The 71370-nt window shown below is 37.7% G+C and overlaps 5 protein-coding genes across 7 annotated transcripts; 3 read left to right on the top strand and 2 right to left on the bottom strand.

Moving 5' to 3' along the window:
* The first annotated feature begins 6520 nt into the window (after window positions 1-6520).
* On the top strand, window positions 6521-23767 carry TOP3A (topoisomerase 3alpha). 3 transcript variants are annotated; one of them, XM_021955287.2, is made up of 24 exons: window positions 6522-6974; window positions 7496-7674; window positions 7776-7848; window positions 8038-8160; window positions 8259-8380; window positions 8458-8530; window positions 8807-8923; window positions 9625-9708; window positions 10407-10586; window positions 10720-10848; window positions 12369-12443; window positions 13154-13243; window positions 13561-13665; window positions 14873-14907; window positions 16018-16147; window positions 17138-17190; window positions 17265-17364; window positions 18184-18222; window positions 18752-18830; window positions 19462-19533; window positions 19984-20055; window positions 21736-21900; window positions 22516-22639; window positions 23312-23767. In XM_021955287.2, exons 1-24 carry the CDS (start codon window positions 6699-6701, stop codon window positions 23547-23549), a joined length of 2733 nt encoding a protein of 910 aa, XP_021810979.1. In that variant the 5' UTR covers window positions 6522-6698; the 3' UTR covers window positions 23550-23767. The 3 variants fall into 3 exon arrangements, with proteins under 3 accessions (XP_021810996.1, XP_021810979.1, XP_021810989.1); XM_021955297.2 differs by having other exon boundaries at window positions 22519-22639; XM_021955304.2 differs by lacking the exons at window positions 22516-22639; window positions 23312-23767 and having other exon boundaries at window positions 6521-6974; window positions 19931-20055; window positions 21736-21874.
* A 2071-nt stretch (window positions 23768-25838) lies between these two features.
* On the top strand, window positions 25839-29857 carry LOC110754283 (kinase with adenine nucleotide alpha hydrolases-like domain-containing protein). The gene is made up of 10 exons (XM_021955339.2): window positions 25839-26384; window positions 26493-26575; window positions 26697-26946; window positions 27084-27761; window positions 27853-28101; window positions 28194-28357; window positions 28436-28512; window positions 28584-28731; window positions 28960-29109; window positions 29221-29857. The coding sequence occupies exons 1-10, from the start codon at window positions 26210-26212 to the stop codon at window positions 29458-29460; spliced, it is 2214 nt and encodes a 737-aa protein (XP_021811031.1). The 5' UTR covers window positions 25839-26209; the 3' UTR covers window positions 29461-29857.
* Window positions 29858-32291: 2434 nt separating this feature from the next.
* Window positions 32292-33528, bottom strand: LOC148294813 (uncharacterized). Its single transcript, XM_088251312.1, has one exon. It carries the CDS (start codon window positions 33153-33155, stop codon window positions 32433-32435), a length of 723 nt encoding a protein of 240 aa, XP_088107438.1. The 5' UTR covers window positions 33156-33528; the 3' UTR covers window positions 32292-32432.
* A 1597-nt stretch (window positions 33529-35125) lies between these two features.
* CHR24 (chromatin remodeling 24) lies at window positions 35126-46007 on the bottom strand. Its single transcript, XM_021955327.2, has 22 exons — window positions 45703-46007; window positions 45447-45596; window positions 44232-45343; window positions 44005-44135; window positions 43859-43913; window positions 43318-43443; window positions 42545-42652; window positions 42359-42414; window positions 42186-42276; window positions 41559-41696; window positions 41389-41466; window positions 40579-40806; window positions 40424-40495; window positions 39103-39183; window positions 38897-39015; window positions 37848-37959; window positions 37452-37520; window positions 37249-37343; window positions 36309-36437; window positions 35852-35917; window positions 35627-35759; window positions 35126-35478 (listed from the first exon to the last, which is right to left on the bottom strand). The coding sequence occupies exons 1-22, from the start codon at window positions 45890-45892 to the stop codon at window positions 35320-35322; spliced, it is 3498 nt and encodes a 1165-aa protein (XP_021811019.2). The 5' UTR covers window positions 45893-46007; the 3' UTR covers window positions 35126-35319.
* Window positions 46008-54180: 8173 nt separating this feature from the next.
* Window positions 54181-54903, top strand: LOC110747506 (uncharacterized). Its single transcript, XM_088252258.1, has 2 exons — window positions 54181-54426; window positions 54508-54903. The coding sequence occupies exons 1-2, from the start codon at window positions 54181-54183 to the stop codon at window positions 54901-54903; spliced, it is 642 nt and encodes a 213-aa protein (XP_088108384.1).
* The last annotated feature ends 16467 nt before the right edge of the window (window positions 54904-71370 follow it).

Raw genomic sequence — 71370 nt, forward strand, 5'->3', positions numbered from 1 at the left:
GTAATTTTCTTTTCATTGATGCCATGACTATTTTGGTTATATTTTAAAAAAATTATGATAGATTAAACATGTTTTCTAAATACTATGAATATTAAAGAATCTGGAAAAAATCATGTTTCAATTGATTTTTCATATCTTCAAAACTTTAAACTCGGCCTTACGCCACTGTAAAGCAATGGGTTCTGTTAATTACGCCATTCCCTATTCGGAAAGGAATTTTGGGTCAAAAAGGGACATCGAAAACCCCTAACACACTTTTCAAAGCAGAAACATTGTTCACGTCAAAAACATTGTTCACAACAATTTTAGGGTTTTCTGTTTGATTGCGTTTTGTTTGGTTATACTATGTGCTAGATAGGAACTTGTTTTTGTTCTGAGAATCAACAAATTTTTCATAACAAAACCAAACCTAAATACTCAAACCCTAACGAAATAACCAAAATTGCATCATACCTAAATTACTTGATAAGTTTCTTCAACAAATAGAATTTGTCTTGTAATCTATTTATGATGGCACAAAATAACACGTAATCTATTTGTAAGTTATAAGTAATCTCTTGCCACAAAGGTGTGATACTTAATTAAGAAAACTTGTATCTATTACTTGTTAGTTTTGTGGATTAAAGTTAAACTGAAAAACTGTTTTCTCTAAACAAATTGTGAATCGGTTTTTGGGGAAGTACTTATACTTTCTTTTGCAAATCCTTACAGCATCGAATCCTTCCTCAATCAATTTCTCACAACTTTAAACACTCACTAGATCAAACTTCAAAAGATGGAAGTTTGATTTTAAAGATATTCTCGGAATGAATGAGATCGTTTATGATCTCACTCATGATTGTATTTAATTTAAGCTAGTCGTTTCGTTTATGTATCTTATAGCACGGCTCCAAAAGCTTAGGAAAAAGGAGAAGCATCTAGAGTTTAATATGAGCTACTCGTGTCAACTTGTCATGAATGAGGTTTTAGTAAAGAATATAAGGGAGCTAATTAAGAAGCGGAACGAAGATGAATTGCAACGAAAAAGGGTTGAGGCGTAGCGACGCCATCAACTTTATGGAGGACTCATAAAGAGGTACACAGCTACAATAAACATTCTTAGGATAATAGTAAAGTTTTGGATGTTTGTGGGGAATGGAGAGCAAAGTAGATGTGGAAGCCATTGGAGTTGTTAACATCAAGTTGGATTCATGATTTATTTTAGAGTTAGATGATGTAGTTTTAGTACCTCAATGAAGAGGAATTTAATTTATGTTCCAAGATTATCAAGACTTGGTTTTGTTTTGAATTCAATAAAAGATGGCTTCACATTATCTCAAAAATCCAATGTTCTTGCTACTGGTTTTCTCTCAAATGGATTATATTGTCTCAATTACAATAAAGATGGTGAAGTTTTAATGGCTGAATCGAGTGAGAAAATGATTAGAAGTGAAGGAACATCCACTAGGTTATGGCATATATGTTTAGGGCACATTTCAAAAGAAAGAATAAAAATTATTGTAAAAAAGAAGTCTTTCCACCATTGACTTTCAATGATAATGAGATTTGTATTGAATGTGTTAAAGGAAAACTCACTAAAACTAAAAAGAAAGGTGCAACTCGCAGTAGTGATCTTTTAGAGATCATCCACACAAATATTTGTGGACCATTCCCTCATTAAACAATTTATGGAAATCGATTTTTCATCACTTTTATAGATGACCATTCTCGTTTTAGTTATCCATACCTCATAGCAGAAAAATCTCAAGCTTTTGAGATGCTCAAAATTTTTCAAACTTAAGTTGAAAGGCAACTTGACAAAAAGATCAAAATTGCGAGGTCAGACAGAGGGGGTGAATATTATGGACGTTTTGATGAAGGAGGACGATGTGCTAGATCTTTTGCTAGGTATCTACAAGATAATGGAATAAATGCTCAATACACAACGCCAGGAACTCCGCAATAGACTGGTCTGGCTGAGAGAAGAAATCGAACTTTGAAGGATATGGTTCGTCGCATGATTTCCAAAATTGATTTACCCGTGCATCTTTGGGGAGAGGCGATCAAAACAACAAACTACATACTTAATGGAGTGACCAGTAAGTTCGTGGCTAAAACACCTTTCAAAATTTGGATCACCACAAAGCCTAGCTTGCGACATCTTCATGTATGGGGTTGTTGGGTTGAAGTTAGAATCTATAACCCTCAAAAGAAGAAGTTTGATCCTAAAACGATTAGTTGCTATTTTATTGGTTATTACAAGGTCAAAGAGTTTTAGATTTTATTGTCCAAATTATGGTACCCGAATTGTTGAGACTGGTTGTGCAAAGTTTATAGAACATGAGGAGAATGCTACTGGGAATGAAGATTTTATTTTTGAAGAATAAGGGGATGTAGCTGTGATTGAGAATGCTGAACCAAATGTTACACTATTGATTCCCTTAAGTGGTATCGCACCAACCCCTCAGAATGATCAATTGGAGCCTCCACAGTTTGAAGAACCAGTTGACCAACAACAAGAACAAGCTACAGAAAATCCTCAAATAGAAAATTTAACAAAACTAATACAATTGAGGAAATCTAATAGACCAAGAAGATCCACATCAAATTCAAATTATGTGTACCTTCAGGAAGCATATTTTGACATTAAAGATGAGGCTGATCCAATAAGTTTAAAGAAGCGATGGAGAGTCAAAATGCAGAAAAATGAAAGGAATCAATGTTAAATGAACTCGAAAGCATGAAGAATAATCAAGTATGGGAATCAGTTGAACCTCACAAGAGCTAGAAATTGGTAGGCTCGAAATGGGTATTTAAAACACAGAAGGATAATGATGGAAAAATCGAAAGATTTAAGGCTAGATTGGTAGCAAAATGATTCACCCAAAGGGAGGGAATTGACTACACTGAGACGTTTTCCCCAATTTCCACTAAAGATTATTTCCGCACAATTATGGCATTGGTGGCGCATTATGACTTGTTTTTACATCAAATGGATGTAAAAAAACTGCCTTCCTGAATGGTTTACTTGAAGAACCAAATTTTATGAGGCAACTTGAAGGGTTTGCGAAGAAGGAAAAAGAGCATATGGTTTGCAAACTTGACAAGGCGATTAATGGACTAAAGCAAGCAAGCAGAATGTGGTATTTAAAATTCCATCAAACTGTCTCATCCTATGGTTTTGAAGAGAATATAACCGATCAATGCATTTATTTGAAGAAGTGTGGGAGCCGATTTATTTTTCTAGTGTTGTATGTCGATGATATACTTTTGGCTAAAATGATCACAATTTATTGAAGCATACTAAGGAGATACTTTCAAACAATTTTGAGACGAAGGATTTGGGAGAAGCTGCTTTTGTGTTAGGCATTGAAATTCAAAGAGACCGAGCTCGAGGTCTGCTAGGCTTGTCGCAGAAAATATACATTGAAAGGGTACTCAAATGTTTTGACATGAATATGTATTATGGATAGAAAGTTCCATTGGCTAAGGGAGATTTGAAGAAGGAGCATTGCCCCAAAAATAAAGAACAAGAAGCTGAGATGAGGAACAAGCCATATGCTTCTCTAGTTGAAAGCATTATGTACGCACAAGTATGTACAAGGCCAGACCTAGCCTTGTGCATTAGCCAGACAGAGAGATTTCAGTCAAATCTGGGAATGCAACATTGGATAGCTGGAAAGAAGATTCTAAGGTACCTATAGAGAACAAAGGCTTATATGTTGATTTACAGACGCTCAGAGAATTTGGAGCTTGTTGGCTATGCTGATGCGAATCTTGAAAAAGCGGAGGATGGTTACATCTTTACTTTAGATTTTCTTTTCAAGATGGCAGGAGCAATTGTTGCTTGGAAGAGTGCTAAACAATCTGGTGTTTCGAGTTCAACTATGTTTTCAGAATACATAGCTTGCTATAAAGCCACTTCTCATGCAATATGGTTAAGGAATTTCATCAAAGACATTAAGGTGGTGGACTTGATTTCAAGACTAGTACAGATATACAATGACAACAAGATGTCGCCTGGACTTCAGCACATTGACAAAAAGTATTTAATAGCGAGGGAGAAGGTAGCACACAAACTAGTTAGGTTTGATCTTATCAGAACTCAAGATATGATTGCGGATCCGTTTACAAAGTTTCTGTCTTCAAAAGCTTTTCTTAGACATGTTGATGGCATGAGATTATTTCCTAGCTTTGATGCTGCAATCTAGTGGGAGTCTTGTTCCAATTCTGATATTTCTCTAGTATGTTTATTTTGTTGTTTTCTGGATTGAGGGATTTGCATTTAAGGATGTTAATTTGGTTGACAGTTTTTATTATTAAATAATTTCTACCATTTTGACTATTTAGATGTTTAAACTTATTATGCATTTTGTTTATGTATGTGAGATTATGGTCTCTTTGAGATACTATTGTTTTAATAACATTACGGATTGACTCTTGCTAAGTCTTAAAAGGGTATATGTACTAAAAAGCATAAAGATTCACATTACGGATCAGTACATGTTAAGGTTCGCGTTTGTAGGTGCTTCATGTGTTTTGACATTACATTATGTGATTATAGATGTCATGTTTTTAATAAAGAAGAGCAGTGCTTGTCTATAGTTCGTTGTCTAATCGCTTTTCATTGTAGTTTGAAGGGAATGATTGAACTATTTTAAACTCGTGGCCAATAAAGATGATCAAACTTTTGCAATACATAAGCTTAGTGCTCTAGTGCTTGATCTAGTGGGAGAATGTTATATTCCTATTTAGATCAGTGCACTAGGTACTAAGGTATATCAGGTTTGATAAGAGTTTAAATTAGGTTATACCTTGAGGCCCAAAACCTTGTGAAATAAGGAAAGTTTTGATTGAATCAATTAGGGAGAATATTCTCTTGTAGATCCTCGGCCTCTTGAACTTCCTTCTCTTTCTTCCTCGTTTCCTATAAAATCAAATAGGAGTAAAAGATCACACCCTGGGGGTGTTGGCCAGCCTAAGTTAGTTCAATTGAATTCTTGAGAAACAATAGCTAAAAAAAGGTACGAAGTGTTCTCTATGGGGAGAACCGGGTGCTCGGAGCCGTGTGTGGTGGCATTTAGCCGTGTGGGAGAGACAAATTTGGGAGAAGCTGGCGGCTAGGGAGGCCTTCGGATAGGAGAGAGAGAGAGAGTGAGAGGTTTAAGGTGTTTTTTAGGTTGAGAGAGGAATTTTTGAATTACCTTGTGTGTTGAATGATGCTATGTATTTATAGGGCTCTAGGCATCTATGGTTTTTCAAAGAATATATTCTTATTGGGAAGGAATATATTCTTTCCCCAAATTGTAGAGATTGAATCAATTATGGATTTGATTGGGATCAAATCACTAATTGATGATGATATCTCCGAAATAAGATAATATCCTAAATTGGTGATATTATCTTTTAATTGGTGATTATATTCCCAACCATATTTAAGATAATATCCTTATTTTTTGTATCAATTAAATGGCCAAATAAATGAGCTCAATCAATTAACCTAGGAGATATTCTTCTTGTCCACATGGGGCCTTATGATTAGAAGCTGGATTATTTGCTCCCACAGAGATTGAGGGAGAAGAAGGGGAAGGAAGGTCGAGGGTCAAAGAATCTACGTGCTAATATTCCCCGCGCTGAATTTTACTTAAAGATCAACAAATCTTGAAAAATCTAATAACATGAAGTAATAGAAATTTTAATTCAATCTAAAATTAAAAAATAAGACTAAAAATTACAAAAGCCAAAAAAAAAAAAAAAAAAACCTACAAAAGCCAACTCCCCTTCCCAATCCCTATCCCCGCCACTCTTACCCACCCCGACACCACTCATACCATCATGCCTCTCTCAAAACACCTGTCTCTTCCGGTGGTCCTAGTCGTCACAAGGACTGTAGGGATAGGATTTGGCACACTGAAAACCTAACTCCTCTTTTCCCTTCCCCTTTTCCACAAGCACCCACCAACTACGGCTACACCAATGAGCCCTAAAGCAATCTTCTAGTTAGGGGACGAAACCCACCAACCAATTGATGTCTCTGCTATAGGGAGAAGAAGGATCCACTATGAATGAATGTGAAGATTGGAGTAGCCTCATCCTGAGCCCCCCCCACCTATGATGGCAACAACATGATTTTTAATTTGTATTTACTTAATTTTTTTGAACGATAAAATAATTGTTAATTTTAGGAAAAAATAAATGATGATGTGTCATGTCATAAACAGTTAGATTATAAGAATGGTCCAGTTATTGTGAAATATTGGTAAATGCACGAACACTAATCCTTCAACCGTAACCAAATGTAGAAAAGTTTTCGTATTACTTGGTGCCCAAAAGCAACGCAATGAGCAATGGAGGAGGCGCAAAGAGGTGTCATTGAATGTTCTTAGAAAAGGGTGTTGTGTGTTAAATTGTATTAAATGGTTAAGAGTATTTACTCTACACCTAAGTTCTTAGATTCGATTCCCTCAATATAACTTACATTTAAAAAAAATAAAAAATAAAAAAGCATTACTATAAAAGAAAATAAAAAAGCAACAAAATAAAAAAGAAAGCTAAAAACCCTCAAAATGGGACTTTCCAGTCGGGCGGGAAAATCCAGTGTCTGATTCTCTCTGTGTGGTTGAAGAAAGATAAAAGGCGCAATAAGCTAATAATGGTAAATCTAAGGAAGGAGCAGCGGGTGTTGTAGAGGATAGGAGAGTAGAGGAGGGCTGAGAAGAATGAGGGTGCTGAATGTGGCGGAGAAGCCGTCAGTGGCGAAGTCAGTGGCGAGCATACTCTCAGGGAACCAAAATCTGAGAATGAGGGAAGGCCGATCCCGCTACAACAAAATCTACGAGTTCAACTACTCCATCAATGGCCTCCCCTGCCACATGCTCGTCACCTCCGTCACTGGCCACCTCATGGAGCTCGAATTTGAAGACCGCTTCCGCAAGTGGCACGCCTGCGACCCCGCCCTTCTCTTCACCGCTCCCGTCCGCAAGGTCGTCCCTCAGGTCACCTCACCTCCTCCATTTCTTCCCAATCTCTCTCTCTCTCTCTAGTGTGTATGTCTAGGTTTTTGATATATTAGGGCTAGGTTTTGATATATTGTCTTCTTATTGGTGGTTTTGTCAAATTCAGAGTTTGTAAGTAGGAAAAATTTGGGTGCTTGTGTTTGTTTGTGGAGTGTGTGATAAGAAAAGTATTTGCAAATTTTTACTATTTTGAAAATTTGATTTTTAGTGAACAAATTCATCATTTCTGGATTGAGACGGAGACTATTAGGGTGCTTGTGGATAATGTGATAAAAAAGTATGAAGCTTTCATGGATATCATATGGAAATACATTATTATTTTGTTGGATGCACATTAAAGTGACGAGATAACTTCTTCTCAAAGATGTATGGTATAACAGGGGTGTGTAAATCCGCAATTGAATATGCAGCAGCCAGCAATGATTGCCACTTATTTTTTACCGTGGGCAGAATTTGATGAAATTATACATGTCTGTTGGTTTCAAATTCAAATAATTTAGGACAAGTTGGATATCAAGAGGACGTTAGAGGAGGTAGCTAGGGGGTGCCAATGGCTTGTATTGTGGCTTGACTGTGATAGAGAAGGAGAAAACATTGCATTTGAAGTGATAGAAGTCTGCACAGCCGTAAATCGTCAACTTACCTTAAGGAGGGCTCGTTTCTCAGCTTTGATTGAGAGGTGCTGTACCCCAGTCTCTTTTGTTCCTTTCCTTGAAATTCCAAATTTCTGATTTCCTTGGGTATCAGTTTCTGTAGTATTTGATTTAATTTTTATTTCAGAGATATCCATGATGCAGTGCAGAATCTTGTCAACCCAAACAAATGCTTTGCGGATGCAGTGGATGCTAGGCAAGTCAGTACCTTTCATCACTAGACTCTCTTTGTGTTGTTTTGGTAACTTCAAAGTTAGTTTACTAGTTTATATAAAACTATATACTTCAGGGAACTGAAAATTAGGTTGTTAGTATTTTGTGCTATCATTTTATGGCCATGTTATTTTCCTGTCAGATAAAATTTATCTTCTTTTTTTTTTCTTTGGCAGGAAATAGACCTTCGAATTGGTGCTTCATTTACGAGGTTTCAGACTATGCTGCTCAGAGATGCATTTGTTATCGAGTCTGCTACAAATGACAGAAATCTTGTTCTAAGTTATGGTCCTTGTCAGGTATGAGAATTTTGCATTTATCATTTGTCCCCCTTTTTAATTCAGTTGTCTACACTTATGTATGCATTTTTACTTTTTGTTCCTTTTATGCAATACAGTTCCCTACACTTGGATTTGTTGTGGAACGATATTGGGAGATACAGTCGCATGAGCCGGAGGAATTTTGGACTATTAACTGTTCACACCGATCAGATGAAGGCGTTGCTACATTCAATTGGATGTAAAGTGTGAAGACTTTATGTTCTTCTTTACAGCTTCAGCAACCATTTAAAGTTTTATAATATTCTAGATTTGCAGGCGTGGACATTTTTTCGATTACGCTTGTGCGGTTATAATTTATGAGATGTGTGTTGAGGAACCTACTGCTAATGTGAGTCATGTTGAGTTTGTGTGTATTGCTAATTTCATATTTTTATTTTTATTTTTTGAATAGAAACATTGTATTGATAATCAAGAGGAAAAAACCTCGATCAAACAACAAAACCTATAATATAGAGTGTCTGACCTACTAAGACTGAAAGTAATTCTGTAATTAAAAAACACAAAAAACAAAACTTAAGTAAAATCATCTTAAAACTGCCATCATGTCTCTCATGATCATATTAACTAATGCACTCTAAGCTTTAACATTTTCAGTTCCTTACAGGTCACAAAGGTGAGACAACAGGAGAAGCTGAAGTATGCTCCAGCGCCTTTGAATACCATTCAGCTTGAAAAGCGTGCCTCGATATACTTTCGGATGAGTTCTGAACACACAATGAAGGTGAGGACTTGGGCCACAATGTTGTGTCTTCCTGTTTTATGCCTGTTAATGGGTTACACCTTAAATTGATAAATTCAATTTCATATGTTTCATACTTATCCCAATAATTTGACTGTCCGTCCATGCATGTCTTTATATGTGAATGCCTTTAAATTATGGATATTGGTGATAATGATATGCATCATCAGCCTTCTGCCATCTGCTTCCCCAATATTAGCACTGGGGTTTCTAGACTGAAGCATTGTTCTGCACTTTTTGAGGCTTTACCTTCTACTGGATCCAGCCATTTAGTCAATCCAATTCCTTCCTCTCATAGTATCTCTAGGCTTTAGAGTTTTCAATGGTTGTCTCATAATTTATTTTCATAAGAATCTCTTAATCATTGATTGAAGCTAAATATGTCTTAGGGTTTCTGAAATCAGCTGGTTATAGGGTGTGTTTGCAAATATTTTGGATCAGTTATGCTCCATTATAATTTTATCTCCTCTTTTTTCCCCTAGGCCCTTCCAAAGATAAGGAAAAGAAAAAAGAAAAAGAAAAAGAAAAAGAAAAGGGGTCTATCGTTTCCTGTACAGTGGGGCATCGTCCAGTTTCTTAAGTTCTAGTTGCATATGCAGTTTAGTTGACAATTGACATGTTTTTATGGCTGTGTTTTCAATCACGTCCTCATATCTACACTCACTTACTCTTACTGATTGTAGGTGGCAGAAGAGCTTTACCAAGCTGGTTTCATCAGTTACCCTCGTACGGAGACTGATAGCTTCTCTGAAAGGACCAATTTGCATGTTAGTAACGTTTTCTTCTATTGATAATTCCAAAATAGGTGACTGGTTCGCACAGTAGTAACTATTGACAGCATTTGGATTGTTTCGATTTAAGATTTCGATATATATTGGATAAAAGAACCAGAAATATAAAGGAGTGAATTTATGCGGATTCATTGTGAGAGATGATGAAGAACATAGAATAAGAATGTTTATAGAATTCACAGAGAGAACTAATTCATATAGATACAAGAATAAAACATGTGTCTGTACAAAAAGTTAAGTTCAAATTTTAGCTTTCCTTGTAGAGCTATTTATTCTCTTTGACTGACCCCTTCAATTCTCTCTCCCCGGGTGCTACATCAGTGTAATTAAACTCTGACAGGAAGGGAAGCTAAACAGTAACTTACCAAAACAAGCTATCAGTTATTGTTGAAATGCTATCATAACTCATTGAACTTGAAATGATTTTTTTTTCAAGGCCTTTAAAGTTCCCTTTTATACACTAGTTATCACAAATTAGCATAGTTTCTTCTTATACAAGAAAAAGAAAAAAAAGCATAGTTTCTCATTTTTATTGCCTTTGCACTCTTCAGGTTTTTAGCCTCATTGAATGTAGTATTGTTTCCATCTCTATCTTGGTCATTGCTGCTCTATTTTGGTAATAATTCCTTACCTTTTGCTGCATAACTAATCAGTTGTATCTTAATTTGATGTAGGCGATTGTGCAAGAGCAACAAGGGCATCCTGGATGGGGATCATATGCTCAAAGATTGTTAGACCCTGCATCCGGGCTTTGGAGAAACCCTAGGAATGGTGGACATGATGACAAGGCCCATCCACCTATTCACCCAACCAAATTTTCTTCCGGAGAATCGGGATGGAGTCAAGATCACCATGTAAGTAGTCTAAAGCATGCACAGGTGATCTTTTGATCACTGCATATTCTTCAATTGCACTTTTATTTGATCCGAGCTGAGAGACATGTTTTTGTTTTTCTTGAATCCTATTGTCATCTTTTTCCTTTTTCAGAGATTGTATGAGCTGGTTGTTCGCCATTTCTTGGCATGTGTCTCACAGCCAGCTGTAGGGGCTGAAACCACTGTTGAAATTGATATTGCTGGCGAATTGTTCTTTGCATCAGGGAGAGTGATAGTAGCAGTGAGTTTTCCATTCCAGTCTTCCACTCTTCTTCACTGTTTGGAGTCAAAGTTTTAACCGTAGTGAATTTTTTTCTCTTTTTGGTTTTTTGGAAAAGAATCGTGCTGATTATTATTCATTTGCTAGTGAGTATTTGGGTTTAGGTCGCTGGCTAAGTGTTACTTTTTTTTTTTTATGCAGATTTGTCTTTCTTGAGTAATTCTTAGATCGCTGGCTAAGTGTTATTATTTTTAGTGCAAATGTTGGAAACTCTGTAAGCATTAATTGCATGTAGGTGTTGTAGGTGTTATGTTTGGAAAGTCTCTTTTGTATCTTATGTGCGCGACTTAGGGTTTGAGGTTTATTTTGTAATTACTAGTAGGTGATGTTTTGTTAACATGAATGAAATGGAGTGCCTGAGACCTCAAACCCATGACCTCTAACTCGGACCTATCTCTGGGGCCTGAAACCCTGAATTTGGGACTCTGGTCTCAAACTGGGGAACCCGGACTCTAGATGCTAAATCGAAACCCTGGACTTGTGACAAAGCCTCCGGATTCTGAACTCGGTACAGCGGATGTAAGACATTTGACCCTAGAGCAGGGTCCTTGGATGCCAGACCCCCAATCTGACTCTGGACCTAGGTCTCGCATCCATGTTCCGGGTATGGGGTCTGGAGTCTTGGATCCCAGTTTTTTGTCAATGATTAGCATTTGATTCCTCTCCGATGGTTAAGCAAAACACTGAATGGAATCATAATTGGTTCCATTTCTAGTTCTATCTTTCTTCAACAAAATAATTGACTTTATTTCATTCCATTCCTATTCCCCTTCCCATTCCTATTCCTATTCCACCAACCAGACACCCATTCCCATTGCTATTCCTATTATGCCAACCTAACACCACCTTAGGGTTTTCTTATCGAGTTTGGATTGTCTGTTATACAAATAAGCCTTACTTTAACGAGGAAGTAGACTTGATTAATGAATTAAATTTACATTTTCCTTAATTTCTCTTCACCATTTCTCTTATTCTCCCTTTAATTGTTCTATCTCTCTTCTAATTTTCTCTTTTTTGGTCCTACACCACCTCTAGACTGAAACGTTGAATAACAGTATCCTTGGGCCTTGCAGTCTTATCTGTCCTGCTGTGTGTTTGATATGCTTTCTGTTGGAAAGTAGGAAAGTGTTGACTAAATAAGCCTATAATTGATCCTTGATTATGGGTTTGAGTAAAGTATGGGATTATAAATCACTTAGCCTTCAGATATAGTAATTTAGGAGCTGGTTATGCAATTAGGAGTAAATTTTGTTCCCTATGTTATTTCCTAAGTTAGCTTTACATTTCTTGTATAAATTATGGAGAAGAATAATAGCAAAGAAAAAGGGAGGTTCTTCTATTTTTCAACACTTTCATTGTGCTCATACAACTTGCAAGTACTTCTGTCTCTGTTTGAAGGTTTGGCACTACATTTATATGTTTGGAAAATAAGCTAAGTGTTTGGCATTTTATACTTGATTCAATTCCTTCCTTTTTATCAGAAAAATTACTTAGATGTTTATCGCTTTGAATCATGGGGAGGTTCATTGCTACCAACGTATGAAGTTGGACAACAGGTGTGTTCATTTATCATTAAACCAAGCTATTCATCTAAGTTTCCAATTGGAGTTCAGTTATTGTTTTATACCATTCCTGTATAAATGATCTGCTCTTTCACCATTTCACAAGTTATTTAATATGTCCTATCAGCGAGATGAATCCATAAACTAGCATATGAATCCAAATATTTATTCTACCCGTTAATATAAATTATTTCAGGCGTGAATGTGTGGCTGAATTACTAGATCAAGTGATAAAACTGTGTTACCCATATTGTCAATTATGTTTCAAATTGTAGAAAGTAAAAGTTTGGCTATGTTATTTTGTGATTTTTGAGGTATGTTTTATTAGGGGAGCTTTAACAATCATGATGGATGATATGGTTTAAAAAGTTCAATCTTGTTTCTAGTAGGTGTGATGATGTGATGGACATAAAAGTTTGATCTCTACAAAAATTTGTATTGAAACTCAGATCCATATTTTAAAAAACTTGTCTTGATACTTTAAACACACACACACACACAGAACGAGAAAAAAGAAAAAGAAAGAAGAGAACATAGATTCTAACAATTCAAATTACAATTTTTTACGTTCTGAACCTTGTGAATAACCTTCTGCTTTATGAGTGGCCAAAAATAAAAATAAAAATCTTCTGCTTTATGTTGTAGACTGCATATAAAACCCATGCATCTGATATACATTAAAACCTTAATTGGTTACGTTGCAGTTTGTCCCAACGACTTTAACTCTGGATTCAGGAGTCACAAGGCCTCCACCACTTTTGAGTGAAGCTGATTTGCTGAGTTGTATGGACAAGGTGGAAAATATATTTTGATCTGGCTTATGATTCTTGTATTGACTCTATGAAATTTTCAGTTGTTTTCTTAGGCAGTTGCAATGATATTTGTTCATGTGTTATATATGTTGCATATATACTTTCTTCAAAGGCGTATTAAGTTTGGAATATATTCCATTTTGAGAGAGTTGAAAAAGCACTATCTTGTTGAAAGGTTCTTCACATATGCCCTTTCTCAAGGCATTTCTTTAGACAAAGACCACGTTTTTTCCTCATTGTGGATGGTAAATATTTCTCAGATATTAATATATTTTCTGATCTTTTGCTTGATTTATTAGGAGGGCATTGGCACAGATGCAACAATGCATGATCACATAAAAAAGCTGCTTGATCGATTTTACGCAACTAAGGACTCAAGCATGCGGTTCTCACCAACCAATCTTGTAAATTTTTTTCTGGCTACAAGTTTATGATATATTCTTTGCTTTATTTGATCCTGTTTAATATTCTTCTTGTAGTTTTTCTACATATTGTTTTTTCATTTTTGCTTTTGTTTTTTGGTTTTTTTGTGTGGCTTGCCCATGATATTCTCTTGTTGTTCAGTTTCCCAGTTCATATCCTAGTGATTGGAAGGACAATTAGGTAGTGCTAGAATTGAAAGTGGGAAATAAAATTCTAAGGTTATATGTAGTTCTGAAAAGGTCTTTTCAATAAAATGCCTTGTTGGTCCCATCTAGGCAAGGATGGTGCTGGCGGTGTTGGTGGTGACGGTGGGGGTGATGGTGGGGCTGGTAGTGGGGGCAGCTGTTGCAGTGGGTGGTTGTGGAGGTGGTGGTGGTGGTGGCGGCGATGGCGGTGGTGATGGTGGCAGCAACAATGACTGGTGGTGGTGGCAGAGGCGGTGGTGTTGATAGCCATGATAAGATGGTAGTAGTAGAAGTGGTGAAATCATATCTTGAGAATAAAAACAATATATCTATCAAAATCTCTTGGGGAAGCAAAGTTTTGTCATGGCCTAAAATAAACGAAATCCACCACTTTTTGTATTTCCTATAAAATCAATGAGTTTTTGAATACACCCAAACTTTTATGAAGTCTTTTAAAGTCGTGATTGAATACATCCAAATTTGGATGGAGTTTAAAAAGTCTGAATTGAATACACCCAGAATTGTAGACTTCTATAAAATCGTGATTGAATACACCTGAACTTTTAAACATCCTTAAAATCTTTTAAAATATCAATTGAATAGTCGATGGTACAATTGACCCCTAAAATCCCTGTTGGTAAGGGCTTTAGGTTCCAAGGAAGGACTTCACTTCCGTGTTTTCTCCTTTTGCTAAGTTGAAAATTTCTAAAAGAGGTTCTTTATTTCATATCAATAAGAACCTTGACGCATTGCATGCCACATCCTAACATGGCTTTATTGACTTTTGTCCAGCCTCTCTATCCCAACTGCATTTAATATGCTAGTTTTAAATTTATAATTTCAAAATCTTCTTAGTGTAGCAGGAAATAATTGTGAGTTTCTAGTAGCTTTTATTTTATTTTCTAAATGTTTCAAAGATAGGTGAACTTTGACATACCATTCTCTGTTGCATCCTACTAGGAAATGAAATGGAGTTTATATTGATAATTTGGCATGATTTCAGGGTGAAGCATTGGTGATGGGATATGATGACATGGGGTAAGAATTTCAAATTCATCTTCAATTCTTAAATATAGTATCTTCAATCGTAATCTACTTATCTCAAACACATTGGGATGTGTGTTTATTTTTTCCACAAGAAAATAATTCAAGGATTTTTATGGAGATTTCTTTTGATTTTTGTAAGCATACCTGGAAATCTGTACAACTTGTAATATTATCAAAATGAGATATTTTATAACTGAATGAATATTTGCATGCTAGTATGGTATTGGTATATAAATAGGAATAGGCTCCTCTCGTTTTGTATGAAAAATGGAGAAATCTTGAATTTGTACCATCAAGGCCCAGACTCGAGATCCCTAGTATTGGGGCTGGCTCCATGCAGGTCCTTCGAGCAATTAATGGTCTTCATTTGGATCAATCCTCTCCGTCCTGTCCAGAACTGAAGGGGAGCTGGACCCATATACACAAGCATGTACATGTGTTTGTAGTTTCATATACTTGCATTTACTACTCCCTTTGTAAAAATGATAAAACAATTTTGTACAGTGAAAATGAAAACATTGCAACAGAAATGTCACCATGAGCATATCAAAATAAATATCCTTTATAGTCTTATTCTTAGGGTGTCTGGGTATAATGTTGTCAAGGCAAAGGTGTAATATGAGCATTTTAGTACTTGCAAGGCGTTGAGGTGTAAGTCATTGGTGACTCAAATTATTATAATATAAGACATATATATTAAACTATTTTTGAGAAAAATCCTTCTTGCTCATGGAAGTTGGAAACTTGGGTGATTGGTGGCTTAGAGTTGCTGATGATACCTGGGATTTGGGTTTTGAGCAGCCGGAACTCATTTAGAGTTAAGGGTTTATTGCTTTTCACTTTATATTGGGAGGGTAGGCATTAGACCTCTTTTATTGGAGCTGTCTAATGCTTTATTTTCTTCATTTGTTCTTTGAAGTGGACTTCTAGTCCTCTGCACTTGTATTATTGTACAGTTCTATATGTTCAATAAACTTAGTTGCAGATACTCTTGTTTCCCATGATTTTTGATGACTTAATCTCTAGGGAAGTAATATTTTCTCACTGATGTGTCTTTCAAATTTGATGGTGATCAAATTTATGGGAATCTTTACTTCCTAGGTATAAACTCTGGAAACCCTACCTTAGAGCTGTTATGGAGCGTGACATGAAAGCAGTTAGCGAAGGTGCCAAGAGCAAAGCTGAAGTTTTGGAAACTTGCTTGCAGCAAATGAAGGCTTGCTTCCTAGATGTAAGTTTGTAGTTGGCTTTTTCACGTACTGTTATATATATATATATCAGTTATTCTCTTATCCGGATGTCCGCACGTTATTATCGTGCGGATCCTATTGTAAATAGGCAGGAAAACAGAGAGGGGTAGTACAAAATACACGGCGTCCGCACGATAATAACGTCCGGATGTCCACATAAGAGAATTTCTTTTATATATATATATATATATATATATATATATATATATATATATATGTATATATATATATATATATATTCCATGATACTATTCTCATGCGCACATATATACACATGTTTTACTGTCTTTCATGATTTTAATTTCCTATGCACTTTAATTTCGTTCCAACTATTAGACTGTAGACCAATTATCACCAAGGATGAAAATTTCAGTGTCGATGGAACTATTGGTAGTTCTGACTTATGAAAATATCAGTAAAATATCAAATACTAAATCAAATATCAGGTACAGAACATTTATCAAAAAACATGGATAAACAAAATTTAGGAAATGCTAAACCAATTACTATATTCGTGAAATATATATATGCATAGGATGAAAGCAGTGCATGTGACTAACACTTGGATTCTAGCGTGCAACATATTTTTATTCCATAAGGATGGTATTCTTAGGACCTCTAGCGGAAAAACTTACTTCAAGCTGCTTCATACATAGTATGAAAATTATTTTTACCTATGTTCCCACAATAGCTAGCTTTCTACTGTCAAACTTATTTATTAAGGGTGTCTTATCTAGAAACCAATTCTTTATCCTTTTAAATTTACATGGAATAATATCCACCCAAAAACCTTTGAAAGTAATTTGGGAGTTCTGATTGACACCAAAAACCATTAAAATCTGTGTCTTATTGCGAAGATGTCGCTAATATCCTTCCCCCCCTTGTTGATGTTGGTGGCTACAAAAACTCGAAATTTCAGTAACTTGATGGATTTGATCCTTGATTTTCACAAAACCTGGAAATGATTGTAGGCAAGGTTGAACAAAGTAAAACTCTTTGAAGCCATGGCAGTATTCTTTGAGAGGTAATTTTACTTTTTCCCTGTTTCTCCGGTGTATATATTTTGCTATGATGATGCAACATTCACCTTTTATGCAGATCGAATAGGTCTGGTGGAGACGAGCAGCATGCATCTGGAGAGTTCATTCGGCGATGTGGCCTTTGCCAGGAAGCGGATATGGTGCTTAGGCAAAATAGGGTAGTTATTTATATCATAAATATCTCTAATTCACATGTTCATCTTCTAGCAACCTTTCGAGAAAAAGTGAAGCTTTTGTTTATTGAACTTGTGTCTCTCCACACTCTCATAATGGATTTGCTTTGCAGTGCATTCAGATGAGGAAATTAATATCGTTGTTTAGGAAAAAGTCAAGATTTGGAAAATGATAATGTCTAATTTACTTGCTTGGTATCATAAAAACGAATCATGAAATTCAGTGTAGAACGGGACATATGGAATGTGAGGGTCATAAGTTCCGACATAATTCCATTTAAGTAGATGTCATTTCCAAAATCTCATGACAATGAGATTGCAAGAAAAATCCCAAACCCATTACCGTCAAAGTGGCTGCCGACTTCACCATCACTGCAACCGACCCTTACCCCCACCCCAACCTGCTCACTTCCTCCACCACTGCCGCCAGCACCCCCCAACCCCCCCAACACCCCCACCATCCCGCCTCCAGTGCTGCTGCTGTCACATGCACCCCTGTCTCACTGCCACCACTACCATCGCCACCTAGCTCCCACCATTCCTACCATCAGCATTACAATTGTTGTCGCTGCGACCGGCACCCCTACAAACCACACCTCACCACCACCATCTCCACTACCACAACCTCAGCCTCCACCTTTGTCACTGGCACCATCATCACTGTCACTCTCATTGTGACCATAACTTGCACTGCCACCACCATCTCAATCACCGGTATCACATGTGAATTAGGATATTCAAACAAGAAATTTGACAAATTCCAGACTTTTAAACTAATTACTTTGTTATGCTTCCTCTGTACAGGATGGGAATTTCATGGTTGGATGCTTGGGTTTTCCTCAGGTTAGTTTCCTTGTTGATGATACATTTATTCTATTGTAAATTGCATGTTTGGACAAAGTTTTGTTCAGACTTGGTATAAACAATTTGTCAAAAACAAAGGGAAGAAAATTGTGGACAATAAACGTTGAAGCTACTTATATGTTGTAATTATTGATAAATGGTTAGTTGTAATACGTTGTAGCTTATCATTGATGACTCTTTTTGTAAAATAGGAGTTTTATAGTTTCATTTGTGTTGCTTTTGACTGCCTGTCCATGGATGTAATTTCCTTTTCACTAATAAACATTTTTTCTTCTCAACAAAATAAAATGAAAAAGAGCAGTGGCAGATCAGGTCATTGAGTCCAACTCTTTTCATTCTTTTACTTTTGTCCATTTTTCTCTCAATTTCTTGCTTCTCCAGATTGGAACTGTTTATTTCTTTTAAAATAGGAAGTCTGAGAAACTTAAAGAGACTCAATCATTTTTCATTTTTCGTAACATCACTGTGGTCATAATAATTGTAATACCTGTTTGGTACATATTTTTAGTGTAGGAATGTTGTCTGGCTCCCTGGTTCTGTATCAGAAGCAGCTGTAACAACTAACGTTTGCAATTCCTGCACTCCAGGTTCCTTTTTATTATTATTATTATTTATTTCTTTAAAGTTACCTAAATAACTGAAACAAATGCTATTCAACATGCACTTAACTATTAGTTTTTGTGCTTTTATATGTAGATGGAAAATTCAACTATCCTCTAGCTATTAACGTTCATTTCATATAATACCCTGAACTTGGAGTCTATATAAGCTGTTACAATCTCTTTGTGAAATTGAACCCACTTCTAATATTCATAGCACGAGGAAATCATTAAGAAATACGTCTTTTGGGTAACTCTGATAGTTTGTATCCAAAACTAGGAGACATACCTCCTACTTGTATCCATGTTATCTGTTCATGTGGGGTGGTGGTGGGTCCAGCTAGTAATGTGTATCAACAGCCTTTGAGAAGCCTGTTCCTAATCTTTCACCGACCTTTCCAAATACATCAATTGAAAGGGATCTGTTAATATTTTGGTGCTCACATGAATACACATGGTGTTGCACTACTGTATTATTTTAATTTTGGTGCTCACATGAACTGTTTATGTAGTCCACCTGCTTTAAAGAATCATGCGGCACATGTTGTGCAATATTATGTGTGTGACTAATCCTTGTGTTTCAGATCTCATTTTCTTCCGTGTAATATTAATTTTTCAGGTCCTGTTTACTTGATTCAATTTACATTTCGCCGGCTGGAAATACCACCAGACTACAATGCCAATCATTTGGGTAAGTGCGACTCCAAAGTAAGATGGGCATGTTTAAATACATCCTATATCGAGTTCTGTTCCCTGACTCAGACAATCATCCAATGTATTAATATCATATTTCACATTAACTGCTTAAAGATCTTTGAGGTAGAGTGCTTCCATCAGCCTTTCCAATCACAGCAACTAACAAACACCGAATTTTCAGGCCATCAGTTTTTCCTCAATAGATCCATCTCTAACTTTTGAATAGAAGCCATTGCTTGTTCTTTTTCCTGTGGTTTCCATTTACTCATCAAATTAGCTTATTGTTTTCACTTCTGTGCTGACACATTGGCTCAGAATTCTAACATATATATGCTTGTACACACAAACATTCTCAATGTCACACCCTTACACCATACATTTTTTCTTGGTAGAGTATTGTGCTTCAGTCGGTCTATCATGGAAATTCATGCATGCATGTAATCAGGTTGCGTTGGCGGCTGTGATGAGACTCTTAGACAGTTGACGGAAATCTGTGGAACTGGTTCTCGATTGTCAGGTTTGTTTGTTTTGAGCAACTGTTTGAATTGTGTAAAATAATTAATTTTTTCAAGATTACGACCAATTTGTATATGAATTTTGTTACTGATGCTATCTTTGCATTATCTTTGTACAAATTATAGTAGCCTTTTAGTTTCATAATTTTTTTCCATCATTTTTCTTGGGTACAGCCCACTACTCTGACCCCCATATGCTTAGTTTTCTATTTTTGCAAATAATTATCATATCTGAAAAATGGGATACATTTAGAACTCTAGATTAGTGGATCATTTGCTGTATTTTTTTATTTCTTTTTTAACTTAGGAGTGGAACTCATGTCTGGAATTGTCTGCTGTATTCTGAAATTTGCATTCGTAAATATCTTTATGGGTTTGTTGTTTTTGGATTGTCTTTTTCTATTCAAGAATTACTCAGAAAGGTAATATCAGTTTTACCAGGATCACTACACCCCCTACGCCCTATTGCAGTACTGAACCACCCAAAATATGGTGCATGCGGACTCTAAATCATTAGAATTTGGTTCTCCAATTTTATCTTTTGCTCATTTATCAGTAATAATCAAAAGAGTTAATACACTACGCCTCTTGTGGTTTAGTGTAATTACAAGATCTACCTTGCCCTTTCAGAATTTACACATAACTCTTTAACTAACAGTGAACTTGCAGTCTTGATAAAAGCATACTTACTAAATCTGTACTTATAACCCAAAACACAACCTTAATAAGAGTGCACTTTGGGGCCAAATGTGCCCTTTGTTGAACTATACATATGGTAAAAAATATACTTATTTCACCTACCACTGAGCAGACAACTCTCCATTCTCCTGGTAACAGTGGGTGATATCTATAATGTGAAAAAGTTGTCTACTGAAAGTCAATAACATTATTTTGACTTGTAAATGAACAACTTCTATGTGCTCTTGAATATTGCACTTTGTAACACATCCTATTTCCATTACTTTGACGATTCCTGTCACTTGGACTTCTCATTATAATGCTTCTATTACTTTAATATTTTCACGTGTGTCTCCAGCTATCATTACTAGTTGAGGACTGAAGTGATGAAAATTAACTAAGAAGATGATAAATGTCAAAAAGAAATGAAAAAGTGGAACAACTTGGGAGAAAAAGTTCTTGGTGTAGGGGTTTTCATCTTCTAATTTTTATCTAAATTACACAATGCAGATGAAATTTATTCGTCTCTTATAATCAATATGCTAAATAGTTTAGGAGAAAATTTTATTGAAAACTAATCAGAAATTCGAATTTATATTAGAAAGCATTGTTTCTTGGAGTGCTGTTTATTACAGTGCACAAAAGAAAAATTGGTGGAATGGTATGACACCTAGCTTAAATTTTGTGATAAGATAGAATCAGCTGATAAAGATCAGTTCTCAGAATCGTGAATGTGAAAAGACATTTTAAGCATAAGTGTGAAGCATTTTTAGACAGTAGAAGATGTGTTGCTTCAACAAAACCTGTAGTATATCTAATTTTATAGTTGTCCTATATTCATCATTCGACAGCATATAAATCTGGAAAAAGTTGCCTATTCAAGGTTTTTATGTACAATATTTAAAATTTCGTGTACCGAATGTTGACTACCTCCTCCAACTGAAGATCGCTTATATTATTTTGGTTATGTGTTACCAATAAGTGAAATACCAATCTTTTGACAGCGAGAGGGCGTGGTGGGCCAGCAATGCCAAACAATGTCCAACGAAGTAATACCAGGCAGGGTGCTTGCATATACTGTCATCAAACAGGGCATTCTTCAGGCAATTGCCCTTCCCAATCTTCAGGTCCTCGAAGTTCGAGGCCTCAATCTATGAATGTTCAAAGTGGTATGACTGCTGAACTTCCATTTATATTTTTTGAGTTCATATTTTGTCAGAAGCTGTTGCATGGACTAAGTGACCAAGACAAGTATAATCATTGAGGATGGGAGCAAATGATCATTTAATGTTAGAGGACACTATGAAAGTGGAACGTGTCATCAATGTTATAGGTTTGGAAGTTTTAGGGAAATAGAATTCTTATTGGGAACTATTAAATTAAAGTGTACGACACCTTTTGGGAATATATTATGCCGGTTCCAGTGTGAGGTTACCGACATGAAGGCTTAACATATGCCTCTTTATGGTGGTGATGATAAGGTACGAATTATCTCAAAAAGCCTCCATGATATGATACATCCATCTATTCTCAACAGTAAACACCACCCCTAAAATGTAGAGCTAGCACCTATATGAGCATAATTTCAAACTATTTTGGGAGATTTTAGGATTCAAGCAGAAGACATCGTGTTCGGGATTATTGATTCTCTGAATTACTAAAGCACATTAGCAGATGAGCCCCCCTGGCTCACCTGCCCCGCGCTTCATTATTTTGTTTATATCCCATTTAATGTCAAGCCCCACTTGATCGAACTAATGTTTTTGATAATGGTGTGTATTTAGCAGGGCAAGTGTCAATCTCATGTAGTGCATGTGGTGCACCGTGTGCTTTACGGACAGCTAATACAACGTCTAACAGAGGAAGAAAATTCTACTCATGTCAGTCGCAGGCGTGCAACTTCTTTGTGTATGTACACAATACATATCATGTACTTCAAATTGCATCATTAGGGCCCATTGGAAACTCTTAGTATTTGGTTTTTAGTTTCTAGGTTTTTTTTTTTTTGTTTTTGTTTTTGTTTTTTTTTGGGGTAGTTAATGATAGAGGGAAATATATGGGAGGAAGGAGGGAGGAGGGAGGAGGGAGGAGGGAGGGAGGGAGGAAGAAGGATAAGGAGAAATGAAAGAGAATGTGTGAAATAAAAACTAGTTTGAATTGCTTTTATTTTTTGGTTTTTGGTTTTCAGTTTAGGTACCATCCCTCCTCCCCCTTCGTCCTCCTTTCTTTCTCCCTCTTTTCTCCTATGGATTTCCTCTCTTTTAATTAAAAATAAAAACTTAAAACCAAAAACGGAAGTGTTACCAAACAGGCCATATTTGATTGTTTTTTGGAAGAGCTGTCAAATGGGCTTCACAGGTAGCCACAATGTTTCATGCCTACTGTGTGTAAATGATCCATTGTGGCCTGCCTTGAGCGATACTTTAGTAGAAGCTTGTCTCTAACAGGCAGCTCTAGATTGAGGTTTTCATCCGGATGGAGATGACCTAAATGAAACATACAGTATCTAAAATGCTGGTCTGTATTTTTTTTATGCTGACCTATCTCATTACTGGTCTGTCCTTATTGCTCCTTGTGCAGATGGGAGGATAGCATAAACAATGGTAATAGAGGAAGAGGTTTTCAGCGTGTAAATGTTAGTGCCTCAGCATCTAACCCCAGTCGGAGTGTTGGCCATGGTAGAGGTGGCCGGGGTGCAGTAGATGCTGCTGGTGTGACTTTTGTGTCAGCAACTGGTGATCCCATCTCTGGTAGAAGGTGTTTTGTCTGTGGAGATCCATCACACTTTGCAAATGCTTGCCCGAATCGTGGTATCTGATGCACCTCATAAAACTGTACTTCAGTAACCTTTGTGTTTAAAGATTGATGTCATTCTTCAGCGTAGATACTACTACATAGTAGATATACAAAACAATATCAGGTTAGGTTCTTAGCAGTTGATAGTGATGTTATCAACTGAACTGAATTTTGATTTCAAAGGATTAACATTGTTACATATGAATCTGCAGAATTATAATGAGAACCCTCTGTGTCAAATGGCAATGGCTTTGGAAATTTTTTTTTTTTTTAAAAAAAACGACGTTACGAACGAAATTTCAAATATAACTTTATTTTTTAAATTAGCTCACCTCCATTTATTCCCTCTCCTACATAACTCTCTGCACTCTGTGCAAGCATTGCTTGTGATAGTCCTAGTAATTTAATTTCCTAACTCCAATATCATTTGCTACTCAACTCATGGGGGACGGACTAGAACCACCTCGCTAGTAGAATATGCTACAATCACTAGAATAAAAATATAATTGATTATTGTTGTAAAACAAGTTTAAATAATGGATTCGAGTCCTCTGCTTGATTAAACGAACCGGATCCTTGAATAATGCAAAAATCGCCAAATTAATATAAATCATAAGTGCTTAAAATCTTTAAAAGGTAATTACAAGAGGATTGAAGTTGGTGAGGTCAAATATGAGAAAGACGTTAACATGGCACATGCTAGAGAGCGAAGGGAGAGTCTATGTATCAACTTGTCCGCATCCGTTATACAATTTTGGCAATATTCAAGAAAAGGCCCACCACTGCCCACGTTAGCACGCATATATACACATGATGGACGTGCCAGATAAATGTAAGATTTCAACAAAAAAATTGTGCCTCATATAAACTCTACTATCATCCCGGTTAAGCCGGTTGGTTAAAACAATATTTTCGTCCTTTTACACTCTCGTTCGACCTCCCCTTTATGCATTAAGCTAGTTTAGAGTATCATTAGGTCAAACAAAAGACATTTTGCTACTGAAAAGCGAGAACTCGATCCCAATCTCTTTACATTAGAGTAGAACGCAAAGAACTTTACTATTGGAGAGAGAGAGAGAGAGAGAGAGAGAGAGAGAGAGAGTTTAACTACTAGTTTAGTTGTTCCTTGTTTTGTTGGCAAGCAAGTTGTGACGTGATTTGATTTCTAGTCCACGTCCCACTTGACTGGTAATTTATCTTGTTTAATGTCTTGGTAAAACAATGGTTCACGGAATCATGCAGGAAACCAATTTTGGATACATAGGAAGAGGTTATGAAACTCTTCCACATAATAATCTAATTAATCTTCAATGTTTCTCATGAAAATATATATTCCTTTCTGAAGACAAAAAATATCCTCTTTTTCCGGTACGAGCAAAATTATCTGAGCTTTATATCAAAGACAAAAAGTAATTAAGTTGTGGTCTGAACCTTTTTTCCCTTTATTTTATTTTTATAATCAATGGGGGAGGGTGTCACTGTCAATGAAACAAACTATATGTCGCTATATTTGGAAATTTTCAAAAAACTAAGTTATTTAAGACATGACAAATGAGCAAACTACGAATAAATTAATAAATTATTTAAGAACTTTAAAAAAAAAAAATGAAGTTGAATTTACATTTCAAAAAATGGATTAACTACATAAAACACCCGAAACTTTAGGTGTAATTTCAAATTGGTATTATTAAGTGGTTATATTATTAAAATAGTAGATGCACAATCTCTAAATGTAAATTTGGTGCTGGGAAGTTCAGTCTAGCAGATAATATCTACCTTGCTCGGTAGGACTTCTCATGAATTACCGTAATTTTTTTTTTGGGTCGATGAAGAGAAACTGAGCCAATTTTAGTTTTGTCAAGGTTAGATTAGATCCTGTAATGAATTATCTTGAAACATTATGGTAATAAAAATAGGATAAACTGCTGAATTGCCCTTTTAATGTTTTTATTAAAAAGATCAAAGGGTAAATTGATAATTATGTATAAATTCAGGGGGCAATTCAGTAGTTTACCATAAAAATATGGTTAAATGTAAAAAAGAAAAAGCGACGGTGCAGCTAGAAGTAGAAGATTCGTTTTGCTTTTATATTAATTAGCACATGGGTTTGTACTTTGGATGGATGGAGCAAAAATCTATAATAATTAAAAATTCTTGTTTACCTTTCCATGATTTCCATCCAGCCGGGTATTCTTTTTACCTTTTTGTGTCTTTACCAAAAAGAAAACTCCTGCCTGAAACAGAATAAAACATAGCAAAAAAGAAAAAAGATCTCTTGTTCTAATTTGTTGCATCTCTTGTGCTTTATAAAAATAAGAATGTTAGTAAAGAAGGGTGCATTATTATTAGTATTAATTATTATTATTATTATAATAATTTAGAGCAAAATGGCCGGACACTCATCTCTCTGGAGCAGGCACAAGAGAGAGAGAGAGAGAGAGAGAGAGAGAGAGAGAGATTAGCAAGTGAACAAGGTAGAGGAGCCGAAGAAACAGCATAAGATTTTCCTCCGAGACCATCTCCATGTTCACCAACCAACCAACAAGGATTTGATTTCCCAATTTCCAATTTCCAGTTTCCAATTCTCAACGGAACAGACAGACAAACAAACGCCAGTGCCATTGGAGTGACTGATTTCTCTGGGAAAGAAACAACGTAGGACTGAAGGCAGCCGGTGGTGAGATGAAGTTGTTGACCGGAGAAGGCGGGGGTGGTGGTGGGAAGACGGTGGTGGTCGGGGTGAAGTTAGATTCACACAGCAAGGAGCTGCTGACGTGGGCACTCGTCAAAGTGGCGGAGCCTGGTGACAATGTCATCGCCATTCATGTCCTTGAGGACCACCCCCACACCCCCTCTGGTCTGCTCTCTCTCTCTCTCTCTCATTGTGGTTTGTTTGTGATTGTTTTTTTCTTTTTTGTGGGTTTCTGTGTTCTGTTGAATGAATTTTGGTTTTTGGGTTTTGTAGAGGGGACTTCGTCTTTGCTCTCACTGGTAAAGACATTCGATTCTGTGCTCTCTGCTTATGAAGGTTTCTGCAACTTAAAGCAGGTTGAGTTCCTCATTTTAACTTTTTATTTTATGTTAACTTCTCCTGAGAAAAAACCACCTGAAAGAATTTTTTTTAAATTTTAATTCCTTTGGAGGTTGAGAATATTTGAATTGTAAACAGGTTGATCTGAAGCTTAAGGTCTGTAGAGGCAATTCTGTCCGGAAGCTTCTAGTACAAGAAGCAAAATCATACCATGCGGCTGCTACAATTGTTGGAACTTCCAAAACTCACCATAGAATTGGGTCATCTGCCTCTGTTGCCAAGTACTGTGCGAGAAAGTTGTCCAGAAGTTTCTCGGTTTTCGCCGTTGATAATGGCAAAGTCGTATTCAAGAGGAACGGACCTGATAGCAATGCAGATAAAATTCAAGGTTTGGATAATTCTTCTTCTGGGTTTTGTTGATGTTAGATCCAAGGATGATTCCTAGAGTGTGTTTTTGTTATAAATTTGTCTTTGGTGTTAGTACCATGCTTAACTCTTTCACTTTTTTGCCTTGTTGATGAACAGATAATGATCAGAACCAGAGTTATGACAAAACTAGTTTGTCACTGATCAAGAATGCAAAAGTACCTAATGATGCTAAACTTAATCAATGTCGACATCTAATAAGAAAATCTTGTTCCAAGTGTGGCAAGAAAACACTAAAGAGAAATTGTGAGAATTGTGCAGCGGATTCAGTTTTTCGGGAAACCTCTGGGACTCAATTAACTGATGAGTCGGAAGGGGAAGATGGTGAAGAAAATTCACTGGCCTTGGTACCAATCCAAAGACTCGACATTACATCAAACTCTATCAAGATTCAAGATTCGCAGTGTTTCAAACCTGGTTGGTCACTTCTTCGTCACACATTTCTACCAAAGCGACAATACATGGAGAAAACTGAGAAAAAGAAATCTGTTTTTGGATGGGCCTTGAGACCATTGAGCTGGAATACTTCAGCTGTTGTCTATCCTGATCACAAACTGGTGAATTCTGGACAGGATCATGATTGTTCTTCCATGCTGAATGGAATAAGTGGAGCAATTGTGCCGTTTGGGCCTAACGCAGTCTGCCCTCCTCTATCTCCTCACCATGGCATGGAGCCCCTTCCTGAAGAATTTTTGGATTTATGTAAGAAATATTCATCCAGTTGTAGACTGTTTTGCTATAAGGAACTTTTGTCAGCAACCTCCAACTTCGGGCCTGGTTTGTTTCTTTTCCCCAATTTTACAATCCTGGTTTTGAGTTGACTCAAAGTTGGATGTTATACTAACAATTCTTAAATTGAATTTTTCAGAGAACATGGTTGGTAAAGGTGGCAGTAGTAATGTTTATAGAGGCTGCCTTTCAGATGGCAAAGAGTTGGCAGTGAAACTCTTGAAGCCATCTGGAGATATCTTGAACGAGTTTGTTCATGAAATTGAGATACTCACAACTTTAAACCACAAGAACATAATCTCCTTATTTGGATTCTGCTTCGACGAAAACAACTTACTTTTGGTCTATAATTTTATATCAAGAGGAAGCCTAGAAGAGAACCTCTATGGTATCTATTTCTTTGGACTCGAAAACTTTACTCTCTTTTTTCTCTCCCTATTTTCAGTTTTCTTAACTCATAAAGGATAATTTCTGATCAAGGTAATAAGAAGGATGGGAATGCATTTGGTTGGAAGCAGAGATATAATGTAGCCGTAGGTGTAGCAGAGGCCCTCGATTATCTACACTACGGCTGTGAAGAACCTGTAATCCACAGGGATGTGAAGTCTTCCAACATCCTTCTTTCAGATGATTTTGAGCCACAGGTTCTGTGCTATAACTTCAATATGCTTTGTTAATTATTTGAAGCTTCATCTGCTCATCCCCTTATCATGGTTCTGCAGCTCTCAGATTTTGGACTTGCTAGTTGGGCATCGACGTCATCCGATATTAGTAGCACAGATGTTGCAGGAACATTTGGGTGTGTAGTGTCTTCTTTTAGTCTATATATTCCCCTTCACATATTCTTTCTAACACTCTTTACTGTGCCAGTTACTTGGCTCCAGAATACTTCATGCATGGCAAAGTGAGTGATAAAATTGATGTCTATGCATTTGGGGTTGTGGTCCTTGAGCTTCTTTCAGGGAGAAAACCAATCTACAGTAAAGATACAAAGGGCCAGGAAAGTCTGGTGATGTGGGTAAGTTCAAACATGGGGCATGGAATTATTTTCATGTCTACTCTTTCTGAATATTGTGATTGTCGTGAATATGTAAGATTAAAAGGAATGCAACTTACTTCTGAGAAAGGAAGCACATTTTCTATTTTTTTCGTGTCCAATAAATGTGCTATTACAAAGAAGTTGCAATAGTGATTCTGTGAAAGTGTACTTAATTGATTTATGTCAATGAATGGGGGTTGATTCCAGGCAAAGCCAATTTTGAAGAGTGGGAGCGTGGCCCTACTGTTAGATCCAAGCCTGGGTAATGACTACGACCAGGATCAAATTGAGAGAATGGTTTTGGCTGCTAACCTTTGCATTAGACATACACCTAAGCTTCGGCCTCCGATCAACCTTGTAAGTTTAATTTTTGCTTTCACTTTCAGCTTTGCATTTTACTTAACTTTTTGGTTTTTATATAACTTCAAATTTATTTATTTGGTGATGTTTTCTTTTCCTCAATCCCAGGTTTTGAAGCTTCTCCAAGGAGATGAGGAAGTTACAAGGTGTGCAAGGCAACAGGTCAGTGCATCAGAAGAAGTTGAAGCATTGGACGGAGAAGCACTTCCTTCTAACATTCAATCGCATCTTAACCTTGCGCTGCTAGACTTGGAAGATGATTCCATTTCTACTAGCAGTGGTGAGCAAAGCATCTCATTAGAAGATTACTTGCAAGGGAGATGGAGCCGCTCATCAAGCTTTAACTAGCCACCTTTTCAGTTTGAACCTCTTGAAAATACACATGGTGGTATATTAGTAGGGTTCCTTTGTACATTCCTTTGTCTTTGTTCAGCCAGAGTTGTTGGTTGAGTCGCTTAAACAAGGTCCTGGAAGAGAGGCTGTTCGCCAGAGGTTTTACCTCCTCCTTGATCTAATCGTTGTATCGCAGTCTGAGTGTCTTAAGCTGGTTTGCCCTTGAATTCACTAGTCTCTCTGTTCTTGAGGCGAATGGATTAGAAAAAAAAGTGGCAGGACACTGAGAATATCCGTTCTGTTCTGGTCAGCATAATAATCGTTTCTTTCCATATGTTGTACATGAAGGGTATCTGATATTAGGAGATAGGTCACGGCATCCTTAACTTTCCAAAGTTTTCTTCTTTTTTCATCTCATCTTTTTAATTATATGTTGCTATAAAGCTTTTGGAAATGAAAAGCAGATTTGAGGAGCTAGGGAACCAACTTAAGAAAGTCTATGAGCCACCCTGCTTTGGCTTTTCTACTCGAATCCAATGTGTCCCAGGTGCTGCAAGTTGAGGGATAGAGCCAAAAGGCTAAGTATTTATACAAAGTTAACTATGAGGAGAATTAGGTTACTTGGAGACTACTCCAAATCAATTATAAAAAATGGGAACTAGGTTACTTGGAGACTACTCCAAATCAATTACAAATTACAATCAACAAATAAAAGGAAACTAAATAACAATTAAATTACTTTCCAAATTTCTAACAATTTGAGCAGCGTCCAATTGCAATTTCTCAAATTTCTCCGCAATCTGCTTTAACCCATACAAGATCTCCTTCCTATCCCTCACTCCCTCCAACTCCAGTATGGTTAACTCCTCCTCCAGTATGGTTATCTGCCTGCTGAGAGGTTTGTTCAAATCATGAAGCTTCTTGGCATATTTGTACTTTTGGTAGGCATTCCACCAGCAAATGGTGGAGCACTTGGTAACGAGTGCATCGCCTTCCTTCATTATTTCTTTGAAATTTTCTACTTCATCCTTGGGATGACCCAACAAAGTGCTATACTTTTCTATGTCTTGGATCAGTGGTTTCATAAAATGTATCCTGGAATTGAGATCTCCGACGAGGGATTTAAAAGTCATTGTCTTTTCAGCAAAACCCAAATTCTCAAACAAAACCCGCGATCTTCTTCTTCTTCTTCTTCTTCTTCTTTTCACGCTTGGGTTTTTCAAATAACTCAAATCTCAAATCTCTCTCTATAATCAATTAAATAAAAGGGGTATTTATAATCAACTAAAACCTAGAGACAATAGGATAAAAGCCCTAGCCAAAACAAAAATCCTAACCCAAATAAAATAGGACACTTATGAGGTTGTATTCAATTAGGATTCTAGAGCGTTTAAAAAGATTTTGTTTAAGTGCCAAATTTCATAGAACTTTATGGAACTTTAGATTACTTTCAAAAGACTTCTATATAATTGTTTTATAAACTTTCTTAAGATTTGTATGGCTTTTATTCTAGACTTCTATAATTTCTTTAACATATTTTTTTTAAAAATGAATGCTAACTTGGCATCCTTACCCAGATGAAGCACTACATCATGTAGTAGGCAGGCTGGTTCATAGCATATATGTTGAGATGAGAAAATTTCTGCATTGAGGGATGAGAAAATTTCTGAACTGATGTTGATATTGGACTTGAATCCAATTTTATAAACTTAGAAACAATTTTTAAGTCCAAAGCCCAAAAAACCTGTTTGGTAGGCTCATTTTTGAAACCCAAACGAAAAAAAAAATTGAAAACACCCACCATCCTTGAAATAGCTCCAAACTTAGACTAGCATGATTTCTATTCATAATGTATGAGTAAATTAGTCAGCCATTGATGTCCTGTTCAACTGCAGGCTATCTTTTTTGTAGAATGGCGCAACGTGAGTGTGTGAGTGCGTATATTTGTTTTAGTTTGCTGCATCATCTATTTAAGTGTAACTTGCGAACCAAAATTTATAGTTTACAATGGAGAGCATGAATACCTCTGTCCATTTTTGAAAAAAGGGAATATAAAATGTTCAAAGTTATTCCCAGCTCAGATACATAATTGAATATGGGCCAGTAACCCAGGCATCAATGGGCCAATTGGGCTGACATGCCCTAAATATGGGGTTGAGCCCAATCCCTCTATTATAAGGAGAGACGGTGCTAGTCTAAAAGAAACAACCGAAATTATGTAGTTTCTAGTGACCTTCAAATCACACATCAACACATATGCAAAAGTAACTAATCAAACTACAAAAATAACTTCTACACACATACCAAATTGCAATTTGTTTGGTAAGGAGCCAAGTATTTTGTTTCTAATGTTTTATACCAAATTGCAATTAGTCTGGTAAGGAGATTTATCCCCACTCTGCTAATACCTGTATTTGATTTTGTACCAGTTTCAATTAACTTTGCCTAATCACAACAATGAGTTGCCACGAGCTTATTTCTCTTGCAAAAACATCACATGCTCAGCAGAGACATCCCCCCATTGAAGAAAGTAAGATTACCCATCTGAGTTTCTTTTTCTTTTAATTCGTGTTGCATATTTAAGATTACCCATTTGACTTGAGTTTTGGCAAAACAACAACAAAAAGCATGGCAATATTGTTCAAATGTGATTTTGGCAAAACAACTAATTAATGCTGATCACATGCCCCACCCCTTGATTTGATTCAAGTGGTTTGGTGCATATGTACTTTCCTGCTTGGGTTGGCTTATGTGTTTGGAAAAGAAAGTTGCAATAAATTGATCATAATTTTGGGTACACATTAGACTATAGTGCTTGGCTAACCAAAATCCATACATTCAAAAGATGAGTTCTTGAAGGGTAAGTTTCAAAAACTGAATGATTACCCGCAACAAAGAGTTTCAACATAACCGAATAGCATTCATATTGAATTAATAAAACATACATCTCATTAACCAGTGTAGTCACACAATCACAACTAGTCACTTCACTTGACCTGAGAGATATTCGCATTAGATCGCGTGACGGGAGAGATATTCACATTAGATAACGTGCATGTGATTTCTTTTATTCTTCTAGCCTTCTCCAATTTGGCGTAGTATTGAGTTTGAGAATGTGATAATTGAGTTTGAATATGTGATATTTGAGTCTTTTTCTGTAAAACCATTAATCCCAAGAGATGCTTCGCCAATGCCCGAACAGTGAGGCCCTGGCGGTGCTCCTCTTCCATGATCTTCAGAATGCCCATTTGGGTTACCTTTACCCGCCCCAATTCCAACTGGATCACTGCCTCCACAAACTTCTTATGATGCTCCAGTTTCCATGAAAACGACATGTCGTCCTCCTTCTCCTCATCCTTCTTCTTATTAATGTTAAGTCGTTCAAAGTCTCTCATCAAAGCATTGTGAGCGCTGGTTTTCTGAAAACCGCGAGCAGAGATTTTCTGGAAACGCTGAAAGTTGGAGATGTGGGTCAAGAGAGTTGACCGCGGAAAAAGCCTAAAGGCCTCGTTGTTCATGAGCTCCACAATCAGGATCGTCCGCCTGGCTGTACGGACTCTGAGATCATCCAATTCTAATCGGATCATGGTGTCCACGAATTGCTTGTGGTGCTCCAGCGTCCACTCGATTTTTTCCACACTTCTTCTTTGTGGCCTCCTCTGGTAATTTCTTTGCTCACCCTCATCGTGATTTTCTCTGTTCACTTCCATATTGATAATTTTGATCTCTCAATTAGAAAAGTATGAGTTATAGGCTAGGAAGTCCTTGTATATATAGTGATTACTGAGCATACCTTTCCTTGTCTCGCAAGTCAAAAGCAAAATCTCCTACTTGTATCAGGAAACTAACCAAACTCTTTACCCAATTGAAAAAGGAAACAAACGTTTCCATAATTGAGTATGGGCCTAAATATGAAGTTGAGCCCAGACCTTCTATTAGTAGAGGCAATGCCAATTTGAAAGACAAACAAAATTATATAGTTGCTTGTTACTTGCAAATCCCATATGTGCAATAATAATTCATTAAAATTTTAAAAAGTTTAAAAAAAAAAAAATACAAATGATAATACAAACTACAAGGGATAAGGGGGTTCGAATATGAGACGATTCTGCAAGTCAATGCCTTTTTTCAACTATACTATTAATTTGAAATTTTTTTTTATAATAAAACACGGGGTATAGCCGCGCGGCTTTACTCTTTGAATATATTGTATTTGAACAGTATCTCCGGGCGGCTGTACTATTAATTGGAATAAAAATTTAAACGCCGCATGGCTATACTATTAATTTCAAAAACAATTTAAAAAAACACCGAGTATAGCCGATTGGCTATACTCTTTTATTATAATATATTTCAACAGTATAGCCGGCGGCTATACTATTTATTAAAAAGAAAAAAGACACAGTATAGCTGCGCGGCCGTACTATTTATTATAAAAATTATAATTCTGTCAAGTTACAACTGAAAATTTCTGCCTGTATATAATATTTTACAATAATTTATTTTAATATTTAATGTATTATTGTTAATCAATAATATGTGGAAATTATGTGTATAATACGTTAAGTTTGTGTGTATTATTGAAGATTTTGTAAAAAATACATATATTAAACATGAAAAATATGTACATGCATGTACAATACGTGTATTTTATGTTTGCTTTAAATAAATAAATAAACTTGTATCTCGCCTTTAAGATGTGTAGGGAAAATGGAAGTATTATTGAAAAATACATACGTACGTGTAGAATATGAGTATTAAACGGGAAAAATACTAAATTCTTTATACAAATAATAACTCTGGAAAAGTAAAAAATAAAAAGGAAGTGTTATACAAGTATTATATGGAAAACGAAAGTATAATTGAAAAATACATACGTACGTGTACAATACGAGTATCAAATGGATAATACTATAAACTACTCTTATTTATAAACGAAAATCAGGGAAAAACATATTTTCAACAAGTAGCTTAAATGTGATAAAATGTTCAAAAAACTTCATATGCATAGGAATATATAACAGATAATACATAAAAATATCTAAATAGTCCTTAATAATGTAGGTGGCTATCATACAAAGTTTACCAAAGCAAAGTATGTGGTCAACATCTAGAACAAGAAACCAAGAACACTTTCTTTTTAGAAGCCTTGGCAAAAGAAAAATCCAAGCACTCCTTCAAGCATCTTGCATCACCAAAACATTAAAAACCCTAGAACCCAATAAAATTTGTCCTTAAGAAATAATGGCTCAAAATTAGGGGAAAATAAAGATTCAATTATCCATTCCTAGAAGCTCTCTTATTAAACTAGGCCATTCCATTACGTAAGATGTGAACTTAAAGCTACTCAATATTCCACGAATGATGTAAAGCAACTTTAAAAATTGGTATTAGCGATTAATAACAAACACTTCATACAATGTTACACATGAAAACGACTCGTAGCAATGCCATTAGTCTTCCTAAGATAATAACAAAAGTGTCAACAAAGTCCAGTCTAGTGGAAAAAGGGTTTTGACTTACAAATCAATAGTCTCATGTTCGAAATCCTATGAAACATTGAGAATGTGTGAAAAGCTTCCATCCCCTTATATTTATACTATAGCGTGTATTAAAAAATAACAATAACAAAAGTAGATACTCATCATGTGAATTGTTTGAATTAACCAATAAACAAAGCGACCACAAAAGAAATCAGAATGCCTTCAAATTTACTAACCAAAACTACGAGACAGAAAGCATATATGGGCATAGGACAGTCGTACAAAACACAGCATCATATTTTTAAATGAAAGATTTAACCAAGAGCATAATAGTAACAATAATAACGTAGTCCTTTTCTGTTTCCATGTTTCATTGCTCAGCAACATTATCTTATATCAACACCCTTTCAAACTCCCCAGTTATATCATCTAAGTTAATAACATTTCTCTCATTTCCTTCCACTGTACCAAGTCTATAAAGCTCAGAATTCAACTCAGCAATTTGCTTTTGTATCTTCTCTCCCTTATCTGGTAATCTTGAAACCATAGCCTGCAGACATTGTTTAAAAATATAATCACAAGGGCGAATCAATTAATAGGATTAAAACTAAAATGAGCACGAATATTTGTTCCAAAGAAGGATATCTTCACTGAAAACCAGGCGTTAAATGAACAAAGTAGACAATGAGTAAGAATACCTTATTTGCAAGAGTTTGTGACAGCCTATTGATTCTCTGTTTAATCTCCGATTCTGTCAGTTTACCCGCATCATTTGGTGAAGAAGGCTTCTTGTTTAATATTACATCCTTTGGCTTGAAAGCATATTCAGCCCTGTCAACAATTAAAACCAAAAATTTCATCACATACAATAATCTCTTTCCTGTTCACAAATGGGATAAACGCCATGATTCATAGAGATCTACCCGTTCACATTGCATTCGAGTAAAGAACTTGAAGATGACCTTCCTGCAGTTGAAGCTCCCCTGATCCTGTGCCCAGTATAGCAAAGTAAACAGATAAGATTTCAGAAGTAACTCGTCATAAATGCCCAATGCATATTCAGTATTACCAATATCACAGTTTTTACTGGGAAGCTTTCAAACGATATTTCCGGGTCAAACTGAGTCTCACACTAGTACAAAGATGTAAATGGAAACAACAACAATCCGATAAAGCTCAAGAATGATTCAAAAAAATAGAAACTCACTTCCGGACTAATATAAAGTTTGTTGTAGTTTATGTGCTGACATGCGTACTTAGCGCTCAACTGTAGGGAAATTTACCTTTTTGCGAACGAGCAAAAGATTCCAAAGAAAAGAAGACAAAAAAGAATAACAATAAATCTGTTCTGGCGAAAGTTAAAGAAATAAATGGGTCTACCTTTCAGCTTCCTCCTCTTCCTCTACAACTGCTACAGGTGCTGTCTTGGAGAAGAGTAAACTGTGATGACTGACTCCTGCTATGCCTTGTGTTTCCAGGAATTCAATATGGGACTTAAAGGATTCGTCCCTACAGTATACAGTAGAATTGCAAGAAAATCTTGAATGGAGTGTATACTCTGAAAGTCATTTCAAATATGAATCCATGAAGCATGCCCAAAAAAGAGATGGAATTAAACTACATTTGAGGCTAAAACAATAAACATCTTTTGCACCAAAAAAATCAAGCACATACAAGTAATATTCTAGATTCTAACTCTATAAACTGCACAAAGCTCCCGACTAGGATTTGAGGATTACTCTTTAATCCAGGAACACAAACACTACTTATGTTGCTTCAAGTCAGAAAAAGACTATTACAAGTATTTTAACTTCAAAAAAATCCTAACAATTCTATCAATTTCATATGTTATTCAAGGAGGACAGGAGAGATCATAGTATGCAACATAATTCGTCAAATTAAAGAATATACAAGCAAACCTCAGTCACTAAAATATGACAACCAGTCTTATGTCAGATTCTTACGCATTATTAGTACCCTATTCTATTTTTACCAGTGAAAGAACAAACTAAAAGAAACATCTAATATAGCATCATCTGGGAGAAAAAAAGAGTATAATAACTTGTGAACACATATATGAATGAGAGAGAGAGAGAGGGGGAACCATGAGATGGAAAAAAATTATATAATTTCAAATACACGTGTCAAATTTAAGAACAAAAAGAGCAAATTGCAGAATCTTATCTCAATCTCAAATATATGCGCATCCAAACACAGATTTATGTGTCAACCCACAAAAAAAAAAAAGATTCATGTGCATTTATTATCATAAAAATAACATAGTTAAAAGTCACAGATATTAGGCCCGACAATTGCATACATTGTGTGCTGGCGATCATGCTCCTCATATAGCTGCTGCTGAGTAAGGGAGATATCAAAACCTTCTTTTGGGAGACCAAAAAGTTCACATAGATCCTGAAATATTAATAAAAGTTAAGTATAGAATGAGTGTTCCTCTTCCTCTAATGTTAAGGATATAAAAATGCTCACTATAGCAGCAATTACAACTTTGTAAGCATTCACCTGTTGACTAAAGTACCGCATCTGTTCTTTATGCTCGGTTGCAGTTTTAAACAATCCCCCCTTGTATATCTAAACAATATATTTTTGAAGAGTTAATACGATGATGTGCTACATGATGTTCAAAAGTATGAAGCATAACTGAACCACACATAAAATAAATAGATATTTAAACAGGAAGAAATGCTATCGCAGCATAGCATAGAAGGAATGGCAAGTTTTTTATAACACGAAAAGACAATAACCATTTAAGCAGCTATACTTAAAGTCCTATAGATATAGGATGTAGCGTTCACCACTTGAAGCAATCTTCATAAACCACAGTAAAGGACCCCAAAACACTTATCTAAGCATTCTAAAATCATTCATAATACAGCATCTAAATAGAGGGAAAATAACCTGTTTTCTGTATATCTTCTCTTCAACAGTCCCACAAGTCATTAATCTATATACAATGACATCCTTATTTTGCCCAATTCGATATGCACGATCCACACTTTGGTTATCCGTACTGAAATATACGAACCACAAATTGCACAATTAATATCCTTGTTAACCTCAACAAAGAAAGAATATACTGAATTTCATAGGACATATTGCTTACACATGAATCTAAACTTAATTCGAACTTTTAATCTTCCACAGAACATATAGAAAGAGAAGAGAAGCGTTATTTTCCAAAAGGCAACATTGAAAGTATCAAAAGCATTATCTTTGATAACATGTTGTCTTCTTTCGTAAGCTGTACCATGAGTATTAAGCAACAAATATAGCTTACCTGGTTTCTTGTAATTGTTATTAAAATTTCCAATCTTCCATTGGATATATAGGAAGAGAACAGACACAGTTTGATCAGCAAAACCGCCACAAATACATCAAAGAATTTTCTTTTTCAATATTTAATCTTAATTTACAAAAAAGGAAATATGTGGAAGTAGTTTCATTTCTTAATCATCATCATGTGATAAACCTCATCTTATCTCCTCTGTTTTGTTCTTGTAACTTTCATATGTTCTATTAAGATAGTATGATTCTCATAAATAAACAATAAAAAAACCTAAAAACATGTGATAACCAATAAAAGTGATAAATGTGAGAAGAATGCTGATATTATCTCTAGAACTACATTAGGAGAACATCTGACATCCCCCGTGGTCGTGTATCAAAAATTTGTTCTCAAATTCAATTTAAGCGGGCTTTAGGATTACAGGGAGAACTAAACCTTCCATGCAAAAGGGAAAAGAATACTGATCATATCAGTCCAAAGCCAGAAAGAATATCAAAACCACACATGGACAAGAAAACAAATCACAACCACCTCAAAGTAGCCAACAGATACAAGACAACAGCAGACATGGGTAAATACTTTTGTTTCTGAAAATGAAGAGACTTATCAAACCAAATAGAAAATAAGTTGAAATTTATAATTAAAAATTATAAGAGAACACCTTGGGTTCCAAGCAGGATCAACCACAATCACACGATCTGCTCGTGTAAGCGTAAGGCCCAAACCACCTACTTGTGATGTTAGGAGAAATATGGGAGCCCCGTTACCCTCTTGGAAATCCTACACACAAGATTAATATAATTTAATGACCATTCTAACTAACTATTGTTAAAAAAAATTCTGATTTAAATGATTTATAACACTTACATCAACAACCCTCATTCTGTCAATGGCTTTTGTGGTACCGTCGATGCGTAAGAACTTGTAACCATTGGACACTAGTGATTCCTGTAAAGAAAAGGTCATCCATAAATACTACCAGTTCACCTATTTGGAGCATACAAATTGTTAAATAAGCAAACTACAATATTTATCTCTTAAAATCCATTTGAATTCGGGAAAGCATTCCCTCAATTTAATGTTGTCAGTTGGTTGAACACTGTCTAATCTTAATTGGATGACTAAGACATATTAATAGCACAAGCACGATGCAATGCAGTCTTGACAAATGTTTGGCAAATGACAACATGCCCTGTCCAGTGGCATAAAAAATGGAGAGGTTGTACTGTTCCAACCAACATGACAATCAATCTGGGCCTGAAGAAATTGATTCTACACTCAGAAATTTCCTTCTATACCCCTCCTCAAAGGGCCTTTCCAAAACTTTTACTTGATGAATTGGTCTCTAATCCAAGTCTGGTAATATAGTCCTTGCAGTACTCTTGCAGTAATGTTTCTTTTTTTAAAAAGATCACCACCTCTCAACTCAATTAATCTCACATCCTCGGGCTCCAACTTATTGATCACATTCTTTCATCCTTGTAAGCAGATTAGGAATTGTCTTTCAGTCCAAGGCATAACTTGTATCCATGCGCTTCATATTCACCGGAACTGACCAACCTATGAAACAACCTCGAACTGATATCCCTTTGTTTTACTCAAGAAACTCTTGCTGTTTGACTCCAAGGAGTTTCTTCTCTGAAAGCCAACCCCAAAAACCTCAGGCTTAACATTTTTTTTCACTAGTTCAGGAATCATCTAAACCCCCCTGCCCCTCCTCTTCCCGCCTGTCCAAAGCCTTGCCTTTGTGATTACTTCACCTTTTCTAAGGTCCCAAAAACCTACAGATTCCAAACCTTGAATGTCTTCTTATACAATTTCAACCTCTTCATGAACTTGTATCCTTCACAACCACTTAACTCATTTAATCGAACAAGATGTGCATGAAGCACGTGCTTGTGAAAATTTAGTCAAAACATCATGATAGTTGGCTGAATATGTGTTGAAATAGCAATTATTTTTCTATCACTTTCAGCAAGAAATTTTTTATAATGACAGGTTAAATTCTTCTAACACTTCTAAGCACCTAGTTGGCAAGCATAGTCATCCAGATTGCACAAACTTCAAGCAATCAAGATTATGATTCTCACTAAGGAAAGCATTAAGATGTGCCCAGAAATGACCATGTAATGACATCTCTCAAGAATTCATATTATTAGCATATTTCAGACATAACTGAATAACTAACCTGAATAAGATTAAGCATCTTTCGAGTTTGAGAAAAGATAAGAACATTATGTCCCTCTGGAATTAAGGTTTCCTGTAAAAGGGCATTGAAGACATTTTAGTATTATGCATAAAAACACTGAGAGCGTCAAATCTATTAGGACATTGCAGCCTTACCAGTAAAGACAATATAAAAGATATTTTGCATGAGATGTTGGCATGCTTCTCATCAAAGTCCCGTCTCTCATCCAAGTCCTCCTTCTCAGCAACATCTGCTATGTACATTGCTAGTTTTTCTGCCATGCAAGTATCTTCTGGCTTCATCATCGAATCCATCTCTTCTAGTACATCTTCAGCAGCTCGCTTTGTCAATAAAAGTGGATGATCACATATTTTCTTCAGGATCTGTTTCATATCAAACAGTCCTTCCCCATCATTATTTTCAAAGAAGAATTAACAAACTGCACTAATATTTCTCTCTTCTATTACTAGGATAAATATCAAAATACATTTAAAACAGAGTGAAAGGCGATGTTTGTTCTTCCAATAATGGACAGGTTTTAAAAAGATCTAAAACGAATCAAAATAGGAATTTGTTATAAACAAATAAAGAGATGATTAATTTTCCAACATCAACAAGTTCAAGGACCTGTTAAATAGCTAATTGTAGCTTATTTTCCAAAAAGTTTACTCTAATTAGTTTATATGTTTTTGGACAAGAAACTCAATCTATTTTCCTACCAAAATATCCAACATACCCCATGCAGAGTATATGAAGCCCACAATAACCGTGAAAAGACCAATAAGACAGAGCGATGGTCGTCTTTTCAGTATATTATAGGAAAGCAATGGGGAATAAATTAAAGCAAGATTCCATTGTTTTCATTTGAACTATACAAAAGAAATTCAAAAAATAAATTAATGCCAGAACCAGCTCCTTTAGAAATAAGCAGAATAAAGAACTAAGAACTACATAACAAACTGTACCGTAAGTGCGGCCAATGGGGAGCCATCAAAAGCAGAAAGAACCAGCTCACTCTTTAGAAAAGCTTCATAAAGTTTCCGCTATACCAAATAAACGATTAACTTGAGAAACATACTGAAAATATGTGAAACTACTTAGAGAAAATATGTCATTGGAGTATAGCAGATCGAACCTGACAGCCAGTCAATCTTAACCAAACAATGATCTCATTCTTTTTAGAAAGTTTGGCATTTGTTTGACCTTTGTCTTCATTAAATACCTCATTCTTTAAGCGGCGCAGAAAAAATGGTTGAATACGTTCTCTTAGTTCCTGTTTTAAAATGTAATTGTATATCATTAATATCATCAGAGGCCTGAAAGAAACATAGTTCGCAGCTATAAATAACAAAGAAAGGAGTAAACAGAAAAAGTCAAAATTTTAGGGGGAAAAATCACGAGTACAACTGCATTCCATAGTTCAGTGTAAATAACTATTTTTGGAGAATTTAAAACTTGAGCTAGTCCATTACCACTTTAAATGAATGTCATAAAACAACCAGAAACGTTCCAGAGTGTGAAACTGAGGCCACAACAAAGTAGTATTGTACACTGATTCCTATTGATTTAGCAAATAAAAATCATCTAGTTAAGGAATTTGAGCAACTGTCACCACATCCGCAAGCTGCTTTATTCGCTAGATACAGGAGATATACAACATAAACAAACAACTGCAATACTCTGGTAATGCAACATTGACACTGAAACAAAGATTACACCAAATCAGATAACACAGAATATTAGAAGATAATAGTATCATTACCTTTGCAACCGTGGAACCAATACGCTTTTCCCTATCTGAAGCATTTTTCTCATTTCCACGAAGAATGAGAGACTCAAATTTTTCCTTAAACCTGAAAAAATTCCGCAGTTTCATACAGAATACAGAAGCAGAAACATAACTGAAGGCAACCAGAGCATGAAAAATATTATTACCATTGCTTATCACCCAGTAGCTCAGGGCAACAGAAGTTGAATAAGGCCCACAACTCCTATTTTGAAAGTCAAAAGTACAGAAAATATACAAAATTATACAAAATTATGTCGATGTTTTGTTTGACACATACAACGCAATGGAATAAAAATAGCAAATATGAATCTTCAAGAAACCACAAACAGTACCTTCAGATTGTTTTGCAATGGCGTGCCACTTACAATAATCCTATGGGCACAAGGAATCTCAAGCAAACTTTTGGCTCTTTGTGTACTTGGATTCTTTATGAGATGCCCCTGGAGATGCAAATAGGTCCATCAAACTAAAAGTAATTTATAGCATGGGCATGTTGACATGATGTTCTTATATTCAAGTAAGAAAGTCCTATCTCAACTACAATAGGTTGTTTCATGCACCTTTCATAAAAAGAAATCCAGTGTTGCTTACTTGAACAGGCAACCAAGTGAGTTTCAAGTGTAAGTTGGTATGATGGATGGGTGTGAGTATGTGGGTATAAATGTTCATTTGAACACTAGGGTGTAGAAAATTTCACATGTACTAACTAAATAACAAAACTTCATTTTGTTAATAATTTCAAAGACATTTATAAGTCTGAATGAACAATTTCTTGAAAATATCAGTAGAAGTTTAAAAACAAAAACAAAAATTGCTTGAAAAAATGACACTTGAAATTTTAGAAAATACTAAATCAATTAGTAATGCACCAATTAAACATGTAAGTTTCGTCATAGTATATCCATGATAAATATATGGCATGTATAATTAAACAAGTCCCTTCTTCGACAGGATCATGCACTGCGGTGTATGAGAGGCCGGTCGAGTAATTGAATTGACAAATAACCTTTCTTATGCATGACCATAACTAACAGAAGCTACATTGTTTCCTTACGCAAACCAATAGACGTCAATTACTCAAATTGAATAGCATATTCATTTTCACCTCATCAAGTATCATATAATCCCATATGATATCTTCACTTTCATCGTCATGGACATAGCGGCTCCCCCTCAAAGATTTTGAATTAACCCGCACAATATCATAAGTTGTGAGAAGAACGCCTTTGTCCTACAAGAAAAGCAATGGAATGTGGGAGCAAAACGAAATGGAATCTTAGTATACTTCTTAATATGAAAGAACAAAAGTGCAGCCACGGTCATACTAAAAGTTTACTCAAAATAAAATCACATATATTATGTGGATGGCACCATGAGGCTTCATTCTGCAGTAGTTAAATTTGAAACAAATAAATGATTTAACAAGCAAACTTTAATAATGAAATGGCCTCAATTCCAATTTACGCCTTGAATTCAAAAGGTAAATGCTAAATGCATGGTCAACAATATTGTTCGCTGAAAAATATATTGCATCTTAGATGTAGGGGGACGAATATTAAGTACTTGTAATTTGATGTGAAGGGTAATTGTGATTCAATGGACAAAAGGACACATCAATTACCTGAAGTATATTATAGAGGAATTACCTGTAGTACGTATTGAAGCTCATATTGCCGAGCTTTGGCACAAGTCCCATAGTATCTACATGGAAGCACAAATTTGCGATTACTATTTGGTTTTCCTACACAGATTATCGTTTAATCATATGAAAGACAAGAGCAAGCAGCCTTACTCTCTTATCTTATCAGAGAGGCCCACGAATGATAATTCTTTAATCCAATGGGAAAGCAGCGTTTTAGGGGCCACAATCATTACTCTTTTAATCAAACATGAATGAAATAACCCTGCTAAAAAGCTACAAATCTGCAATAAGATATAAACAGAATCCATAAATTATACAAAAGAAAAAAAAAGGGGTTCCAAAACAAAATATTTGTTAATCATACTATATCTTTTTACCTGCATTGTTTTACCCAAGCCCATGTCATCACCTAAGATTCCACCCTTACCCTGACAATGCAGAGACCATAGCCACTTTAGGCCATCACGCTGATGTGGAAACAAAATCGTTGCAATCTTACCTGGCAACTTGTAAGTAGATTTGAGGCCACTTAAAGTAATAGAACTATCATCCCCCAAACCAGAATCATCTGTAGAATCATCAACCACAATAACCTCATCAGAATCATAGTGCTCTTTAGAATTACCACTATACCTCCCCAGTTCTTTAACTATCTTCTTGTCACGCAAAACTACACAACCATCCTCATCATCAACCTCTCCTTTCCCACCTTTAGAAACCAAGGAACGGCACTCAGTTTTTGGTTTCTTATCCACCAATGAAGCTTCTCTTTTCTTTTGTCTTTCATCATGTTTTGTAGGCAGCCTGTCCACATAATTATCACCACGGGGTTCACTCTGCAAATAAGCCTTTGCCTCCTCTCCTTCAGTTTCAGACACAAAAGAATCCCCAACAAGCACTAATTTCGCACCCATACTTCTGGATTCATTTCCACCAACCCCTTTACCAGTAATCTTCATACCATGGGTCTGCTTACCAAATTTGTCACCCTCAGACTCATATTGAATACGTCCCTTGTCTTCATAATCATCTACCACACTCTCGACACCATTTCTAGCCTTCTTAGTAGCATCTAAAGAAGAATCAGACATGTCAGAAGCAAGTGAAAATGAAGAGCCCGCACTCTCATACTCAGGCAAATCAACTTTCTTTCCATCGTCAACTTCTTTACAAATAACCGAAGGGAAAGAACCTTCAACCATGTCAGCTTTTCTGGCACCCCTCCTCTCGATTGACAGAAACTCAAGCCTCGAGCTCAAGTCATCAAGAATATCCCTAATCTCATTCCCACCAGTGTTGGCACTAGTCTTACTCGCATTCCTCTGAGGCAGTGTCGGTGACTCAAAATCAGTAATATCAGAAAAATTGGGCTCATCAAGCACCGCTGCTTTCTCAGCTGGAGCATTTTCTTGCCGCGATGAGATTTTACAAAGACGCCGTCTACCTTCAACCTTAACCTTTGTGGGTTTTTCTGGTTCTACAATTGTTTCTAAATACAAATAATAAAAACAACTTGTAAGAAATAGTTTTGCAATTTGCAGTCACAGGGGCATATATTCAAACAGATTGTGGGCAAAGCGAAAAATGAGTACCAGGAGAAGAATCAAAACTAGTGAGTGAGAAATGGGGAATGCTATGATCACTGCGGTTGTTGTCGTTGTTGCTTTGGTCTTTGGATGAAGCTCTGCCTTCGATCTTCACCATAGATGGCTTTAAGTCCTCCATTTCCTCTTTATCGTCCTCTATTGATTCAATATTTGAAAACCCACAAAAATATAATTTAACGTAAAATAATTATATTTATAAAAGAAAACAATTGCAGACAGAGTAAAGAGTTGGGGTTCATACCAGCGAGTCTGGAAAAGGGTTTAGCAGAAGGAGAACCGAGGTCTTGGAGGAGGCGATAGTGGCTGTCATTTAGGCTCTGTGGTTTCTTGCTGCTTTTCCTCTCCGCCATTTCAAAATAATACGAACGAAATAAAAAAAAGAACCTTGAGATTGTGGCCCTATATATATAGGCAGAGAGAATAGAGAACATCAATGGAAAAGGAAAACATGGTATTTTTTATTTTTTATTTTTCATCTAATAATGCTGCGGTCTTTTCTATGTCAGGAGCTTTTCGTTTCCCGCTTTGCCTGGAACTTTTTAAATTTTGAGTGACTAGAAGTCTTCATCATTTTGTCGGATTTTAAAGATTTTCAAAGAATTAAAAAGTGTGGAGGAAACCAATTCAAATTTTTAAAGACTTAAAAAAAAAAATTCCGACAAAAAAAAAAGACTTTTAAAAATATTTAGTGGTATTTAATTGAAACTTTTAAAAAGAATATTCATGAGTTTTTCTATTTAAACCTCGCACTTCTCTTTATTCACTTCATATTCTAAGTTCACCTCAACTTCTAATTCAAATTTTCACAATTTCTAAGAAAACTCCATTATCATTCCATACTACCCATAAATACACACCCATCAGAAAAAAAAAAAAAAAAATTTATAAAACTCATCAACCTCACACCCCACACTCCTAAGATCTTCAAGTCCATCTTGCAATTTCATACTAGCATTTTACAGGCATTATTGCATAATTATTCTTTTGCACCTGAATATTATTTTTTTGTAGAACAAGTTCTATACTTTTTCAATGTAACATAGTGTAATAAATATTTTACAAGTAATAGCTTACAAGGGTAGTCGTTCTTCATCAAGATTTTTGTTTTGCTCTGGAAAACGGATCTGTCACATGGTATTTTGATGTATATTTTCGTATTATATATATGTTGTACATTTAGGAGATAAATAAAAACAACAAGCAGAAGTGTGGAAGAAATCTGTTAATAAAAGAAAGAGAGGGAGAGAGAGAGAGGTGAGGAAGGAACGCTAAGCCAAGGGAATTTGTAATATCCACTCCATCCCTATCCATCTATATTACTCTCATAATCCCAATTTAGGATTTGTGAAGAGAAGATGAGAGTGTAGTAGGTTTCTTGGATTGAAAGAGAAAAGTAATCTGGCAATAGGGTGCAGAGGAGTTTGCGTTTTTCTAAAACTTAGTATGAAGAGTTGTGGGGTGTGTGGGGTGTATGTATAGATGTACTAGGGTTAAGTATTAAGTTGGATGACATTTTGTTGTCTTTTTACACAATAATAAAATTTAAGAGCTTAATGATTTAAGTATTGGGGGGAACAAAGAAAAGTGTGGGGTTTAAATAGAAAAACTCATATTCATTTCATGCTTGTGTGGAATTTTAGGCCCCGTTTGGTTGATTGAGGCTTAGGAATGGGAAATCAAATGTTTTCTCTTGTTTGGTAAGTCAAGGAATGGGAAATGGTTGTCTCGCACATGGGAAAGTAAGGGGGAAAGTGAAGACCTCCTCGCTCTTGGGTTTTATTTTCCTCATGGGAAAATTAGGGAAAATTAGCCAATGTTAAATACACATTTTTCATGACCATTTTGTCCTCATTAACAATTTAGAATTACAAAATAACATTAAATGCATTCTTTGTTATTTGGTTTCATATGGGTACAAATGGGAATTTAAACAAACTTTGTTTTACATTCCTACACAAACCAAACATGTGAAATGAAATAAAGTGATATTTCCTAGTTACTTTCTCAGGATTACCAAACATGATAAATGAATCTTCCATTTCCTATCTCTTATGAAAGACATGGGAACGTATTTCTCATCAAATCTTTTTTGCGAAACAAACAGGGATCCTTTACTTGGATTTTCTCTGCCATGATCCGCAAAACAAATTGGGAGATATATGGACTCTATGTATCGAATCTGGATTTTCTGCTTGAATTTTATCTGCCATGATCTGGTTGGTTTTTCTTCTCCATGTGTCATCTCACTAAAATTTAGTCCAAGGGATATAAACTTGACACAACACTCCTAAAACAAAAACACAATTTTCTCAAAATTAGCAATGAAAAAAAAAATCCCTAATTGAACTAACGACACAGTGTCGTTAGTTCTCTCTTCTTCCCCTTTAACATATCTGCATCGATCTTTTTCGACCAAAAAAAAAAACATCGGTCTTCCCAACTCATGATCTCTTTCATTTTCCCAAAAAAATTTCTTTCTTGATAAACATATCTTTTCTTATGTAAAAAATTAAAATAAAATCTCTTATCTTCCCATATGTCCAAACTTGCATTTGGTACCAATTACACATATGATAACAAAAAAAATATATTGTAAAGAACACAATGGTGGGCATCGGTTGTACCTATTTTTATTTGAAAATAACAAATCTTTTTTTTTTTTTGGTTGAAAATAACAAATGGTTCCTCATAGATAGTTTTGCTTTGTATCTAACATATTATTCTATTTTTTTTTATTCTCTTAAAATATCTTGAATCCGATCCAAAGTCAAATCGTTTTTTTTTTTTGGTTGAAAATAACAAATGGTTCCTCATAGATAGTTTTGCTTTGTATCTAACATATTATTCTATTTTTTTTATTCTCTTAAAATATCTTGAATCCGATCCAAAGTCACAAACATAGAAAAGAGAATTCAAGTTATTGTTGGAAATACGAGTGCTAAATTGCTATAAAATAAACAAATAAATACTACAAACAGAACAAATTTTTACAAAAGGAGAATTGAATTAGAAAAACCTTAATTGAGTCGAGACAAGTATTGGACACTCTGACCTTAAGACAAATTACACCCCACACTAGTGCTTATGGTTCACTAGCTTTCACCTCCCAGGATACTGTGGGAACCGAATTAATTCGTAACCCTATGTCAAATAATTCCTTCCATTTGGGGATTATTGGACATAATTGGGAATTATTCAATTTAATTGGGGATTTGGGGATTACCCAATTAAATAGAATGTTACCTAATTAGGTTGAGGATTGATTTGATTCCTACGAATATTCTCAATTAATGGAGGAGTTACCTAATTAAATTAGGTATTGATTTGATTGCTACCCTGATTAGGGATTTGATTTAAATCAAATAAATCAAATCCCTAATTAGTCAAATCTCGCCAAATTGGGGAGGAATAATTCCCTTCCATCTACGGAATTATTCCTCTGAAACCCTAGCCCCCGAGACCTCTATAAAAGGATGGCCACACACAAGAGTTGAGGTACGTCTAAACTCCTACTGAAACTCTGCAGAAATTATCTCTCAGAAACCCTAGCCACCTCCTTTCTCTCCCTTTTTTACATAAGGCTCCAGCCGCTCGGTTCATCCCAAAAACACATATAACTCCGTACCCTAGTTAGCTAGTGTTTTCTTTACAAAATTCTTGAACTAATTTAGGCATCGGAGGGCCTTTGGCCAACACCCCCCGGGTGTGGTCCTCTTATTGCTATTCGTTTTGCAGGGAGAAAGAGAGGCGGAGAAGACGAAGGAATCTTTCAACCGAATATTCCCGTGGGAGGAAATTTGCTCCCACAAATTGGTGCTTTCATTGAGAGCACGAGTTATACTCAACGCGTGCTCAAGGAATCCGTTCCTCCTATTTTCCAATCAACCGAAGCCTTCCAAACAACCATGGTTGGAAGCAAACGTCTTAGAAGCAAAACCACTGCGATGGCACACTCCGGAAAGGCCAAAACCTCGCTGCCACCACGAGGTACAGCTGCTGCTAGCGATTTGCAGCAACCTCCCATCGCTGCCAGCGCGTTCCAGCAGCTTCCCGGCGAGATCCAGCAACATCTGATGGCTGCCAGCGCATTCCAGCAGCTCCCCAACGCTTTCCAGCAGCCCCCCGTGGCTGCCCTTGCTGTCCAACCACCTCCGGGGGCCTCACAACCTCTCCAAACAGCTGCTGTACCTGTTTTGCAGCAGCCTCCCGTGGCTGCCAGCACATTTCCGCAGCTTCCCGTGACTGCCAATACATCGCAGCAACCTCCCATGGCTGCCTATACCTTGCCGCAGCCTCCATAAGCCATAGAATGGCCGCCAATGGCCGCCGGAACGGCCATACATGCGGCTGGAATTGTTCCACCTCTTATTGCACATACCTTATTTAATATATTTATTATTTAAAGGCACTAGTGATATTATAGTTGGCATATAATCGTGTTTCTATCATGCGTGCTAATTACATTTTATCACTAATGATCAGAAAAATACCAAATGAGTTGGTGGCTAACCTACGAGTCCTTGGTCCACCTGATCAACGATTCTCCGATCAACCCGACGCATGATCCCTCAAGCATTCCCTCCATTGCCTCCATGCTCGACGCACGCTTCCGCGTACACCTCTCATGAAACCCTAGCCCGTATGCAGTTGGGCTCCACACACTTCTCTCCTCCCGATCCACGAAGTCAAGCAGACCTTAATCTGAGAGTTGACCAGCTAGCTCAGAGAATGGATGACCAAAGCAATTTGATGAGGCAGCTCCTCAACCAAATCAATCTAGCTCAAAACCTTGGCCTTGGACCACTGGGCGAAGAGAGAAGGATGGACGACTACGCCAACAAGCAGATCGACGGGCGCCGAGTAGGTCAAGCAGGCATGAGCAGACAAGGAGAGGGACAACAACGTGATCAGCTCGCCAACATGTCACAAGCATCCGCAAGCCACACTCAGAGCAACGTGCGAGGAAGGCAGGGCCCACGACTCCACGTCCGCAACCGCCTAGGCCCGCAGAGGAATGCTCCTCAAGGGCTAGGCTCCCAGAGAGATCAGCCTGACGACCATCGCAACGAGGATCGTGAAGAAAGGCGCTCTGCTGTTCACTCGTCGAGGAACATTCTTCAAAGGCTAGGCTCCCAAGGAGGTCAACCTGACAACCTTCACGGTGAGAACCGCGAGGAAAGGCGCTCCCCTGCTCACTCTCGAAGGACCGATTCTCGTCGACAAGCTGCGGAGAATCACTCGCAAGTGCAGTCCACCAACACGCCGCCTAGGCAACACAGCAAAGAAGCTCGAACCTTGCGAATCAGTGAGGAGGTCAATCAGCGTCGTCCAAATCGCGAGGGTCGCCGACGTGTCCAACCAGCAATGCGTGCAGAGGACGTCAAGAAGCTTGTGAGTGACCAATTACGAGACTTGAAAGCCGGCAGGAACTTCGAAGATGCCCTACGCAAGGAGATGGACCAAGCTAACTCCACGCCTTTCACTGTCGAAATTGAGCAGGCGGCTCCCCCGAAACGGTTCTCGACACCTTCGTTTACACCCTTCAAGGGGGACTCCGATCCCGAGAGCCACCTAAAACACTTCAAAAGTGTCATGATCCTCCACAAAGCCGACGACGCGTTGATGTGCAAGGTGTTTGTGATGACCCTGCGGGGAGCAGCTCAGGACTGGTTCCACAACCTACCATCGGGGTCGATCAGCAGCTTCAAGGAGTTGGCATACGTCTTCGCGAAAGAATACACGTCTTACCGGACAATCAAGAAGAACCCCGACCACCTGTTCAACCTACGTAAGAAGTCCGACGAATCCCTTCGAGACTACATCAAGATATTCAAAGCAGAAAAGGCCAACATCGTAGGATGTGACGACCGGATCACGTCCTCTGCTTTCAAGAAAGGCCTTCCAGCTGAACACGACTTATACCGCGAGCTGACTATCGCTCCCAGCCAGACCCTGGCAGAGGTCTTCATAACCGCGGAATGCTATGCGCTCTGGGATGACGATCGAATCGCCGCAAAGAAGTCTACTAAGCAGGAAGATCAACCAACCAAGCGGGCAGGCCAAAAGAACAACGGGTTCAGCAACAGAAACAAGGACAAGCGCAGGTCACACCCAAAAGAGGACGCGACGGCAGGAGAGAATTACACCAAATTCTCCATCCCCATATACCAAATCTTAGCCCAAGTGAAGGACAAACCTTGGGTAAGGAAGCCGTCGCCCTTGAAAGGAGATCCAGACAAGAGGGATACCAGAAAATATTGTGCCTTCCACGGGACGCACGGGCACACAACAAACAACTGCTTTGCTTGGAAAACGCACCTTGAGGAACTCGTGAGAAAAGGTCATTGCACGGAGTTCATTGCGAAGCAAGCCATCCAGCGGATAGAGGATCGCGACACCACCAAGGAGCCGCCTCAGAAGGTCATAAGGATTAACACAATCCTCGCCGCCTCCGAGGAGTCTGGGCTGACTAGCAAAGAAGAGAAGAGGAAGATCAAACAAGCCACGGTGATCTCCCAAGTCTCGACCGACCTTTCACCGACGGAAGACGACCCAGTGATCGGCTTCCAGAAGAAAGATCTGATCGGCCTCGACATGCCACACAACGACGCCCTTGTCGTCAGCATTCAAATCGCTCAGGCCATGGTCGACCGAATCCATGTGGACGAAGGCAGCACAGCCAATATCCTGCAGTTGACTGTCATCCAGCAGATGGGCTTGGAAGACGACAGTTACCGTGGGCACAATAGATCTCGACGTCTACTCCCCACCTGTAATCAGCTCACAAACATTCATGGTCATTGATGAAGTCTCACCCTACAATGGCATCCTGGGCAGACCATGGATTGGTAAGATCAATGCCATCACCTCTGCCACTCATCAGAAAATCCGCTACCCAATTCCTGGGGGCGGTGTCGGCCAGATCAACAGCGACCAGGCAATGGCGAGGAAATGCTCATCTCAAGGGCTGAAGAAAAGCAAGCCAACACAGTTCCTCCCTGTGAATCAGGCAGATCTGGAGAGAGTAGAACAACCAGATCCCGTTCCTAGCAACCGAGCAAGCCAGAAGGGGAAGGGGATAGATATCCCCTTATTGCAATCAAAGCATCAGGACCAAGTTGAGGAAATCCGTCCGGAGGTCTCCCCTGAAGAAGGATGGAAACCCGAAGAGGACGTCGAGCTAATACTCTTGGATCCTGACCAGCCAGACAAAAAAGCGCGGATCGGCTCCTGCCTAAGCCCAGACGAGAAGGTGGAGCTGACCACCTTCCTCCAGAACAACAAGGACATGTTCGCATGGTCACTGTCAGACATGCCAGGCATCGACCCGAACATCATCTGCCATCGACTCCACGTCAACCCTGCCAGCAAGCTAGTGGCGCAAAAGAGATGCAACTTCGCTCCAGAGTGGGTCGCAATCATTGAAGCCGAGATCGACAAACTTCTAGCAGCCGGCTTCATTGAAGAGGTCTCCTACTCGGAGTGGTTGGCCAACGTTGTTCTGGTGGCGAAATAAGAGAAGGGCAAATGGAGAGTTTGCGTCGATTACACTGACCTCAACAAGGCAAGTCCTAAAGACAACTTCCCATTGCCGAGAATCGACCAACTCGTGGATTCCACCTCCGGCAATCAGCTGCTCAGCTTCATGGACGCCTACTCCGGCTACAATCAAATCATGATGCACGAGGATGACAAGGCGAAAACTTCTTTCATCATCGAGAGAGGGACCTACTGCTACAAGGTCATGCCCTTTGGGCTAAAGAACGCCGGAGAAACATACCAAAGGCTCGTGAATAAAATCTTCAAGGAGCAGATCAGCAAGACTATGGAAGTCTACGTAGACGACATGCTGGTCAAAGCCCCCAAACGTACAGATCACATCGAAAACCTTGCCGAGGCATTCAGCCTGCTACGCCAGTATCGCATGAAGTTGAACCCAAGTAAATGCACGTTTGGTGTATCGTCCGGTCGATTCTTGGGATACCTAGTCACGCAACAAGGCATCGAGGCACACCCACGACAAATCAAGGCCATTCTCGAGATGAAGTTGCCTTCCACAATGAAGGAAATACAAAGTCTGACGGGCAGAGCAGCGGCCCTCAACCGATTCCTGTCGAAATCTACCGACAAGTGCAGATCATTTTTCGAAGCTTTGAAAAAAGGACAAAGAGACAAGTGGGATGAGGAGTGCGAAGTAGCTTTTCAGAATCTGAAGACTTACCTCACTTCACCTCCCCTGCTCTCAAAACCAGTTCCAGGCGAGGACTTATTCGTGTACCTAGCAGTGTCCAACTCGGCCGTTAGCTCAGCTCTCATTCGAGAAGAACTAGGGGCCCAACATCCGGTATTCTACACGTCAAAAGCTCTCCTCGATGCAGAGACTCGCTACCCAAAATTGGAAAAGCTTATTTTGGCACTTGTAGTTTCAGCTAGGAAGTTACGACCCTACTACCAAGCTCACAGAGTCATCATCATGACCGACTTTCCTTTGAGATCAATACTTCACAGCCCTGACGATTCCCAGCGACTCATGAAATGGGCTATAGAACTAAGCTAGTATGACCTCCTCTACCGGCCAAAGACTGCAATAAAAGCCCAGGCTCTAGCAGACTTTGTGGCAGAATTCACCTCATCAGCCGAAGAAGAGAAGCTGGTCAACCATAAGAAGGAAAGTTCAAAAACAGATAGCACATCCGCCGAACCTGGCCAACCCACAGACATGTGGCAATTGCGCGTAGACGGAGCGTCGAACCAAAAAGGAGCGGGAGCAGACGTCGTCATCATCACCCCAGATGGGACCCTATTGGAGCAGGCCATCAGGCTTGGTTTCCCAGCCTCAAACAACAAGGTAGAATACGAGGCATTGCTCGCTGGCCAGCGCTTGGCAAAGGAGCTAGCGATCAAGAAGCTAGCCATCTACTCAGATTCCCAGTTGATCACGAATCAAGCCTCAGGTGAATACATGGCAAAGCACCCAAGGATGATCTTGTATCTTGACAAAGTCCAAGAGCTATTGAAGGCGTTTCCTACCTTCACCATCCAACAGGTGCCTCGAGCAGAGAACTCGCATGCAGATGCCCTGGCAAGCCTAGGGTCGACACTAGATACCCAATTCAAACGCTCCATCCCGGTCGAACACCTAGACCGACCAAACATTGAAGAAATAGAGCCAATCGATGCAATGCAGATTGACGAGGACCCCAGCTGGCAAGGCCCCATCATCGACTACCTGATGAATGGAAATCTACCAACGAAAAAGTTCGAAGCTAGAAAAGTCCAGCAGAAAGCCGCGAGATACTACATGCACGGCAACAAGCTCATCCGCAGATCATACTTCAGCCCTCATCTCACCTGCATAAAATACTCTCAAACACTTGAGGTTCTCTGGAAAATTCACAACGGCGAGTGTGACAACCACTCTGGGGGCATATCACTCACCTAGAAGGCTCTAAACATAGGCTACTTCTGGCCTATCATGCGCCACGACTCCATCGAATATGTCAAAAAATGTGATCGCTGCCAGCGATACAAGCCAATTCCTAACCTGCCTGCCGAAGTCTACCATTCGCAAAACAATCCATGGCCATTCATGCAATGGGCCATTGACCTAGTGGGTCTCTAGCCACCGGCGCCCGCCAAGAAGGAGATGATGATTGTTGCCACCGACTACTTTACTAAGTGGTTTGAGGTCGAAGCTCTATCCTCTACTAAAGAAGCCGATGTGGAATGATTCATCTGAAGAAACATCATCTGCCGATTTAGCTGCCCACAACCACCAGTTACTGACAATGGCTCACAATTCATCGACAAGCAGATGACTGAGCCCTGCACATTTATGAAGAAGAGAACCATCTACTGCAAATTCCAGAATGTGCCACAACAAAAGACAGTTGCCCATAAGCAGCGTCCTAAGGGAGACGCAGGGTGCGCCAGGAATTTCCTAAGGGAGGTATCCAGGTTCCTATCCGTTTCCTAAGGGAGGCAGGATAGTCACACAGTTGCCCATAAGGAGCGTCCTTCGGGAGACGCAGGGCGACGACCAAAGCGTCCTTCGGGAGACGCAGCCCATAAGAAGTGTCCTAAGGGAGACACAGGGTGCGCTAGGAATCTCCTAAGGGAGGTATCCAGGTTCCTATCCATTTCCTATGGGAGGCAGGATAGTCACACAGTTGCCCATAAGCAGCGTCCTTTGGGAGACGCAGGGCAACGACCAAAGCGTCCTTCGGGAGACGCAGCCCATAAGAAGCGTCCTAAGGGAGACACATGGTGCACCAGGAATCTCCTAAGGGAGGTATCCAGGTTTCTATCCGTTTCCTAAGGGAGGCAGGATAGTCACACAGTTGCCCATAAGCAGCGTCCTTCGGGAGACGCAGGGCAACGACCAAAACATCCTACAGGATGCGCAGAACACGCTCGGAGTCCCTCAAGGGGGACCCTAGCCGTCGCCAATTTCTTAAAGGGAAGAACATCCTATGGGATACGCAGAACACGCCCGGAGTCCCTCAAGGGGGACCCTAGCCCCTCGCCTATTTCCTAAGGGAAAACATTATACAGGATATGCAGAACATGCCCGGAGTCCCTCAAGGGGGACCCTGGCACTTACCAAGTTCAATAAAAAGAAGATGGTCAGACAAGACCAATTATTCTAAATAAGAAAGCAGACTACAAGGTGAAAAGAAATAAATGAGTCTTCATTTACTCTGAGACGCCAGCATGAGATCCTTGATCTACAACCTCTTCAGCGTCCGCCTGATCAGCCATGTTCTCAGCAACTCCACCTGCTTGGTCCGCGACGTCTGCCACTACCTCATATGCTGCATCCTCCTTTGCTTCACCTGCTCTTCAACTACCGCTTCTTCGACCGCCTACTCTTCAACTCCTTCCATGTTCACAGCATTAACCTGCTCACTTTGCACATGGAGCAAGTCAGAACAGAGCATCTCGATATCTCCATCTCCAATGGCATAGAAGGGATCATTTCCATTTGAACAGTCTAAGTAGCCCAACTTGTACGCATTCATGGTAGCTTAGAACCTGGACTTCTCAACAGACTTATGATATGCGCCAAATCTAGCCAAAAGCTTGTCATGACTAAAGGAGACGTCAGCATTCTTGTGCTCAAGACGTAAGTAGGCATCTTTTCGACTAACCAAGTCAGCAGCAGAAGAGGGGGCAACAACAAACGAGTTTCGGATAGTTTCAGCAACAAGAACTACTCATTTTTGAAGCAGATGAAATGTTGCTTCATTTTGTTTTTCCAAAGAAAGACTCGAGAATGTGCCAAGATCGCCGGCCTGAAGGATGTGATCGACCAACTCAACACAGGAGGCCGAGTTTGATAGGAAGTTCGTCTTGAGCAGATCAGACATGCATGCATCCCCTGCAGGGCTAGACTTGTTCGCCTTGGGATCAACCGCCGACGCTGAAGAAGAACCCTTCGCTTAGGCAGATGACTCTCTCATCTTCTTAGCCACCGCCAACCTCACCTCCAAAAGAGTCAATGATATTGAATCAACTCCACGCTTGACTGCTTGTGACTCAACAGCTAGATCATGAGCAGACCTCCCGCTCCGATCTCCATCTTTTGACAGATGCAGACGACTCGAACTTCGAGGAGGAATGTCTGCATCTATTTGACGCTCGGCAGAACTAGATTGGGCACGAGCTGCTTCATGAAGCAGATCATGGTTTTCAAGCTTGTCAGCAGGAGGCTCGGGCAGAACACCCCGAACATCGCACATGCCACCAACTTTCGTACTATATGCATCCATGAGATGTTTGGCCCTGGCAGATGATGACGGAGTAGACCCCATTGGAGTCTTGTCAGTATAAGGGAACCTTGGCTTCTTCCTCAATGGAGACACATTCTCTGCTTGCGAATGAGTAGCTTCATCTCTTGAAGACTTGGCAGCAGCCTTTCTCTTTGGGGGAGATTCAGCAGAATACTTCTCCTGCCCAGTTGGCAGATCATTAGAGTCTGGACCATTTAGCTTCCATCTCTCAACATCCTGGGCAGGGGGCAGACCACCGACTTTCTCCCAATACTTGCCCAACTGATGACGCCCGCAACGCATAGGCAGTGGCTGCTCCACCACAGCTGCTGCCCACTGCCAGCCGTCACCTATCACGACGACATCTAGTCGGGCTTTCCCTAGCTGATCCTCGAAGCAAAAAAGAAGAAAAAGAAATACACGTGCTCGACTTACCTTGGGATGCACGGCGACTCCTCTCTTCGACAAGCAGTACAAATTCTCCAAGATCTCTCTCAAGCTAGAAAGTAGAGAAGTTAAGTTTGCGATGTGAAGAAGAGTGAAGAGAAGCCCTGCATTTACACATGTTCGGCATCCTAGGTCAAGAAAGAATCACAAGCCCATTCCTACTGGGAACCGAACTCCAAGTGCAAGTCATATACTTCCTCCACTCAGGAGCCCAAATCCAAGAAGGAAGCCCAGTTACAGCTGGACAGCCCAACAGATGATTTACATCTCCTACATGCCACCACGCGCCATGCAGAAGCTGGGGGGCATTTGTGGGAACCGAATTAATTCGTAACCCTATGTCAAATAATTCCTTCCATTTGGGGATTATTTGACCTAATTGGGAATTATTCAATTTAATTGGGGATTACCCAATTAAATAGAATGTTACCTAATTAGGTTGAGGATTGATTTGATTCCTACGAATATTCTCAATTAATGGAGGAGTTACCTAATTAAATTAGGTATTGATTTGATTGCTACCCTAATTAGGGATTTGATTTAAATCAAATAAATCAAATCCCTAATTAGTCAAATCTCGCCAAATTGGGGAGGAATAATTCCCTTCCATCTACGAAATTATTCCTAGGGGTGGGCATTATTACCGAAAACCCGACCGAACCGCCCGAACCGGACCGCTTTAAGTGGTTTGGTTCGGTTTTTATAGTTTAAAATGCAAGAACCGGTAAAAAAAACCCGACCGAACCGGCCAGGAACCGGTCTGAACCGGTTTAATTTTCTCCAAACCGGCGAAAACCGGACCGGACCGAACTTTTTAAATTATATTATTTTAAAAAAAATAATACACGTGGCAGCGGCTGATTCGTCCATTTTATCCCAAGCGTAAGCCTTGCCACACCTGATTGCTCGCGAAACCCTAACATTTCAGCCGCTCATAAAAAAATTTCACTTCGCTTTCTGCTCTGCCTCTCTTCTTTTCTTCGAGTCTCTCTTCTTCTTCGAGTCGTCAAACCCTAACACCAGATCTACCTCTCACTCAACCTTCTCTCCCCAAACCAAATCGTCGACTTCTTCTTCCACGCTTGCCTCTCTTCTTCTTCGAGTCTGTCTTCTTCTTCGTGGCTCTCTCTCTGTCACACTCGCTCTCTCCCTCTCTCTCTCTCTCACACACACACACACTTTACATGCACAGCTACATATTTATTGCTCAATGTTTCTAAGTATGTATTGAACTTTTGGGTTTCTGGGTTTGTATATCCATGAATTGAATTTTTTGGGTTTTTGGTTTTGTATTTCTATGAATTGAAGTTTGTGGGTCTTGTTTCTTTTCCTATTTTTTGTTTCTTTGTTTTTCCATTTTGTGTTTTGGGCTAAATTTATACATAAATGGTGAAAATCCAAGAACATACTTCACTGCGCATTTTGTATGGAGCTATTTATAAATTATATGTATAAATATTGGTTTTTTGTGCGTGCATTGAATTCTTGGTTTTTGTGTGGCAGAATTGGATTTCTGGGAAATTTCCTTTTAAAATTATATTGTGCTTGTGGTTTTGTAGCATAGCAATTATTGGGTCTGCAAGTTTGTGGAGTTTTTATTTTTATTTTTAATTATTAATTATTAATTTTTATAATGTTCTTGCGCTATTATCTGTGTCTCTATTTCTTTGTTGACATATTGTTTATTTTGCTGTTGATATAGATATATAGGAAGATAGGCGAGAAGTATGGAGTGGAGTACTCAGAGGCTGAGATTTTGAACAGATACAGAAGGGCTTAAGAGCAGCCTTGGGGTAGATCTCGTCTCAGGTCTCTTCCCATTTTTATTCCCCATTTTTCTATTTTTTTTTGTTCTTATACTGGGTGATAAGGTTTGCAATAATCCATTTAAGAGTAAATTTTACGTATTTACTTTTTGATTCACCATGGTTGTCATGAATTTCTGTCTCCTCTTAGTTCTTGCCTGATTTAGTTTCTGAGGAGTTGTTCAGAAGTGTTGCACTACAAAGAACCCGCAATGGATGAGTTTAGCTACTACAAAGAACCCACAATGGATGAGTTAGATTTCTACCAAGCTTTGGAAAAAGTCAAAAAATGTTTCTTTGGTTTTTAACTTTGCAAGTATGCAAATTGTGATTGAGATTACTCTCACAATTTGCTTGGTCTGTAATATATATTTGTATTTCTGTGGATTTGGACATGTGATGGATGATGATTTTCAGGTTTTTATTTGTATTAGAATGATATGTGCTAAAACTATGCAGAAGTACAGAATCTGGAAAATATACAGGAGTCCTAAACTTGAATGGCCCTGAAAATCTGACCAAAAAAAAATTGGCACGGAATTTTTTATATTTAAAAACCACCTTCAGTTGTTGGTCTTTTTGGGCCTCGGCAGAAACCTCCACCGACCCGACCCAACCCGACTTATTCGGGTTTCAAATTCATTCGAAATTGGGCCTCAAAATGAGGTGTGCGGTTTGACCAATGGGCCTGCCGACATGACCCGGTTCGGTGACCGGTTTGGGCCTAAACCCGACCCGACCCGACCCGTGTTCACCCCTAATTATTCCTCTGAAACCCTAGCCCCCGAGACCTCTATAAAAGGATGGACACACACAAGGGTTGAGGTACGTCTAAACTCCTACTGAAACTCTGCACAAATTATCTCTCAGAAACCCTAGCCACCTCCTTTCTCTCCCTCTTTTACATAAGGCTCCGACCGCTCGGTTCATCCCAAAACCACATATAACTCCGTACCCTAGTTAGCTAGTGTTTTCTTTACAAAACTCTTGAACTAATTTAGGCATCGGAGGGCCTTTGGCCAACACCCCCCGGGTGTGGTCCTCTTATTGCTATTCGTTTTTGCAGGGAGAAAGAGAGGCGGAGAAGACGGAGGAATCTTTCAACCGAATATTCCCGTGGGAGGAAATTTGCTCCCACAGATACAACGACTCCCCTCCTTGTGAAAAAAAGCACTGCAATTCACAAAGAACTTTGAACCAAATTATGCAGGAACCTCTCTTTGAAAGAATGAAAAACTCTAATGCTCTATATATATGGAAGTCTGTATGTTGTGAATTTATTTCATCCAATGACTACAGGAGGATTGTTCTATTTATAGATGATGAAATACCCTTTCCAAAAAGGTATCCCAATCTGAAAAGGGTAATCAATGCATGCCTAGGTCTCAGATAGGGTTCCAGACATATATGAAGAGTTGCCATTCCTCATTTGAAGAACATTCGTTGCTCTACTTGGGCTCCTACACAAACTTATAAACAGTTGGGCCATTATAATAACCCAATGGACTTTATTAATTTCCATTCAAATAGAAATTTAATATTAAATTTCATGCAATCCCCCACATGAATGGAAATTAGTTCGACAATATGAAAATGATAATGCAGACACTAGAGAAAGTTCATATTAGAAGAATACTGCATCTGGGTAGGTAGCTTTTGGCCTTAAACCTTCCGTAGTGAAGTATTATCGAATTCACTTGGCTAATCAGTGAACATGATGTCTTGAATTGTTCAGCCGTTCGTTTAAACCCAGACAATAATACTCACACAGTACCCTTCTAGACATATATGGTTTGATCAATTGTGCTTGTTTTGGCCTTGAGCAACTCCTGGTATTCATGAGTGCTTTAGAGAATTTAGCCCTGAAAATTCTCATGGAAACGGCCACATTTCACACTCGTATAGGTGACTTCCTATTGGTAATATCCTATCATATCTTACTCGGATAATCAAGGTATAGGAATCATTAAAAGCATAACTTAACCTAAATACATTACATGCAACACTGTATCATCATAGGACATGGGAAGGAGAGTATATCTCTGCAGTGCTATTTTCGAGTTATCATAATTTAGTTGTCTCTTTTGAACCTAGATCTTGGGATCTCCAATCAACTAGGTTGGATTTCCACTATGATGACTCATTTGACATGGGCTTTAACCCCATTCCCCTCGATGATCTATAAACTTGATCTCCAGTCAAACCTTTAGTAAACGGATCTACCAAATTATCTGTTGACTTCATGTAGTCAATGGTAATTATACTACTAGAGAGCAGTTGCTTAACGGTGTTGTGTCTTCGACGTAGTTGAAACTTGCCGTTGTACATATTATTTTGTGCCTTGCAATTGTACATTGACTATCACAATGTATACATATAGCAGGCATAGGTTTTGGCCAACATGGAATATCTTCTAAGAAATTACGTAGCCATTCAGCTTCCTTACCAGCTTTATCTAATGCTATGAACTCAGATTCCATAGGAAATCTAGCTATAGTAGTTTGCTTAGGTAGTGTTTGGCAATGCTTATTTTTTTTTAAAAGCAACTTTAATAAAAATTTGTCATGGGTTGGGTGTTTGGTAAACATCAGGAATGCTGTTTTTTTTTTTAAAATTGCAGTCAAGGACCGCTGTTTTTTCAAAGCCGTCTCTACCCAGCTTTTAAAAGTTGCTTTAAAAAAAAATTAATCGGTGGTTTTAATGAATTTTTTACTTTCCCATAATACCCTCACTTATTTTACAAATTGACAGTCTTTTGCCCCTTTTTTCTTCTCTATTATGCGAACTCCATTTTCTTCTCTACTCTCTGCAGATGCTGGAATGAGAAAATTAATTGCTAAGAAGGTTGCCCACTCATTAGTAACTTAATTACAATTATATGATTTTTCAGTTTTCTACTTCTCAAACTTTCTACATCTAGGGTTTTCTTTGTCAAATTGGGGGGTTTTCTATTTGTTGCAAGTTTTAGGAAGAAGAGAGAAAACCAGAGTGAGTGAGAGGGAGAGAGTGATGAGTTTCATGTTCCACGTGAGTTTGTTGTTCTTATTTTTGGTTTTGGGTGGAAAGATCCTGATGCAGTTGTCCCAACTTGGGGGGGGGCCTCAACTACCCCCACTACAGCACTGTAAACTAGCTCAAATCTCCATGGCTGCAACCCAGAAATCTGTATTTCACCATGGGTACTTTCTCCACTATGTTATACCAAAACATGAACCCAACATACAATTTTTCCCCTTTTCAGTCTCACCTACCCAAAAGTACTAAAAAAAATTGGGGGAAACATATTAAAAGAAAAAAAAACTGGGGAAACATGAGATATTTTTGGTTAGATAAAGGAATGAAGAAAAAAACTTGTAAATGGTAGAAAGAGAAAAATTGAAGTGGAGAGATGGGCTGTGTTAGTTAGGTTTCCAATTGGTGTCGTTGGGTTAGCATTCAATATATAACAAAAGGCATCTACTTTTCTGAGAAGAGAAGAACACATGTATTGTATAAATAAAAAAAAATAAAAAAATTATGTAGTGAAGTTTTTTTTAAAGTAGAAAACGAATGAAGAAAAAACCAAATAGTTACATCATCATGTCCTTTTTGGTCATTGTACACACTAAAAGCACTTCTTTTTGGTCATTTACCAAACACTTTGATTACTTACAACACTTTTTCAAATATAGTGTACCAATTGGCTAACTGATTATTTTCACAGCTGATTATTCTCGCAGCACAGCAGAAACAATTTTTTTTTAAAGCACAGCAACGCCAAACTAGCCCTTAGTATCAAATATTCAATTAGCATCACTATATCCTTCAAGTACAGCTGGGTATCTTGTATAATGTAGTTCAACATTTTTAGTGTATCTTAAATATCTTAGAACTCTGACTATAGATTTCCAATGATCCCTTCCAAGAGTACTAGTATATCTGCTCAATCTATTAATAAAGTAAGCTATATCAGGCCTTGTGCAATTCGTAAGACACATGAGACTGCTAATGATACAAGCATATTCTATTTGTGATACACCATGACCTACATTCTTCACAAGATTAAGACTTGGATCGTAAGGTGTTCTTACTGGACTAGTGTCATACTTGCTAAACTTTTTGAGTATTTTCTCAATATAATGTGATTGGGATAAAACTAGTCCATCAAATGTTCTAGAAATTTTAATCCCTAGAATCACATCTTCTACTCCTAAATCTTTCATGTCAAAATTATTGGTCAACATTTTCTTGGTAGATTTAATCATCCCAATATTGCTACCAATAATTAACATATCATCAATATAAAGACAAACAATGACAAAACCATCTTGAGTGCGTTTCATATAAACACATTTATCACACTCATTGATCTTGAAACCATTTGACATTAGTGCATTGCCAAATTTCGGATTTCATTGTTTTGGTGCTTGTTTTAACTCGTACAAAGACTTAACAAGCTTACAACTTTCTTTTCTTGTCCATGAACAATAAGCCCTTCAGGTTGTTCCATATAAATTTCCTCATCTAAATCACCATTTAGAAAGGCCATTTTAACATCCATTTGATGTATCTCATGATTATGCAATGCTACAATTGCAATTAACATTCTTATTGATGTTATTCTCGTAACAGGTGAATATGTGTCAAAGTAATCCAATCCTTCCCTTTGCTAATAACCTTTGACAACAAGCCTTGTCTTATATTTGTAAATTGATCCATCAACTTTCATCTTCTTCTTAAAAATCCATTTATAATCCAATGGTTTATTTCCAGGAGGAAGATCCACAAGTTCCCAAGTGTGATTTTTCATGATGGATTCAACTTCGGCATTAATAGCCTCCTCTTTCCATAAAGAAGCTTCAAGAGAAGTCATGGCTTCTTTGTAGGTTTGAGGCTCATTTTCTAACAAATAAGTTAGAAACTTAGGACCAAAGGATTTGGTTGTCTTAGCTCTCTTACTGCGCCTAGGTTCAAGTTCAGGTTCTTGTTATGTAGTCTCTTGGTCTATATTTTCTTGATGACTTTCTTGGTTATCTCTATTAATAGTAGCATAGGTTCTTTTAAGTGTATTTCTTTCGTGTTCATCCTTATAAGGAAATACATTTTCAAAGAAAGATGCATTCCTTGATTCAATAATCGTATTCACATGTACATCTAATATATCATATTTGTGTACAAGGAAACGATATGCACTACTGTTAATGGCATAACCAATAAAGATACAGTCAATAGTTTTGGGTCCTATCTTAACCTTTTTAGGGTTTGGAACTACAACTGTAGCTAGACACCCCCACACTTTCAAGTATTTATAGGAAGGCTTGTGACTTTTCCATAACTCATAAAGTGTCTTGTCTAACTTTTTATGAGGCAGTTTGTTGAGAATGTAATTAGCAGAAAGTAAAGCTTCACCCCACAAATTCTGGGGTGCTCTAGAACTTACTAGCAAAGCATTCATCATTTCCTTTAAAGTGTGATTTTTGCGCTCAACAATACCATTTTGCTGAGGTGATTATGGAGTAATAGTTTGGTGAATAATTCCATGTTAGGAACAAAACTAACCAAAAGGTGATTCATATTCACCACCTCTATCACTTTTTAATATCTTTATTTTCCTGTTAAGTTGATTCTCAACTTCACTTTTATAATGTTTGAACATTTCTATGGCCTCATCTTTGCTTCTTAGATATACTTGACAGTATCTTATACAATCATCTATAAAGTAATAAATACTTTTTACCACCTATAGTTTGTACAAATTTCAAGTCACAAATATCACTATGAATTAATTCTAGAGGTTCTGTACTTCTTTCTATAGACTAGAATGATGATCTAGTTAATTTTGTTTCAACACAGGTGATCGGTGCATATTTATATATCATTTTGTACCCTTCTAACTTATGGTTTGATTATGTTTTTGAGTTAAACTTGTGCTTTTAATAAATTTTGTGTTTGTTTCAGTGTAATAAGCTTGAGACTCATTAAATGCATTTTGGAGACAAGTTAGCTCAAAACGGTGTCTGCAGATCAGTCAACTTCACGAATTGGACTGTACTTGCTCAAGAAGAACCAGATGATGAGTCATAAATCATTGGAAAGATACGGAAGTCTAGTTTCTGGAGAATTTTAAGGGTTCATGATTCCGAGTCTCCTAGAGGAAGTTATGCAAGTTTTGGCAGCTTAAGGTCAAATTCGGCAGCATCTGCGTTACTGGGCCAAAATTGACATTTGAAGATTTTGTAGGAGGGAAGATCAAGCCCAAAACAAGCCCACAAGCTGACTGCAATGCATTGTCAATTCCAGTCTATTTTCGGCAGTCAACTTGCAAGGCCCAAAACGTACACTTGTACTGCTCAGATGGGAATACATTCTTGATAAAAGTTGTTCCAATGGGTGTCTATTATGACATATCCAAATTTGAGCCCCATTGGATACATATTGAAACCTCAGGCCTTCCTACACCAAGCCTGGTTTAGAAGAATCATTTCTTTTCAGCAACCAAAAGAAAACGGCATGGGTTGGCAGCAAAAGGCAGGCACAATTGAACACCTTTGAAAACCCATGTAAAGAAAGCTTCAAGAGCAGCAAAAGAAGTATGGGATGGAATTGATTCCAACCACACTAACATAGACAAGATGAAGTGAGAGTTATGGGTTGTATTAAAAGAGGAATGGTGGTGTTGGAATTCATCATGATGTTCCTCCCTCTTAGCCCTATAAATAGAGAAGTCTTCAAGCTTCAAAACACACCCCCAAGGGGGGGAGCTCTCAAACACTTCTCTAGAGCTCCCCTCCCTTCTCTCCCTCAAATTCTCTTAGTTTTACTTTCTAGTTCTCAATTCTAGCTTTCCTTTTGCTTCTTAGTTGTAATTTATTTTTCTTTGTAATGTAAATTCTTTTCTTTAGTTTCAAGTTTGATTAGTTTCCAAGTTTCAATTATGGTTTTTGTTCTTATTCACTATGCTTATAAGTTAATATGCTAGTTTGAATGATTGATCACCATTTAGGCTTGCATGTTAGCTATCTTGGTTTGAATTAAGAGTAAACACCATGCTTTAATTCGAATTGAACTATGAATAGGAAGAGTATGTATGGACATTCGACAATAAGGATTAGATACATACTTGGTTGTTTAAAACGTTCTTCTAAGCTTAATGGATTCCTAATGCTTAGTTTAGGTTAGACAACAGATGATCAAATTAGGGAATTAGGAATACAAGGTTAGGACAAGACACCATGGCTTAATCATACTTTAGCTAGAATCAATCCGTTAATCTAATTGAACTTGGGAACGTATCTGCTTGAGTTATTTTCTTTTCTTTCTTTCTTGTTTTATTTATTTTCTTTCTTGTTTTTCTGTTTTGTGTAGGAAAACTGAATTGGATTATTCAATCACCAATCCCTGTGGAATCGACCTCGCACTTACATATGCTATACTACCGAATGGCTCGTGCACTTGCGAGTATCACAAGTTGAGGATACAGCTGAATCCATTTTGGTGCAGCTGAATCGACGCAACAACATGTTTCACATTTATTTTGGAAATCAATATGAAACTTAGGTATTAGTTCCATGTTAATTAATTGACGTTGTTTGTCTTAATTAACATGCCCTAATCTTCCATGCCACAAATATGTTGACTTAAGCATATAAGCAGAACTAACTTTATTATTATTAACTTTGTGTACAACAATCATTACATTCATCTTGAACAGTCCATCAGTAAAGTACCCTTTCCCCACTTACATTCCATTCTTAGTAAGTACAAACTTATCAAACTCAAAGACTAACTTGAACCCATTCTTGCTAAGTAGTGATCCAAAAACCAAGTTCTTCTGGATCTTAGGTACGTGAAGTACATTATTAAGAGTGACTTCCTTTTCAGATGTCATCTTCAAAACTATTTTCCCTTGGCCATGAATTTTGGAGGTGGAGGAGTTACCCATGAATAAAGGCTCTCCTTGATCATTTGCCTCATATGTAGAACACATCTTCCTTTCAGAACATATGTGGCGTGTAGCTCCAGTATCCACCCATCATTCCTTGCTGTTGAACTTTAGACATGACTATAGAAAGATTTATATATGACAAATTGGTTGAAGCTTGTCTTCTTCAGTAATGTGTACCTCAGTCTTACCCTTTTTCTTTTGGTTGCCTTGTCCATTTCCACTTCAACAATCCACAGCTCGATGGCCCTGCTTGTTGCAATTGAAACACTTTCTCTTAAACTCCTTTCTACTTCCCTTGACATGAGCCTTCTCTAGAGTGCTTCCTCTTCTTGTTATTTCTTGACTCTTTTTCCACTATGTTAGCTTTATCTTCCATCATGGATCCGGTGCAGAATGATCTGCTTTAGGATATGAGCCAAATTCAATGTGGTGATGTAGAACAACATCTTTTGTTGCCATCTCTTAAAATTCATCCCATTAAATTTTTCAGACTTCTCTGCATGATAATGGAATGAAGGCAACACAATAGCAGGTGCACTTGTCTTCACAGAAGGACCCACTTTTTGTATCTCATTTGACATTTTCCTTAATTGGAAGAACAATCTCAATATCAATAAATAAATATTGGGCAGTCTTAAAAGATAAATAAAACTTAATAACTAGCAACAATCTGTTACAATAAACCACAAACTGAAACTAATAATACAAATAACAGAATAAAAGTATAGTAAACGTAATATGACAATTATGCAGAATAACAGTTATGCAGAATGTTATAATTCAAAAGTACAGTAAAATATATGCATAATATTGCAAGTATATCCTTAGCAGAAAATAAAAAAACGATGCCAACCTAGTAGGAATAATTTTCTAATGTATGTATCCTTGTCTAACAAAAGAAACAGAAGACTAACAAACTATTATGGATCTCGATTACAATTAACAAAACAGTAAACCTATTTGCATTAGATGTCTGCAACTTCAAAGTGTTGATAAAACAAAAAGAATTTATTATATGATAACCACAAAAAGGAAAACCAACTTAAAGATGTTCTCGCAATTTTCAATCTTATTAGTAGTGCAGTATGTTTGCAAAATTAACGTATATAGCAATTAACATAATTAATTCGTCTTAAGATTGTTGGAAATATGAGTGCTAATTTGCTATAAAATAAACAAATAAATACTGCAAACAGAACAGATTTTTACAAAAGGAGAATTGAATTAGTCGAGGCAAGTGTTGGACACTTGGAACTTAAGACAAATTATGGTGCTTATGGTTAACTAACGTTCGCCTCCCAGGATACAACGACTCCCCTCCTTGTGAAAGAAGCACTGCAATTTACAAGGAACTTTGAACCAAATTATTCAGGAACCTTTCTTTGAAAGAATGAAAAACTCTAATGCTCTCTCTATATGGAAGTCTGTACGTTGTGAATTTATTTCATCCAAGGATTGTAAGGGGATTGTTCTATTTATAAATGATGAAATACCATTTCCAAAAAGGTATCCCAATTTAAAAAGGCAATCAATGCATTCCTAGGTCTCTGATAGGGTTCCAGACATATATGTAGAGTTGCCATTCCCTATTTGAAGAACATTCGTTGCTCTACTTGGGCTCCCACACAAACTTCTAAACAGTTGGGCCATTATAATAACACAATGGACTTTATTAATTTCCATTCAAATAGAAAATTAATATTAAATTTCTTACAATAAGAGATTAGAGAAAAGAAGATAAAGAATGTAGTACTCATCAATACTCAAATTACTTTTCGATGGGAAAGATTGAATGTTTTGATTGATGAGGCAACAATGAGATTTTTGGGGGCAGACTGCAGAGAAAGGAAGAAAAAGAAAAAATAGCAAACGATTGCAAGGTCAAATTAGGGCATTTTTTCCATTTTTTATTAGGAGAATATTGGGATTTTATTTTAAGGATTATGTGTCTAGTTTATATACTTTAGATTAAACTTTATTGAGGTGGCATGTGGAGGACAAAAGTCAAGCATATCATGGTAGAGAACATTATAGCAGAGAATTTGAATCCCTTTGTCTCAATCCTCGAGTGAGGGAAAAGAAGGCATTAGATTTTTCATTCAACAACCCAGCAAAAGTGACACTCTTCGCACATGACATAACCAATCTGATCCAAAAGGAATTGAACCCCATTGTCTACATTAAGGCTCCTAGAAAATCTCATTCCACTCTATTGTATTCCTCATTCAAGTCCACATTCAAAGACACCTCAAATTTATTTCCTTGTGTACGCATCTTGAGGTAGTGAAATAGGGGAGGTCCTACACCTAGGGCAAGGTATCTTAAGAAAACAAACAGTAGGGTTTTAGGTTTAGAGTATGAGCAATAGAGAATTGGCTAAATATTTTCTTTGTATTCACAAACGTCAACACTATACAACATATATACATGTACATTATTCAATCATGCCTGTTTCTAAGGCCTAGAAGCCGTGATCCACCTTTGGTGGGATTTGTCCTAGACTAATTTAGGAAAGTAAATATACACTACTACAAAAAATGAAATAGACAACGGAAATCCACCGTCGTTGTGATGTTTTGAAAACCGTCGTTAAATCGACCGACATCTTTTGAATGTCAAACTATGATGGTTTTTCACCGTCGTTGTTTATCTGTAAAGACGACGCTTTTTGGAAACCAATGCCCTGAACTTGAGTGCATCCCTTAGCAATAAGACGAGCCTTGTAACGTTCAATGGCGTCATCAGACTTTTATTTGATTTTGTAGACCCACTTGCATCTGATCAGTTTATGACCTCTCGACAGGGGAACCATACTCCATGTGTTATTTGATATAAAAAAATATACAAAATATAGTTTTCCTTTTCCGTAAAGCCAAACACAAAAACATTATATTATAAATAACATATAAATAAATAGGAAAGCTTTTAAGGTATAATGAAATTGAAGAAAACAAAATAATAGGTAAGTAAAAGGAAAATAAATAATAAGTAAGAATGTGAGTTTGGTACGATGAAGCACGTCAAAGACGCTGTCCTAAAGCCTTTGTAGCCTCCCTACGTGCAGGTACTGACGGTCTACAAGACTCCAAGATACAACCCTTTGTACACAAACTCAAGATCCGCTATGAGCACGTTCATAGACGGATATAGGTATCCAAGTCACAGAGCCATTGCCAAAATAATAATATAAAGTAGAGAATATATATAAAAGTAGAAAATGAGAGAATTAGTTTGTGGTGGTGATTGTGGTATGTGATATTCTGATGGTGTACTATGTGTATTTCAAATGTGAAGGAGGAGTGGCCTTTTATAGGCATCCAAAAACATGTAATCTTCACCAACCATAAAAGTACACCAACCAAAAAATTAAGGCATTCACCAACCAGAAATAAAACCTGAATATTAAATATTTATAACCCCCACAATAAATAAAATAAAACAGCCAAAATAAATAAATAAATAAAATGGTTAAAATTTTAAAACCTTTTAAAATTCCAACAATTTTGCTACAAGGTTTCTAATTTTGCATTCATGGTCTGTTGCCAATTTAGATCAAGGATAGCCTGAACATAGGATGTCAGCTCGGTGTGACATGTAATGTTAGCTAAAAAAGCACAATAGGCCGAAGATAGACGAGAGTAAGAAAGAAAATGGGAAAGAGGATATTGAGTACCTGATGTAGAAAGAGGAGCCGAGTTAGAGTGATTGACTTGGTTGGACATGTGGTAGTCTTGATGCCAGGCCGGAGGGTGCTTAGGATGAAGAGACTATTGTAGAGGTAGAATGGAAGAAGCTGGAGTTTCTGAAGGTTGGGAAAAAGGTGGAGTGGGGTCGACTTGAGGGAAAGGCGTTTCAGATGGGGCAGAAGAGGAGGGTTGGGGGGACATGAGTAGGGTAGGGCTGGTGGAAATGTCGAATGTGTCAGGAGCGTGGACGGGAGATAGGGCTCGCGTGTGTCAGGC

The sequence above is a fragment of the Prunus avium genome, chromosome 4 (genome assembly GCF_965620075.1).
Source record: "Prunus avium chromosome 4, drPruAviu1.hap1.1, whole genome shotgun sequence".
Classification (NCBI taxonomy): Eukaryota; Viridiplantae; Streptophyta; class Magnoliopsida; order Rosales; family Rosaceae; genus Prunus; species Prunus avium.

What these genes read in the sequence shown, in the direction of transcription:
- TOP3A (XM_021955287.2), top strand. Translation starts at nt 6,699, where the DNA reads ATGAGGGTGCTGAATGTGGCGGAGAAGCCGTCAGTGGCGAAGTCAGTG. An exon ending in GATGGAGTCAAGATCACCAT is followed by an intron (nt 10,587 to 10,719) that starts GTAAGTAGTCTA and finishes TTCCTTTTTCAG; the next exon opens with AGATTGTATGAGCTGGTTGT. An exon ending in ATGGCAGTATTCTTTGAGAG is followed by an intron (nt 17,191 to 17,264) that starts GTAATTTTACTT and finishes CCTTTTATGCAG; the next exon opens with ATCGAATAGGTCTGGTGGAG.
- LOC110754283 (XM_021955339.2), top strand. Translation starts at nt 26,210, where the DNA reads ATGAAGTTGTTGACCGGAGAAGGCGGGGGTGGTGGTGGGAAGACGGTG. An exon ending in CAATGCAGATAAAATTCAAG is followed by an intron (nt 26,947 to 27,083) that starts GTTTGGATAATT and finishes GTTGATGAACAG; the next exon opens with ATAATGATCAGAACCAGAGT. An exon ending in AGGAAAGTCTGGTGATGTGG is followed by an intron (nt 28,732 to 28,959) that starts GTAAGTTCAAAC and finishes GGTTGATTCCAG; the next exon opens with GCAAAGCCAATTTTGAAGAG.
- LOC148294813 (XM_088251312.1), bottom strand. Translation starts at nt 33,155, where the DNA reads ATGGAAGTGAACAGAGAAAATCACGATGAGGGTGAGCAAAGAAATTAC.
- CHR24 (XM_021955327.2), bottom strand. Translation starts at nt 45,892, where the DNA reads ATGTTCTCTATTCTCTCTGCCTATATATATAGGGCCACAATCTCAAGG. An exon ending in ATTATATGATACTTGATGAG is followed by an intron (nt 42,653 to 43,317) that starts GTGAAAATGAAT and finishes TTGCATCTCCAG; the next exon opens with GGGCATCTCATAAAGAATCC. An exon ending in GAAGAGGAGGAAGCTGAAAG is followed by an intron (nt 35,918 to 36,308) that starts GTAGACCCATTT and finishes TACTGGGCACAG; the next exon opens with GATCAGGGGAGCTTCAACTG.
- LOC110747506 (XM_088252258.1), top strand. Translation starts at nt 54,181, where the DNA reads ATGTGGCAATTGCGCGTAGACGGAGCGTCGAACCAAAAAGGAGCGGGA. An exon ending in AAGCCTCAGGTGAATACATG is followed by an intron (nt 54,427 to 54,507) that starts GCAAAGCACCCA and finishes ACCATCCAACAG; the next exon opens with GTGCCTCGAGCAGAGAACTC.